The sequence below is a fragment of the Pyxicephalus adspersus genome, chromosome 2 (assembly GCF_032062135.1).
Source record: "Pyxicephalus adspersus chromosome 2, UCB_Pads_2.0, whole genome shotgun sequence".
Lineage (NCBI taxonomy): Eukaryota > Metazoa > Chordata > Amphibia > Anura > Pyxicephalidae > Pyxicephalus > Pyxicephalus adspersus.
The window spans coordinates 90,023,498-90,095,586 of record NC_092859.1 but is presented as its reverse complement, the minus strand read 5'-3'; the positions used below and the strand labels follow the sequence as shown (position 1 = coordinate 90,095,586).

Below are 72,089 nucleotides of genomic sequence, written 5' to 3'. Positions count from 1 at the left end.
TATAATTAACCTTTTTCTGTATAATACATTTCACAAAGTAAACAGAATTGTCAATTTCCAGTATTACCATGACACTTGAAAAGTTTGTTTTAGGACAACAACAATGTTGACTAACTGATCTTGGCAGAACATAATTACATTTCTTATTGCTAACTTGCTTTGCCTCATGCTAATACAATAAAAACAATGTCTCCATAGAAAATGTCTGCTTCAAAAAATTAAGATATTTTTTTGAGTAAATAGCCTCACAATGCAATATTAAAATTTAATTACAAAATCAGAATGTTACTTCTTGTTATATCTAAAGTTATAATTTTAGAAAATGCAAGGAATTTTTCATATTTTCTTATATGTATTTATCAGCTGCTTATTCGTGTTTATGTATGCATGTTGGATTTAATTATCTATGACCTCTAAAGAGCTGCTTCAAAGATCCACCGCCTATATGTCATTATCACATTACATGTTTCATCATACTAATAGGGCTTAGTCATAGAGTTCTCTGTGGTATTGTCATATCAATGTTTCTAAAAAGATGCGTTCACCTGGTTAGTGTTGCGATTCAAATTGGGACAATCACAAATTCCACAAATTCTGGTTCTGACAGAATTTGCCAATATGTCATTAGCAAGGCAGGCCCTTTTGTAATGTCTTGGTCTACCAATAAGGCGGAGAAGGCAACTATCTTGCCTCAGATGGTACATGTACCCTAAAAGTACAGAAGCCCTGGGGAGTGGATCCTGTGTAGGGACTGTGTGGGAATAAGAGCTAGCTAGTTTACTGCAGACAGGGTCAGGCCTTTAAATACCTAACTAGTTAGTGTTTATGCACAATTTCCCTGTTGTGTCTGTTGCAAATAAGTTTGTGTCTATTTGAAATTACACAATTTTTAAAGTAGTGCTTTTTCAAATTGTGTAACACAAGCACTTGGTGTTATTTTTGTGACTCCCCCCAAAAATTCAAATGCACAAATTATTATGCAACCATTGTCAATCACCCAGTTTATACAATTCTAAAATGGGATGTAAACAATAGTTTTACTTTGATTTAAGCTTTAAAAAACAACAGGAACCACCCTTATTTAATCTTCACTATGCCTAAGATCCGCCCATATCTGCCTTTTGTTAACATTTTGGGGTAATAAAAATTTTTCTTGACTTTGCTCATGTCCACCAAATACTTTTATGGTTTGTGTAGACAGACAAGAGAATAAATATTTAAGGAATGTTCATCTCCTAAATTCCATATGTCTTGCTTTTGCATTCCAACTGAGTTGCATGGAAGAAATAGACCATAGCCCATGTTAAGCACCTGGAGGTAAGATGATCCCACCAGGTGATGTAGGAGCAAGAGACTGGTCTCCTCCGCCTTCTCTTCTCACCCCATTTTCTAGCTTGCTTCACTCAACTTTTTTATGTGCATATGCTGCACACAGATCAGGGTGTCCAATGTGATTGTATGGTCAACCTCAACAACAACGCTAATCAACACAGTTTGCATTAAATAGTTCTTCTTTACTGCTGCAGGGAAAACCAAAGCTGCACATCTTTATTGAAAAATGCCTAAACAGTTATATTTTGTATGCTCCTTCACTAGCATCATAAACATTTTACTGATATTTGATACACAAAGTTCCCTCACCAAAAAAAAACTAATACAAGAGAGTTTTTACGCAATTTCCTTTCTGTACCATACATCCACTGACACCAGAAAACAAAGATCCAGCGTTTGTCCCAGGGTTACCTGTTTAACTTGATAACTAAAACAGACTAATATAAAACATGCCATATGTTTTATGAACTAGTATACCTACAAAAAGGCAACAGTGTACTCATGTTTTCTGAAATCCAGTTTTATATTTTCTTTACTATATATTAAATAAAACTGTGTACTAAGGGGATTAAATAATAAACTGCATAAAAAGGAACAAGGACTTCAGAACACATTAAAGGATTGATTTTTTTAAAGCAAACAGAGCACTAGAAAAAAAGTTATTTCTAACTGAGATTTTAAAAGCATGCATTTGTTTTCATGTATCTTTAATATGGAAAATTCAGTCAAGTAATTAGAGATGAATAAATATTTTTTTTTAGCTAGCGAATTGCAAGTGTTGCACACAAAACATGCTCAGCCAAGGCCAGTTTAAATACTGTATATTGAAAAAAATCACTAACTTGTTAATCAGGCATCTAAGGGATTTTTGTGGAGGTATGCATTTTTATTCTTGTAAGCTAATGTCTGAAAGTTGCATTAAAGAAGAATTCTGGAACATTGGGAAAGTGTAATAATGTTTTGGGAAGTTGGAGTGGGAGAATACTATCAAAGTACCACAAATTGTCTGCCATTGTGTGTGTATATATATTGTGTATGCTGAGTATATTTCTCAGTGATAGTGTAAAAAGGGCCAATGTGGAGATTAGATTTTAAGTATCAGTCATGTCTTCTCCAGAGCTTCTAGAGGTAAGGGTTGTGGCCTTCAGGTTGCTGTCCTTGGGCACACAAGGGAGGGAAAAACAGTCAGTGGATGAGGACACATATGACATGGGGTCACAAGACACTGGAGGGTGACAGGTGACAGGCAGCACTGGAACACAGGGGGAAATAGAAGACACAGGTAGAGACTGAAGGTATAGGTGACACAGGGGTCACCGAAGGCACAGAGCAACACAGGAGACACAGGAAGACACTAGGGACACTGGAACAACAAGAAGAGAACTGCACAAGGTAACAGGCAAGGGGAACAGCAGAAGGAGTTAGAGCAGCAGCTGAAAAAGAAAACAGATGATTACTCAGCAACTAAGCAGGAAACAGTTTAGCAGAGCTAGGGGGCTTGGCAGTAGTCTGTAGATATGTTGCTCAAACCCTGAGCGCTGTGTCTGAGCCAGCTAAATAGCCCAGCTCTACCAAGAGGATATCTCCTGACTTTCATGTGGGAGGGGTGATGCAGATTAAACCTGCAAGAGTAGACACACCTAGGGTCAGAACTGTCCGCATGTGCTGGAGAGAGGAGTTGGTTCTTTAGAGCCCCAACTCCCGTCTGACAGGTGGGCCATGGCTCTGGCCGGTGCATCTACCAGTGGAGGCAGGAGAAGGACCCTGCAGGTAGAGGGCACCGGCCAAAGTGGCAGACCATGTCTTCCAGAGACATCGCAAGCTCAGGGAGGTGGGCGGGTTGTGTCTTTGGACACTGATCTGAGCCTGCGATGGGAGAGTGGGTGGGTTCTGGCATCATGACGTCACTCTGGGTGGGAAGTTTCTTACCCTTTGAGTGGCACACGGTTCCCTGCGCGTGCACGGTCCAGAGTAGCCTCCAAAAGGGTGGGGACCACTGCTACCACAGAGGAAGACATAAGTGTGACACATACACACATTTCTATAGGAAACACCGATCATACTTTACTTGTAGTTTTTTTGCATCAATTTGCACTATAGTAACCAACCATTTCTTTTTATCTTTGGTAAGCTAGAGAATGGGTTGTAGAAATGCAGTTAAAAGTGGATTGAGAAGAAAGAAAAATCAATAGCACAGGTTTCATACATAAGCCCAATGTTTTTATTTATGTATTTTTGCTTTATTTATTACAATACATCTCAGTATTTAAATGTCCTTTATAACTGTAACTAGAGTGTCCTTTAAGAGTTGTGCTATGGTATCCTGTCATTCATAATTACATGTTTGTATTCTCATGTCTACATAGAGTCTCTGTTTATAGTCATCTTAGGGTGTTAAGAATAGATTGTGTTAACACATAACAGATTGCTCACAATCAGGTTTGCAAGTGTTGCCATAATATGCCTCATTATGCACTGCAGTAAATCTAAACAGATGCTAAGTAATGCTTTTGGGAAGTTATTCGTTATTGCAGATGCATTATATTGTTTTACATTTGCATACAATGTGTCATACAATGTGTCAGTATTTATGTGCAGAAGGAAGATTATTCCTTATTGTCCTTCCATATCCTTGCTTAAACTACTAATTAAAAAAGTCAATGAAAAAAAAAAATCTACTAATAGTCCTTGAAATATCAGAAATACTGCTAATGTTGGTCCATTTTCACAGGCAATAGCAATTGCTAATACCAAAACTTGAAAACCCTTTTCATTCTTTCCTGCCTCCTGCGCATTGCAATTAGCCAGTGAGGTATACCATCACTAGGAATTTGTGGGATCTTAAGTTAAGAATTTTAAGTTAAGAATCTTAAGCTTTGTCTGAGTAAATGGTCTGTACTCTATACCTTCAGGAGTTTATTAAGTCACTGGTGTAGCAATAGTGGCAATTGCAATGGTCTCAATTGTGAGCAGGTCTCTGCTCCTGGAGGGCCCATTGGGTCCTCAATGACTGTGAAACAGCATGAAAGGCAGATGCTGAAAGGTGCAAGGGGCCAGGCCCTGTATATAAACAGGTATTTGGGGTCACTGGAAGACGAGGTCTTCACTGAGTGCGATCTGTCACTGAGATGTGTCTGCAAATTAGAGGGTCTACACCATAAAGGTCTGCACTGAGAAGGTGTGTCACGGGGGGAAGTGTGTCACTGCATTGAGGGGAGATTTGCAATGAAGGGGAGCTTTTAATGGTTAGGTGTTTGCATGGAGGGGATCTTACTTATTGGGGGTTTGCACTGACAGGGTCAGTGTTTGAGAAACACCTGTCACTGCAGGGAGGCCTACATTGAAAGGGGCTCTCTAAATGGGGGTGAGGGTGGGGGGGTCTGTCACTGAGATGGGTCTACACGGAGAGGTCAGAGTTACACAAGAAGGAGACTCGAGTCTAAATTTTGCATCTAGGTCTATATGTCCCTTCCACTGCAAGCGGTGAAAGACATAGAAGCACACACAATGTCCATAGTGAGTAATTGGCTTGCTAAGTAGTCAAGAAAGGAAAAGGACTGTTAGTGATCCTATACCTTCGAAGACATGTCACCCTAACAGTTTCCTTCCAAGATGGCAATTTTCATTAAGATAAGAAATCAGGAAAAATGACTGCTAAAAAATATTTATTCTACAGCTCTACAGCAAACACTTGCATAACGGTTTACTGTTTGATAGCTAGAATTTACAGTCCCTACCTGTCCCCAGAGACCACCAAACTCCTTGTACACGCTCTTATGTCTCATCTGGACTACTGTAACCTCCTCCTCTCTGGTACTCCACTAATCCGACTCTCTCCTCTACAATCTATCATGAATGCTGCAGCCAGACTCATCCATCCTTCCCTCCGCTCCTCTTCTGCTGCATCTCTTTGTAGTTCTCTTCATTGGCTTTCATTTCACCTTAGAATCAAATTCAAACTATTGTGCTTTGCCTTCAAATCCCCACACAGTTATTGTCCCACTTACATTTCTGACCCAGTAAAAAAAATACTCGACTAGCCACTCTCTTCACTCCTCCAATGACCTACTACTGACTTCCTCACTCATAACCTCATCACACGCATGGTTGCAAGACTTTTCTAAAGCTGCTTCAACTCTCTGGAATGGTCTTCCACATCCTATTCGGCTTGCTTCTACTTTCTGCTCATGTAAAAGAGCACTCAAAACACATTTTTTTCAAACTTGCCTACCCATCCTCTTCTATCTTTTGAAACCATCACTACTTCCCACCACTGCAAATCTCCCTTCCTATTGTGTGTTACTTCCCCCACCTCCTAGATTGTAAGCTCTTCGGGTCAAAGTCTTCTCCTGTGTCATTGTCTGTATCTGTCTGTCATTTGCAACCCCTATTTAATGTACAACGCTGCATAATATGTTGGTGCTATATAAATCCTGTTTATTAATAATAATTTAAAATTTATTTATTAAAACATAATAAGTCTAATACATTAAATTGGTTTACCCATGCCCTGGTAAGTATAGTTAGTTGAATATCTCTGGAAATAACTTTATATAGTCTGATCAGCCACCAATGGTTTAAAAACTGAATAAACACTGCATTTGTCCTTTCTGGGATATATATTATTATTTTTATTGACATTTTCTATGTATATCCCCTAATGTGTTCAGTTCTGCCCAGCTAACATTTCATCCTTTTTTAGTAAAAGGAAACAGCTTTTTTTAGTTATAGGAACCATATGGGAATTCTAGGTATGAGGCCCCATTCACACTGATAAAAATATTGCCTTTCTTTTCTTGATAGGCATTTTCAGCTTTTCTCGAGATCTGTTGGACAAAACTTTGAAAGATATTCAATTTAAAATTTCTGATGACAATGGTACAATATTTTTTCATGATTACTAAGGCAGAACAAGTGGGAAACATTTGTTCAGTGGCACTAAACCTAACTACCGCGTTTCCCCGAAAATAAGACCTACCCCGAAAGTAAGACCTAGCACTATTTTGTAAATATTTTCGGGGAAACACGGTAGTAAATGTCCCCTGTGCATAAAAATATTTGTTGCTGCTCGATTGCAATTTTTTATTTACACTCACCTCTCCTGCTCTGTTACAGCTGAAGGTGGGTGACTTCAGGTCATGGGAGGTATTTTCATTACAATATGTATTTTCTACAATTGATCTACATATATTTTACCATATGCTCTCACTTTGGTGCATGACAAGGACTGTGGAGGCCTCAATTCATTGATCAGCTAACGGGTTAGTGAAGTATTACTATTGTTACTAATATTATTAGTGGCATTATCTTTGGTATTACTAAAGAAATGCAAAATATTTGTTTGCTTTTTTTCACTCATTATGGGTTTATTTCATTCAAATCTAAGCCCAAACAAGAAATGATAGTTATCAAAGTCAAACTATTTGATGCAAATAAATATAACAGTTAAAGAAAATACACAGTTAAGGTCATACTTATCTAAAAGAACATCTGCAAAATAAATAAAACAATCGGATGAGAATCAGTATTCGCGGAGCGGGGTGACTGTTATATTGGTCGAAACAATACTGAAGCGTACGGCTCAGCAACGGTTGCCTCAAATGACCTAGGACTACACTGATGTCATGCTTGTTTTTCCATCTCTAGTACAGTTCGTGAATTTAGCGCAATATAAACGTAAAAATTGTCATTCAGAATACAAGGATTTATTAGAATATTTTTTTGTTTTATTATTATTAAAACATAAAAAATGCAAATGTAGCCCTATTCTGACCCGCTCTGCAGGCTACTGATGTGTTGTGGTGCAACCTATGTGGATGAACAGGAGCAGAGCCTTTACTTTATCTGGAAAGAAACAGAATGAAATCTCTCATAAGCGCAGTGCCTCCACTCAATTGGGTCTTGTGAGTAACAAGTGCAGTCCCAGTTGAAAATAGTATACTCATAGACAATAATCCACACTGTATTAGCGGAAAGAGTCTCTGTATTGAATAGTAATAACATATAAAATCCAGTGTAACATCAAACTTTGCAATCTTCAAACAGCAGCAGTGTAAACATGGTAAAGTCCTTTCAGTATGTCTCAGTGGGAGGATTGTGCCATAACAGTCTGAAGGTATACTTTCTCTGTGCATGCAACAGAATCTGAGTCTCTCACTCTCCAGACCATGTCCTTCTCAAGGGCTTACCCAAGAATCCCTGCCCCAGGATAGGTCAGTACTGATGACCTCATCCCCAAAGTGCCGAGGGCACAGCAGCCGTCTTGGAACATGGCAAAACACCCACTGCAGTAATTACCATAGAATACATTAATGCATAAACAGTTAGTGAAATTACTACATTGCTACACAAATAATGTCCACGTTTTTCTTTGAACCACCAAAATTCACGGACCACTGCCCTTTTACTTCCTGTTTGTTGTGTCTACAGGGCAGGAAGTGAACAAATTGAGAGCAAACTTAAACTTTAGTGGTTTTAACCCTCCCTTACAGTGTCCACTGTAGCATAAATATCGGTAGAGTATTGGGGGCCTTCTTTTTTTTTTTTTTACTAGTTAGCATACTGACATGGATTTTATTTTTGCTATTTTTAAATGTTGACCATGATCATACAGAGATTTATGTAGCAGATATACCAAGTGAAGCCAATAAACCATGTATTTATTCCAAGGAGTGGCTGACCAACCACAGTTTTGTATTTTATTTTAACACTGCTCTAAAAAAAAAGCATTTCGTTTTGTTTTTCTTATTCCCGTAGACATAGGAATTCTCTTTTTAGTGACATATATAATGACTGATTATTATTATTATTATTAATTATTATAAACTCTCAAACATTCAACGCAAGAGTAAGTAAATATGCCAAACTTGATCTGGCATGTTCACTAGATGCCAACATACTTGAAAAACCTGTGAGTTTGCTAATGAAAAGATAAAATATTACAATACATGTAATAAGTGTAAAAAACCTGTCACATGCAAAGCCTCTAGCATTCGCAGAATGTCAGTGGTGACTTCAAAAAACTGTAACATTTTGTGAATTATTATTGCACTTGTAACCTGTCATATTTTAAACCCACACTGTGTATTGGTATTGTATTTATAAAGCTCTAACATATCCTAACTGCATGTTTTTGAGATTTGGGAGGATAGCGATGTGTCCGGAGGAGACCAAAGCAAACATGGGGAGAGCGCTAATCACTGAGTAGTCAATAATGGTGCCCGGATTGTCAGTGTAATTTTAGGGCCGGGAACAGAAACCGCAGCTAGCATGAAGAATACAGTTTCAGTAAAACACCCTTTATTTGTGTCAAAACAATACAGCTTATTTTCAGTCAATGAAACATGAAACTTAAAGTTGGCGTACATCAGCTTGTAGTAGCTCAGAGTCCTGTGCAGTCCAGTCTGCAAATAGTTCAGCAGTCCAAAGTTCATAAAGAAGCCTCCAGCCAGGAGAAATACAGCAACTCAGCACAAAGCACTGCCTAGAACAATGCCCAGGTGTGTACAACCTGCAAACAGACTGCAACTCTAAGATGCTTCCTACTGTTTCTGTACTCCTTCCCTAATACACCGTCTTCAGAACCTTTCCGGAGAAAACATATATCAAGTCCAGGACCTATCCCTGCAGACCTGCATACTATCAATTTGCTAAAAGCGTGATCCCCAAGCATTTTAGGAGCTAGTTTTCAGTCCTTCATACTGTTTGGAGGTTGACTGTGGTTAGTAGGAGTAGAAAAATGCTCTAAATGGAGGTCAGTGCATCACTTCATCAGTAATCTATGGGAGGAAAGCATTATCTGGTGTCAGTAAAATTGATATATGTCACTGAATCAGTGTGGGTAAAAAAATGTTTTTGGTCAATGAAAGGGTCTGAGACACTCCATTTTGTTACCTTAGACACTCCATTTTGTTTTCCATTTTAGTTCTAGTTTTAGAGATAGATGTATTCCTTGTTATTGTTCTGCCAAACAAGTGTCCTTGCTGACATCTGCTAAATTCAGATATTGCTGACAATTAAAGAATAACAAGATGTCTTGTACGTGTCTGAAACAATGTAGCAAAGCAGTTTTGTATTAGAACAAGGATACTATAATCTCTCTACTGTGGTAAATGAGCATACACAGTGATATTTTGTTATGTTATAAAAACTAGATGTTTGTTACAATAAAGTTGAAGATTGCTTGATACCATACGAGTGTATGCGTCGTTGACCAATTCTTCCCAGGCGCCTGTTCTGATGCACTGAGAGACACTGGGATGGTGAGAAATCACAGAGGAATAGAGCCAAGAAACCTGCAGATCCTTTCAGTCAATTAGAGTAAAAATATCCGGTATTATTGCAAATAATGAATTGCTCCTATTTAAGTGAACGGAATGGTGCTTCTATGTGTCTGATGAAGAAATAGTGCCTCTGTCTCAATGGGTGGATTGCTGGACTTGTCTCATAGGTTAGTAAAAATGGCTAACAAATTGTCTAGTTAATGGAAATGCCCTTGAGCATACTATCACCAAAATTGCTAGGTAGGTCAGGGGGACATGTGTGATTATACAGCAATAGAAAAAAAAAAAGGCATCTCAAAGGCTCCTCAAAGTTCTTAACAAGAAAATTGCTGAGGAGGACCAGCGGGCCCTGGTACAGCCAGGAAGGGGGCTACACACTTGCCCCTTTCTTGCTTCTGTAAATTTGGCTTTCAATGAGAAAGTCCTCCATTGTAGAAACTGGTCAGTGTACCTTAACTAACCTGCAGGCTATATTTCATGGAGCTGCACAAAATGGTCAAAAGTTAACTCATCAGTTTGCACATTCAAGTCAAAGTAAAATGGGTACTGATAATATCATTCCCTGTACTCCACTGCCAACCTATTTGGCTGTCAGAAACCTTAAATAAAAAGTTCCAACACTAAGCTTCCTATTCACACACTGGCAGGTGAAAAGAGTTGATCTTCCTCTTATTCCCCAGTGAACAGGCTTGAGCATTTTAGGTAACTTAGGTACTAAGTATTTCATCATGAAGGGAAAAGGAGAAGATTACAGGTTTCCACATTTCCAAACAATACCTGCATTTCACAAGGCTTTAGCCTATGGGCTGTCAGGTGTACTTTTTGCTTTGATCTAAAAGTGTTAGTTTTACTATAATTATTACCAGGATCAGATTTACTATTAGCTACAGTAGCCCTGTGCCTATAGACAACAGGATCAATGAGGTGTTTTTTTTCCAGTACAGTTCAAAGATCACATGTTCTTTCCCAGAATCAGCAGAAATTTGATAAAAATGTTTAATGCACTGTTACAATATTGTAAGCCAGGTTGGGACACATAAAACAAGATAAAGTTCTTTTAAGAGGAGGCAATTTTTAGCACCTAAGACTGTGTGCCAGTGGTAGAAATCCATCCCTGAATACAGCACAAAATTTGTTGGTTTTGAAAACACAGTTTTGGAGAATATACATATTTGTGGTTGTATGGTTCAAATACATTGATCAATTAAACATTTATCTTGATAAATGATAATGACTATGGTTTAGTTACATGTGACCTGTTACATAGACCTTTTGATCATTAGTTTCTCCCACGCTTCATTAAGTTTCCCACGTGTTTTAATTCTATTCACAGTTCTTTGAATAACAAGGTTTTCTGATGCAAGCACACCTGAGTTAAACTAGTTCACCTTCAGGTTTGCACTTTTCTAACTCTTCACCCATGTATACCATTGGTTTCTGTTCTACTGTTGTAAGCACATTACACAATATTATGATTTGTTAGAGGAATATGCAAAAAGCAGTGACATAAAATGGATGACTTCTTTTTAAATTTACTTATTATTTGAAAAAATAAACAGCAATGTACACATTTTCTCTCATAGCATACTCTTTGGGGTGCAAAAGAATGATATTATTAGCCACATACTGCCATTTAGAGAAAGTGCAATTCAATACCAGATTCATGATTCTCAGCAGAGAAAGAAATATGCTACATCTAATTATTGACATTAGCAATGTACCAACTCTAATCATATTCATTAGACCCAATCACAGACATCAGCCAGGCACAAACAACTAAATAATTAAATTCAATAATGTAGCAAAAATATACTATATGCAATATGTGCATAGCAAATTTGTATTGTATGAAGGGTAGTATTTTAAGCATTTTTTTCTAATGTTGGTATGAAAAACCATGATGATGTTCTTTTTAATAAAGCTATGTATTTGCAATTTTTTGTAAATTAAATAGTATGCACTGATAAATGTTTATGTATGTATGTGTGTGTATGTATGTAATCTGTTACCTTCAAAAAAGTGACAGATAAATCCACAGTTACATTACTAGAGAGCATAGTTCACTTAAAGTGTTAACACTGCAATCCCACTCCTACATGCTTCTCTGGCACATGCTTCTCTGGCACAGATCCTGTAAGTCATATGGTGTAATGTGATCTCAATGACTTTGAAGGACATGTTTTTTTAACATCTTCAAATAAAAGAAGTATTTATTTATAAGTTATTCTTCATTTAAAAATGCATTTTACTTGTTGACTAGATCGTATAATATGATATGATAATAAATTTATATGATGATATAATATGTTTTAAAATATCAGCAAGAAAGATTTCTCCAAGAAATCTCCAAGAATGTAAAAAAATATTATATAGTATAGTTGACATCATGTCTCACTGTAAACAGTTTCCTTAAAGAGTAAATTCTCTTTAAAATAAAGTGTATTTGGAATTTGAGCTGGAATATTAAAACTTACTTTATGTAATGTATGCTATCTGCATTAATAGGGAGCATAATTACGAAAACCACAGGTGTGTATATTATTATTATTATTATTAAACAGTATTTATATAGCGCCAACATATTAGGCAGTGCTGTACATTAAATAGGATTTGCAAATGACAGACAGATACAGACAGTGACACAGGAGGAGGAGAGGACCCTGTCTCGAAGAGCTTACAATCTAGAAAGCAGCTTCATATTTTTAGGATTTGCTTTTTAGCAACAAAACTTGCAATAATTACATCAAAGGCTTCATACAATCTAATCTAGTGGTTAAAAAAATAAATATACCTCCCCACACGTCACCTCCAATTAGTCGGCTGCTCAACATTTACTTCTGCTTCTGCAAAGACACATACGTTGCATGGTTTCTTCAACAGCTATCCTACATTGTCTGCCTATGCTTGGGCTTCTTTGGCTGTCAGGTAATTCCTATGCATTATTCAGGGAAAACTCTAAATGCTGCATTGTCACATGTCACCCAAAAAGAGGCACTTCACCGTGAGTAATTAATGTTATTATTATTATTATTATTAATAATAATAATAATAATAATATTTCTAGGGCCCTTTATTTGTTTCTTAAACCACAGGTGTCAGTGAGGTTACAGTTACATATTGTTAGTCAGATTGAAAAAGTTCATAAAGTTTAACCACTAGGGTAATAAATATACTAGTAAATGATGGTAAAACTTCAGGATTAATCCTTTGTGCTACTGCACCCAAGGCTTTAAAATTACAGTTACATTTCAAAATGTTTTCTTGGATAATATAATTGTGTGTGCTTATACTGGTAAACATGTTGTCATCTCATACAATGGGCCTGATTTATTAAAGTTCTCCGAGACTTTAATCAGTGAACCTGGATGATCCAGCAAACCTGGAATGGATTTCTTAACAGTCGTTTGCTATCCAATCCAAGTTTGCTGGTTTACAGCAATGACAGGATCCTGGATCTGTCATCTCCTCAGGGTGGCTGTGCACAGGTAAGTTTGTGCTAATTATAACAGAAGCTCACCACCCCCCAATGAGTATAGTTCTACTATAATTGTGGTGTCCACCTAAACTGTGGTCAGCTAGGGTTTCTCCAGAGGTTTCATGAGCAATTTGTACATCTTAGGTCAGTTACTACTGACACCATTAGTCTTATAGTACATATAGCAGAGGGTTCCCTTAGGACCTGGAAGTTATTTCAAAGGCTTCCCCACATTCAAAGTTTGAAAAAGGTTGTGTATCTATCTTTTCTTAAACTATTTTGCTCACATCAACAAATTTTACTCTCTGCTTCTTCTGCTGTTTTCAGCAGGATGCTAGCTGTCTATGACAATACAAAAAAAGGAAGGGATATGCAATATGTTTGTTGTTATGTCATTAAAGGCATAATTTAATTATATTCTTTATTTATATAGGAGGATAAAGACATCACTTTATAATTTTGCTGTGTTTACAACCAGGGATTTACTAACAGCTTGTCACTAAAAGGAGAGCACAGAGAGAAGAAGAGTTGGAAGAAGCAACACCAAGCTTTATAATGTACAAATTGTAATAAAATGTTCCTTATTGTTTCCCCTCTTCTGCCTACCTCTGCAGATATATATAAATGTATATATATATATATATATATAATACATACAACTAATTGTTTACATTTACAAAAATTAGACAGAAAAAATCAACTATGCGTTGTATCTGCCCCCTCCTGTAACTCTCTGCAAGTCGCCTTTAGTAGGTGGACTTTATGGATCCTTCCCACAGTTCTGTGCTTTGCAATCCAGTGATAATGTCAGTACTTCTTTAACAGATCAGCAGTTTTTGCAATACTCAGAGCAGCCTATCTGGCAGCAACAACCATGCCACGTTCAAAGTCACCTAAATCACCTTTCTTCCCTCTTGTGATGCTTGGTTTGAACTTCAGCAGGTCATCTTGACAATGTCCTCATGCCTGAATGCATTTTTCTGCCATGTGATCGGTTAATTAGATATTTTCACAGATGAACAGGTGTAACTAATAAAGTGGCCAGTTAGTGTATACATGATGTTTCAGCTTTAATGCTTTCATTTATCTTTGGGAAGGTTTGCAAACATAAAAACACAGCTCCTACTTTACTTTCCTGTACTAATTATCCCAGCAACCCCTGCAGCAAACTAATTGAATGTATTAATTGTTTGTGGAGAATGAAAATAAGAACATGAACAAGACCAGTGCTGCCCATATAACATGCCTAGACTATTAAGCCAATAAACAAGAACAGGTATTAATGTATAATACAGGTTTAATACACATCCCTTTGCTCTGCACATTATCAGCAAAAGATGGGCAGCCAGGCTACATAATTTACACAGACAGCAAAGACTAGGTACACACGTGCAATACTTATCGTTTGAAAACCAACGATCAACAAATATTTTGAATGATCATATTGTGCACAATTCTGTACATGATGTAACAATATATGATGTATATGATGCAACAATTAGTAAGAGAAGGTTTGTGGGCTAGACTAAAAATGGCTTGGAGGCATTGAGGCACAGCCTAGTTTATGTGTTGATAGTAGACATTCGGCAAAGTTCCAACGCAATGGAACTGTTGTTTTAAAAAGTATGCCAACATATACACCTGTTGTGCCCCATTGCAATTAAATAGTTCTCCACTATCATTTTTGCAGTGCACAGTTTAAAATAAAAAAAATCTAATTGGTTGCTATATGCAACAAAACATTTTCTTGTTAATAAACAATTCATATACAAAGTTTCATGGAATATATTTATAAAGGAGTGAATCTGGCATTCCAAAATATTCCTTGGTGGAAAATTATCAAGGTTCATGTATTTTCAATGGCAGTGACAGATTTTCAACCAGCGACAATTCCAAGTGTGAAATCTTTAGCAATGTGGACTGGTTAGGCCAGGGCAACGTAAGTCTTGCAAATGTGCACAGGAGTTCATTTATGTGATCACCTAACCGATGTTCCAATCCTTCCCTAACCTATCCAAAGTTTTTTTTTTAAGTTTTGGCTATTTAGTGTGGAAAATAGAGAAACACTAGCAACCAGTTATGTTGGTGCCATGTTTAACCCTGTCCATACCATGGAGTTTGGATACCATGGAGTTTGGATGTTCTTATGTTCATGTGGGTTTCCTCTGGTTTCTCCCCAAATTCTGATATCATGTTGTTAATTGGCTTGATCCTAGACACGTTAGCCCAGGAGTCCTCAACTCCCGGTCTCAAGGGCCAGGATTGCCATAAATTTTTAGTATTTATTTAGGGAGAGCAGTATATGCAATGAAATAGAATCTTTTCATACCAAACTCTAATCTGTATGTGGTCCTTCAGACTGAGGGCTCCTGCATTGGAATATGACTAAAGGACAAATGGATTGTGGGCTCCCCAGAGGGACACTAAGTGACATGACTATGTACTCTGTAAAGTTCTGTGTAATATGTTATATTTTAAAACCTATCAGCTTTTTTGCTGACTGCCACAAAGTTTGTACAGGTCAAAGGTGATTAATAGATATAGACAAAGCTGTACATGCATTTTCTTGTGGTATATTGTTAGATAAACCAATGCAAAGTCCTTTAGGCTAAGAGCAAGGGGTCTAATCTATGTCAGGACTTTGTGAAGCTTCCTATTAGCACATTTATCTTTATAGTATATTACATACAAGGAAATACTTGGGCTGGGTTGCCTGAGGTGCTTGTACAAATGACTGAATACAGAGAGTGAGCCAGAAAGACCAGCCCAAGACTCTTCACCCTCCCTTTCTTGCTAATACAAACAGCAAGATCATTCTCAGCCTACTCCTCCTACTAAAACATCTGAAACGTCAGTGAAACACGCCAGTGTATTCATTCATACTTCTAGAAAAAAAGAATTTTAAAACAGGACTGAATAGGAATCCCAGCATTGATCAGGTAACCTGATTCAACTTCTATTTTTACACCCTAGTCATAACAATAGTGGAATATATCCAGAATATTTAGCTAACACTTTATTTGTATGAGATGTTAGATCTAAGGATGGATATTGTGATACTATTTAGGAAGCTGACCTTGTTACTGGATAGTAGAGAATTGCTGGTTTGGTATGTTTGGTGGATCTTAGTAAAGTACAATGTTACAGCTTGCAATGGGAGTACAGGCTGGAAAATATCTGTAGCTGCCCTACATTTCAGGGGGTGGGTGAGCTTGTTCCATGCTACTAGAGGAATAAATGTGTCATTGTGACGTAGAATAGTCTATCACTGCCATGTTTAAACTGCACATGGATGAGTGAAATCTGCAGGATGATTGTAATTGTTATACATTCATAAATCTCAGTTTACATAAACTTCATCACAGATGTGTACTAATGTAAATATTTTCTTGAAAAAAGTAAATATGTTAGTTTTAGTACACATTGTACATTGTGTTCTTTCTTTTTTTACAAGTAAATCTATGACCATATGGTGTCTTCAAAGCTGCTGTTCAGAGGTTAGGACATAACCACTATCAGATCATGCAGCTGTAATGAATGTAGTACATTCTGGCAAAGTATGACACATGCTTGTCTGGTTAATCACACCCTTATGTAAAAAAAAAAATCAGATAAAGATGTTATAAAACATGCAAATGAAGCGCCAGAATCACTTAACTGAACACTTTTTGTCGAAATGTTTCTTTCAGTATAAAATGCATTAGTTTATCTGTATAAATTTATAAGGGGTCCAATAAAAAGTTCTTCATAATGGAAGAGAGACCACCTTTTCCATATGTTTGTATGGAACTTTTTAGGAGTTGCATTTTTTTTACACATGTATGTTTGTTTCACATGTATCAAGACTATCAGTGGGTAAACTGATTTGTAGTGGGTGAATCATTTTTCTAAATTGTATTATATATTTTGTCTGAATTAATTACTATTCCATCAATGTGTCCAGCACTATTCCTTTCTCCCTGTCCCAAGAGTGGAAAGTCTGTCCAAGTGTATTTAACAGTTCTCAGGCCAGGTGAATGGCTGTTAGATTTGATCACCGTCATGGGAGATAAGGTCACCCATGAGCACTATGGAGGCACTGTGCCGAGTATCATAGCCAGATGCAGAGGAGAAGGTAAAAGTGAGCGGGCACTGGTAAAAGGAGTATGGGGGGGGGGGGGAAGCTTTGCAAATGGGCAAGGTGTCTGTGTCATTTTAAAAAGAATCTATACTCAATATTAAAGATAGTATATATTACAGTTTAAAGCATAAGTAAACCCAAAACAATAAAATCACACCTTTAATTTCTCAGATCAGTCGATCTGTCAGGATGTTTCTTCCATCGGGTCACGGGTCATCCTGGTATCCATTTTCGGCCCGGCACAGAAGGAGCGCCAGGTGCCACCATCTTCTCCTCTCTTCTTCCTGGTTCTCCTACGTCACGCAATCTTGCACTGTGCAGGCGTGAGATTGGGTGATGTAGATTGAGTAAAACTTGCCGATTGCGCTGGGCATGCGTGAGATCGGCAATTTTTTCCCTATTGATGATAGGGCTCCTTCTGCACATGCCTGAGATATTTGGGCATGCGCAGAAGGAGCAGCCAAGAGCCTACCGGGATGCGCAATGTAGGTATCCTGGGAGGCTCTGCGCTCCTATTCATTCTTGATAGTCTAGGGTGTTGAACTTAAAAAAACCCCAAAATGTTTACTTTCAATAAAAGGGTTGTCCAAACAAGGGTTGTTTAGGTACTCTTTAACAGTTCTTAGATATATGATGGCTGCATTAGTTTTTATTGTTCCCTGGTAATCATGTCAGGAATGAACTTCAGGTAAAAATGCTCATGCAATATACTGTATCCATGGAGGAGTAACAATGTCAGGAAGAACTATAGAAAATCTCCCCATCTTCAAAACATGTAGGCATAGTCTGTAGTTATTAGAGCAAAACTGGTAAGCAAAAGAGCAAAAAAAAAAAAGAGCAAGAAAAAAAAAATGCTGAAAACACAGATGATGCAAAGGAAGCACCAAGTTACCAACAAACATTAACCTCCTGAGCGTTACACTGAGGTCTAGATTTCTGTACCAAAAGTGATCCACTGTTTTTCATGAAATTTTTTTTTTAAATTGTTTGAACTTAAAAAAACCCCAAAATGTTTACTTTCAATAAAAGGGTTGTCCAAACAAGGGTTGTTTAGGTACTCTTTAACAGTTCTTAGATATATGGTGGCTGCATTAGTTTTTATTGTTTCCTGGTAATCATGTCAGGAATGAACTTCAGGTAAAAATGCTTATGCAATATACTGTATCCATGGAGGAGTAACAATGTCAGGAAGAACTATAGAAAATCTCCCATCTCCCCATCTTCAAAACATGTAGGCATAGTCTGTAGTTATTAGAGCAAAACTGGGAAAAATGCTGAAAACACAGATGATGCAAAGGAAGCACCAAGTTACCAACAAACATTAAATTAGACAAGTTAAGTCAACAGGTATTTTTATTTTCACTTATAAGCCAGATATAACAAAACACTTTCAACTGTATATTTTAACAGACTAGAAGAGGGGTAAATTACAGACATTGAATATACGCATTTACATGAATAAACATCATTGTCTTTAAAGGATACCTGCAGTGAATTTTACATTCACTAAAACATTTCCTTGTGGAGAATCAATTACTGCCATTGAAACACTTGACCTGGAAGAATCTCGAAGTATTTTTTCTGTGAATGTCAGATTCTCTGCTTTATAAATGGATAGCTAAAACGGACAAAAAAACTTTTTTTATACAGGGGCATGCTATATACTTATTATACACTTATTATACAGTACAGGTAACCTTCGGATGTAACTATTCTTCCTGACCTGATTAGCTGGCTGCTATCCCAAGCACTTTCCCTTACAACACAAGTACTGGTTATGTGATGATAGCAGAAAGATCACGCAACATTTATGATGTAGGAGGTCTCTTCAGGAAGTAGCAAATGAGTGGAATCCTTATTGGAGTTGCAATATACATGGCAGTAGGTGGCACAGTGCAAGTTTCATAAAAGAAGTTTCTCCAATGTTGCAAACCATGTTAATTTTTTTAATGATCATGTAATGTAATATTGTATGAAGTTCATCTAAGTGAACAAATTACACTTCTTAACCTCTGTCATTTATTGAATAAACAATGTAATGCAACACCAATTGACGCTGCATGCAAAAGTAATTTACCCTCCCCTTCCAATTAAAGGGATAATTAGAGCCCACTGATTCAATACAGCCAGTTGTAATTGCAGCCAGCCCTTTTTGTTTTGAACCCTCAGAGTCAAGTTCCAGGGTCATTGCAGGCTTTGCAGTGTTCATATACAGTAGTTGTTGCCAAAGGAATGTTGGAAATGTTGGTTACCTTGGGCTGTATACCATATAACAGCACACGTTAAAGGGTTTTTCCCTATGATAAACAATCAAATGCATTTGTAGTGATGGATGTGGACACTTTTTTAGTTTAGGTATACAAATAGTTTGAGATATAATGAATGTCAAGTTTTGCCATCACCTCTAGAGTTATGGGGGTCACATGATGCCTTTAAGATAAACTGGTATTAGGCATCTGCAGATGATAGTATCTGATTTTTGCAATTGTGTGATGCAGCTTTAACAGTGGTGGGAAATATACAACCATGTATGGTATCTGTTAATAGAGCCAATGATGGCTCAGTGTGCTCCTGAATACTGTTCCTTTTTTGTCTACTAATATATACAGTACAATGTTTTTAAACTATTCTTTGAGGATAGCAAAGCTGCGTTAGTATACAACGAAAGGAAAAAACAAAACATATGTAAAGAACCACTAAGAAACATAACAAAAAGTGCCTGTGTGACCAAATAAACATACATATTTCCCAATATAAACCACCAATTTACATAGTAAATCAAGGCTTTTCTATAATGGTCTCTCAGTAATTAATGATTACAAGGCCCTCATGTTACTGTTTAGGTGTAAATATTGCTGTTTCAGGGGAACTGGCATCAGTGGATCATTGGAAAGGAGAGGGTAAAGTTCAAATGAAATATTTAGGTTTCCGTTTCATGTGAGTTAGGTAAAATGTCAATGAAAGCCTCGCATAATTCAAAAAATCTTCCTGTACACCTTTCTTTTTCCAAATATAGTTTCATCTAGTCCATTTAAAAACTGAATCTTAGTTTGTCCAGAAAAACGTGCCATGGTAGGAGGTTTGGAGAGATTCAGATATGTAGTATGGCCTTTTTCTCCACCAATGAGGTAATTGAAAGGAGTCTCTTACTGCCCCAGATGATTAAAAGTTCAGTGCCCCAAATTAAGCTCATTCAATGGTAAGTAATTCCAAATAATAATAAGTAATAACTTAATCCTCGAAAAAGCAACAGCCTTTTTCTGGACACTTTAACCCTGGAACAATTCTAAAACATATTATGCAACATGTGATACAAATCTGCCTGCTCGCAAACACATTTCATCCCATCAGGAAGGCCTGTAATGGGGGAGACCTAAACTCCATAGTAAAGCCTCAAAGCCCCCAAGTAGCCATGTAATAGAGGAAGGTCTTGTAGATCAGCCCTGGACCAATAATCTCAGTATGTGTGAAGTTGTTTGGTCTGGGAAATGTTTTGTTTATTTTACAAGACCAGTAAACAGTCAGTGTAGTCCATAATAATACTCCGTCTATTTTCCATCTTTGAGATTGCCATTCTAGGCAAATCGGGTTTGAAAAATGACTAATCCATAGGGTTTCCTCAATCTAGAGGAGAGAGATTGTTGACTATCCATGGTACATAGGACTGCATTTTTAAATAGTAAAGGAGCTCAGGCCACAGAAAGGTGTAAATTGCTGAGCTCACCACAAATGTAAGTGGCCACCTCTGGGTCTCTTATATGTATTAGAGATTTAAAGTTCAGAGTTACGCTGCAACTGTGGTTCATAACTGGAACATTGAGATTCAAAGGTAGAAAAAGTAAGTAATGGCTGTTCAATCTATGTCTATATTTAATTCTGTGCCAGACCTGCCAACCAAAGAATAAATGTGGATTTGAAGTAATCTCCAAACAGGTCTGCATGCATATGAAGCATTTAGGTTAGGATGGACACTGGGATATGCTGATTGACATAATCATTGGTGTAAAAGATTTGTCAAAGTGTGCAGTAGATACAAAATCTTTGGAAACCGCACCATTGTGATGTGGCTAACTCTGTCTAAATAAGAAAGTACTATGAGATGCTTTTAAAAAGCCTGTCTTTGATTGCAATATATCTGTATGGTAAAATATATTTGTATGGTAAATTTTAACAATAGTTTTAAGAATAAGGATCCCCAAGTGTGGGATCCTTTTAGCACACAAAAGGGTAAGAGATGCTCCAACTTGGTGCCGTGAATTTGGTAAAGTACAGCCATCTGAACGTATCCAGATTAATAGAGTAGCTTGAGATGGTACCATTGAGGGTAATGAGTGATGAAATGTGCAGGAGACTATGCTTTGGATGGGAGAAGCACAGTAAGAGATCATCTGCAAATGACATTGATCGTCACCACACTATTATCTATGCACATAACCTCAAAATATGGGATTAAATTCAAAAGTCAGAGGGAGAGGGTGCCAAATTAAAAAGATTGGAAGAAAGGTAGCAGCCCTGGCGAGTGCCACTGTACATGCAAACAGGTTTAAAAAAACTGGCCATTGTTGTAAAGCTTAGTAGTAAAACCTTATAAATATATTATATCTACTAGGTGAAAATCGGGCCACATAGTCTGATGGACAGAATATGTTGTAGGAAGGACCATTCAATACGAGAAGCAATGTTTTAAAAGGTTGAGGGTGCCTATCCACCACCATTAATTCAAATTTATGGTTGTTAAGATAGAGTGCAGATAGAATCGTAGCCATAACTTGGGCTAGAATCTTATAATATGTACAGTGTTCAACAGAGACATTGACCTATAGGAGAACAACAAAGTTGGATCCTTACCTTCGTTAGGGATCAGAATGGTGTAGGTCTTCTTGAAAAGAAATAATATGACTAAGTATGGATAATAAAGTTTTGAGAAAAGTATTTTCAGGTGTTAAGAATTTATAAAATTATGTCAAGAAACCACTGGGTCCCGCAGACTTGGGCTTTCTCCATTACAAGAGTATCAAAGACTGCTGTGGAGAATATAGACAGTGTCGCCTCTGTGTGTAATTTCTGCTTTTTCTCTAGAATATATTAGTTCACAACATGCAAACTGCCTCCACATTTTATCAATTACCATTAACTACTGGTGCATTCTTATTTAGGGCAGGGGGCACTGTACTTTCAAGGAACTATAACATCCAAAACAAAAAGAAAAGAACAAAAGTGCAAAAGACTTCAACAATAACAGACAATTTTACCCAAAAAGTGTTAGTCATAGAAAAAAGTCCAACTATGGAAAGTGAACCAGTGAAGTGTCCACATCTCAGGTCCAGGAAGGGTGGTAAATTCTGGTCTGAGATGTTATGCATGAAGAGTAATGGTTATAGAAGGTCCCCATGTCTCATGTAGCTGAAAAAGGAGGGTCTCCAGGTTTCAGTTATTTCATGGCATTGCTCAGATCATCAAAAAGATTGAGTTTTCCATTCTACATAACTCATAGATGGCTGAATAAAGAAAATAAAATTTGGCAAACAGTTCCACCAAGTATTTGCTGATTGGAAAAAAAACAGGGTGGAAAAGTCCTGAAAATCAAGATTTTTTAACCAATGACCCATACGTCCTTGGTTTACCTGTAAATATAGAGAATAGTCTCTTTATCTGCAAGTGCAAATATTTTGCAGATTTTGATTGGGGCCCGACCTCTTTTGGACCAGGCAGTGGGCCCATACTAGGGTTTGTGAAGGGCAGGGCTGCAGTTTAAGAGCCGTCATTGGATCAACAGGGCAGAAGTGAAAAAGGTCCTATCCCTTGTGATGGTCTGGATTTCCAATGAAATGCAAGTTTGAGAGGTAGGTACTGGTTTCCAAATCTCCCAGTTACTCTTCCAGTGTAGGGAGAATAGTCACCTGAGCTGCAAACTTGTTTTGTGAATCCAACACCTCATCCTCCAGGTCGCTGATCCTTTCTTCCAGCTCAATGATACATTTTATTGGAGAAAATATTGGCAGATTAAATGGACTTCTGGAGTGTGTGAATTTTTTTCAGATGGTAGTGTCCGATATGCAGGTGGAGGAGATGGTGGGGGTGAAAAAAATGGGATGAAGTCCAGTCTAACCATTCTTTGGATTTAAGCTTTGTGTTTTGTTTTCACCCAGACAGGGTATATACAAGCAAGATTTCAGACATATCAAGGCGCGTCCAGTCAGAGTTCCACAGACAAAGTTTCCCAGCATAGCAGAAGTATAAATGCTAACCCCCTACTTGTAGGCAAGCATCCAACAAAGCAAAATGAGTAACAAAGTCAGGCGGGTATGTTGTAGATGGACACTAGGTGGCGCTAGTGATACACTTCCTTCTACAACACACAAGTCATAATAGAATACAGAAGGAGTTAAACTGGTGCAAAATCTGCAGCACAAGAGAATCTCCTAAAGTCTGCAGTAACAGCCCATACCAGAATGAGGGTTTGTAAATTTCATACAGGACCCCTGCAGAAAGCTAACAATTGAGTCAAAATTAATAATAATGATTTGTCCCAATCCTTAGTCCAAAGTACAGTAGAGAGAAAAAAGTACAGTAATCAATAGTGAATGGCAGGTGATCCCCTCCACCAACAACCAACAAAGTGTTCAGGATAGCTATTGGGAGAGAATATTATCCCATGCTGGGGTGGAGTCGGTAGAGCAGAAACTGGCAGAGTGGCATACTCATGACCTGCAGTCATTATGGCTATTGCAATTTTTGCACCCTTTCAGAATAAGCATGGATTCTGGCATTTGTGGGCTTTAGTTGAACCCACAGGTGATGTGATCCCTGACAGCAGTCATTCTCTGCTCTTCAGAAAAGGAAGAAAAGGAAGCCAAGGTAAAAAAAAGTAGGTTGCCTTGGGCAACTCTGTACCCCAAAGTCAGTTTTCAAATTATTAATTTTTATTGATAATATTGTTCAGTATATGCCTATGCATTTTACTTTGAAAAACTATTTAAATAATATACTATTTAATTCTGCAAGGTCTTACTAAAGTGGCTACATATGGTTCTGGCCTGACTAGGGATGTCATGAAAACTAGAATACTTATTGTTGTATTAGTGCCCCACTGGGTTAAGGACAGCCTGAGCTGAGTAATGACCAGCCGGTTAGTGCTGTTGTAACTCAATGACCTTGCCTGACTGAACATGGAATGGGGTCAGCCACCGTTTGGTCTGTGCTTTAAAGAGCTGCCAACAGCTCCAGCTCTATGTGGCTCCTGTTTCCCAGGCATATGAGCTGAAACACTTGCTAGGCAGCATTTAGCTTGGGATTTTGTAAATGCTTTAGGGCTCTGTTAGGTACAAGAAAATTGGAGAAGTATTGGATTCAATACAAAGTCCTGTATCCAATCCAATACAAAATAATACAAAATATATTTATGTGGTTTTGTCTATAGGTATGTGACATTGGACGTTTTAAAATTTACCACACTAGGGAGGTGTTTTAGAAAAATATATTGCTATACAGTTTTTTGTCTTTTGCTATAGAAATCTAGACATCAGTGTAACGCCCAGCTGGTTAATGGTGGCACCTACAGACAGTCTACCTCATCACATTCCCGCTTCTCATTACTGGAACACGCTTGGCACTAAGTTCCAGCTATGGTGTATCACTGCCTCTTGCTGCCTGGCTGGTGTCCTCTGACTACTGTATATATTTCTCTATAGTTATTAGGCATTATTTTTCTTCCTCAATACCTGAAGGGTATATGACCAGAATGCAGAGGAGGAGATGGACGAGGAAGAGAAGGGTACAATGGTGGCAGTTGCAAACAACTAACTGACTAAGGAAGAAGACCAAGACTCTGTTAGCCACTCCACTTTCTCCTGCACATGTTCTAAACCTCCCTCTATATGTTGTGGCCTAACCACCACTTTAATCCGTACAACCTGCTTGCACTCTACTACCATGTGCAACCTTTGACTTTTACTTCAGGCCTGTCTGACATTTTTTTTTCTTTTTTTTATTTTGTACTTATTGGCAGTCATGGCACAGACTACACAAGTATGTGATAACATACTGCAGACAACGTCCAGCTCTGTCAGCATTAAGTATACTCTGTGCAACCTTGAAAAAGAAGCCATAGCAATAGAAAAGAAAATATATGTCTTTAACTAAGTAATCTCTGACACACTAAACTTCAATCCAAATGTTGTTACCTTTAAAAGCTAGTATAAAAAATTGATAAACATAAAAAAACTTTGCAAAGTGGACATTATTTGTTACTATCCCCAACATAAGAAAGCCCTTAAAAAGAACTGTTGTTTTCCAAATGTAAATATAGGAGAGCAGAGGTGAGAAGAATAATGTACACAAGAATAAAATACATGAGAATATATAGCTTATCACTCTTCAAACCACAGAAATATAGTAGGATATTGTACAGGAAAGTACAGTATAATAGCAAAATACCCCTATAAGCACACATTTAACTCTCCCTACACTGCTCCAACACACACACTGTCCTACTGGTAACCCACTATTTTATTGTTGGGTGATTGTCCCATATGAAGGCCTCAATTATTAGCCATTGTAACCCAGACAATCATGACTGAAATGTCAGGCAGGGCACTATGGATCCTTTAAAGTTTAGTTCTGTGAACGTTGCTATAATTTCACTATTAAATCAAACTAACAGGATTTGCTTAACTCCATCATAACCATTAATACGAAACCCCATGCCATGTCCATAAATATGGCTAAGCAAGAAAATGTAAACAGTCAAACAAATTACACAATACTTTCCTTTTAACTGTTGTCATGGTACGATTTAACTGTAAGATTCATTCCCTTCTTATTCCACTGTCACTGCATTATAATTTAAAATCCTATAGTTATTGTTTGGTTACCAAAGAAGCTTGGAATATATTATATACTATTCATTCCTCAGAACAAATGAGCTCTACAGTAGTATTGCATTTCTTTTCAGCATATTGCTTTTGAATACATAAAAATTCACAATCAATAATAACTAAATCAGGAAATACTTTTCTGTTATCCAGTCCTGAGTATTGCATACTAAAAGCTTTCATCCCAAAAAAACTTGGTTAATTTACACACGGATATGGAAAGTAGAGTTATACGAGGTCTCGAGGTATGATTTTTGTTTTGGGAACAAGCATTAGGTGACAGCCAGGCAGTTAGCATTTTCACAGGTGTAGGTCTGAAATAGATCCTTATTTTGCCCATATTAGGGTAACTGGTCTGAAATGCACACAACCTTTGGAAAATGGGCTCAAATCCATTTTGTTTGCCCAAAACCATGATTAATCAAGTACACTTCAATGTCCAACATCCATGATTCATGAAATAGGAGCTAGAAACGGATATTCCATTTTTGTAGACTCTGTGGTAGTAAAATGGTCCTGGGGAACTTTTTTTACTAGATGTGATGCTCCTGGTCAGCAATAACATTTAAATGTTTTAACCATAACAATATGAGCACTTAATAATAAATACACGTAAACATTGCATCAAAAAATATACTGTCGCCACTGGTTTTTACCTGGTGAACTGGCTCCATGGATTTGCCATATGAAGCTTTAGAAAAAACAGAAATAGTAAGTTAAAAAGCCATGTATTCTTTATACATCATAAACTTTCATTGTTAGACTTTGTATACATATGTCAAAAAATAGTGGTCGCAGTGGAATGGAATTCGGTTATGATGGGTCACGGGCTCCAGATGGATATTTTGTGTATAAATGTTGGCCACCAGTAGATGATGCTGTGTCCTCATGTAAAGTGTGTAACAAGTTCTAATAACAGACATGATTTATTAAAGCAAATTGGTCACTTCAGTTGGTGACCTCATGGTCAATTTACTTCACCCTGGCAAATAAAAAGAATCACCAGGCCAAATTTGGCACTATACACTCATTGCTACTGAAGAATACTTTGACCCCTAAATGACACATTTATCAGAGGAAGAACCTAACTTTTTTCTCTTACTTTACTTTTGACCTATTTTCTGTAGTATGCAACTTCCAGTTTTACAGGTATAAATATATAAATGAAGTGAGCTTGTTAGAACTTGTGAGTTCCAGCATCTTTAATGTGAGTCGTGCACTTTTTCCTCCTTTTATATGAGTGGTCTATCCCCAGAGATGAATGTGTGTGTAAGGACTAATGTAGATATGGTAAAATCCTTTATCTTTTTTATTATTTTTCTCACGCATTATGTGCCTGTTGGCTTCCGAATATGATCACTCAGCAAATTTACTATTGCCATGAATATGGTTGGCCTATGTATGTATGTCCACTCTTGTTTTACTCCTTTGACCAACTGTTGTTTTTCAATAATTTGTTTGGTGGTTTAATGCAAATAAAATATTTTTATGTTCTAGTAAACATTATAACAAAGCAGAATTATCCTCCCACTCTATTTGCTGGAGCTTGTATTTCTTAAAATTTTTACCAGAATGACAAAATTGTTGTCATTCTAATTAGATAAATACTCGGATATAAACCAATCTGAATTTAAAACGAGGTACTTACTTTTTGCCTGAACAACCAGAAAAATTACATTAACGCAAGTATAAACCTAGGGCACAAAATGTGTCTGTGACTGCCAACATTACAAACAGAAATGCCAATAAAATTAATGGAAATGCATACATCCATGGTGTTCTTTTTAAAACATATCAGTTCAGCTCTGTTGATCCTCCACACCACTTCCTTTTTACAGGTAAATTATGTTGTACTTTTGAGTTGGTTATGCTAGGTCACTTACTCTTCATTGATCTATATGGTATTATTGTTGGCCACCAGTAGATGACTCTGGGTATGATTTATTAAAGCTCTCCAAGGCTGGAGAGGATACATTTTCATCAGTAAACCTGGGTGACCTAGCAATTAATCTGGTCCAGGATTGAAAACATTTTCTAACAAATAGTAAATATCTTTAAAGAAAATAATTCCAGGTTTGCTATATCACACAGGTTCACTGGTGAAAGTGTATCTGCTCATTCTTGGAAAGCTTTAATAAATCCAGGCCTCAGAAGGTAAGATAGATTGTTACACACTTTACATGAGGAAAGAATGCCATCTGGTTGTGTGATTAGATAATAAGATTATTATCTTATAATCTATATTATCTATAACTTATAAGTGATAATAAGATTATTTTTCTAATGGCTATTTCAGATCAAAAGATTGTGGTTTGTACTCAACTAGATACAATAAATGAATTATGACCCATTTTTATTCATGCTTCATAATGTGCTACAATGCATGTGTGATGCAGGAGGAATGTTAAACAGAGAATGTTTGCATGTCTGTACTATAGTACATTTTATTATCCTGTGTCTGTTTTGCCCTGTGTTTTATTGCATTGGGAGGCCCATAGAGGTTTATGAAAATGCATGAATACACATGTGTTGTGCATATGTAATGTGTTTAAATACTTTATCAGACACAGGGAATGTTTGAGTCTGTAATTCTTGTCAACTCATGATCAAAAATGCATGTATGAAAACTGCATACAGTATACTACACAGTCAGATATCTGAATGGGGCCTTAGTTATTCACCCTGCATTTATATGGACAATGTTGGATGTCACATTTAGAGTTTTAACAGTTGTTTGAATGTCATATATTTTGATGAGGTGATGCAGCATAAGGCTGTGCCCTAAACCATCAAAATATGTACCCTGTGCCCACTGATCAATTCAGTTGGTGACTGCATGGTTACCAACAGAAATCCTGCTCCCCATGGAGTTTGGAGACAGAATTTGAGTTCCACAAGTATGAAAGTATGGAACTTCACTGAACCCCTTTTCTTCACCCAAGCAAATGGAATGAAGTTTGAATGTGGCAGTATTTACTTATTGCTACTGAAGTACACACTTATCAAAGCAAAAATCAATTTTTTTTCTCATTTTCCTTGTGACCTATTTTCTTGTAGTATGCACCTTCCAGTTCTACAGGTATGAAAATGGAATTAAATTGGGTATGTCAGAACTAGTGAGTTCCAGTATCTTGTGTCAATGTGTGTTTCAAGATGATTTGGAAGTCATGTGCTTTTTGCTCCTTTTATATGAGTGTTGATCATTACAGTGCTGTGTAATATGTTATTGCTATATAAATCCTGTTTATTATTAAAAATTAATCCCCAGGGGAGGATATATGTATGGGGCCCGAATGGGTAGTGTTTGATTTTAAGATTCGATTCAACACATGTTCAAAAATGCATGTATGACAAATGCATATAATATATATGCAGGTATACGAATGGGGTCTTGATAATTTGCTCCCAGCATTTATTTGGAAAATGCTGGACATGACATTTGGGGTTTAATCAGTTACTTGGATATGCTGTGTTAAAGCTAAAATACAAAATAAGTCAAGATATCAGGAATAATCTTTCTGATTACTTACAACTGTGTGCTATACCATCAAAATAAACACAACATGCGGATTGGTCTGGTCACTTGACGACTGGAAGTTCACCATTTCAGCAACAGAAAACCTGGGCTCTATGATAATGTGTGGGTTCTCCAAGTGTGGAAATTAACTAGTACAGGTTTTAATGAACCCCTTTACCAATTTACTTCAACCTGGCAAATAGACAACTCCATGAAAGAATACACTTATTGCTCAGTTTTTTGACCTCTAGAGTACAAAACTCTCAGAACAACAATCTATTTTTTTCTCTTATTTTACTTTTGACCTATTTTCTGTATGCAGATTCCAGTTTTACAGGTATGAAAATTTAACTTGTCAAATTAGTACATTCCAACATCTTCAATTTTAGGAGTCGTGCTCCTTTATGTGAGCGGTCTATCCCCAGAGGAGGATATGTGTGAGTCCTAATGTACTTAAAAGCACCTTCATCTTTTTATTACCCTCAGGACATACGTTTCATGTGTTTGTCAGCTCCCAAACATGATCTCTGAACAAAGTAAGCTAAAGATAAATTGCCTATGTGTATGTTTTACTCCTTGAACCAACTTTTGTGTTTCATTAATTAAATAGATAGTGATATAAAGAAAACTTTTTTTGGTTCTTAATAAACACGATAAAAATAAAAATGAGCAGACATATCCATCCAGAGAACAAAGCGTGATCTAGTGGTATAACTAAAGTATAATCCAAGATTCTTTTTCTAATAGCATTTTCTGGTCAAAAAAATTTAGGTTATATTCAACTATATACAGTGAATGAATTAGGGCCCATTTTAATCATAATTAATGTGTTAAAAAAGCAAAGTTAAACAGAGAATGTTCATGTGTGTACAGTCATTGGAAAATAGCTTGATTTAATGATTTGGGAGGCCACTGAGGTTTATGTAAATTCATAAAAGCACCCATATAGTGATTTTTTTAACTTGGTTTCATGGTTTGGCATTCCCTGATAGCTTCTTTTTTAGTGAAGGTGAAAGGTCAACATTTCAGTAACACTTATCTGGGTGTGGGTTCCCTGAAGGTGGAAATTACCTAGTATAGGGTTCAGAACAAATCTTATTTTCTTTATATTACTTTTGACCTATTTTCTGTAGTATGCAGTTTTACAGGTATGAAAACAGAATTAAATTGACCCTGTTAGAACTAGTTACAGTGTTTTAGGAGTCCTCAGCTTTTTTCCTTATGAAGCATTACAATACATGTGTAACATAAAAGCAATGTTAATAAGAGTCTGTTCACATGTGTGCACTATAGCAGGTTTTCAAAAGTAGCTTGTGTCCGTTTTTCCCTTTCTAATGTGTTTTAATGCTTTGCCAGACCCCCTACATACCTGAAAAGTGCTCACATGCTACTAAGAAAGTTGGCTACTGGACGAGGAGTGTTTGATTAACACATGTTCAAAGATGCATAAATGACCTATGAATACAATCATTATACTACATATAATGCATATGCAGATACCTGAATGTTGCCTCAATTATTTAGCACCCTGGATGTATTAAGACAGTGCTAGGTATGACATTGCATCAGTTATTTTAATGTTTTATATTAAAGTTAAGACCAGCTATCAGGATTATTATTTTTGATGACTTGACGCAGCATAAGGCTGTGCATTACACCATCATAATAACTACAACGTGCCAGTTTGTCAATTCAGTAGATGTCTAGGAGGTCACCAATTCAGCAACAGAGATCCTGGGCTCTAAGGTAGAGTGTGGTTTCTTCAAGTGTGAAAATTAACTATAAATGATTCAGTAAAACTCTTTACCAATTTACTTTACCATGACAAAAGACAACTAAAATAAATCACAGGGCCAATTTTGGCAGTATGCACTTATCGCTCCTGAGGAATCTTAGTAATTTGACCCCTGGGGGGACACATTTTTTAGAAAATGTATTTTTTTTTACTTATTTTGCTTTTGCCCTGTTTTCTGTAGTATGCAGGTTACAGTTTTACAAGTATAAATATATCAATAAATTAAGCTTGTCAGTAGTGCGTTCCAATATCTTAAATGTAGGTTTTTAAATGTGTTAGGAGTCAAATGCTTTTTGCTCCTTTTATGTTAGTGGTCTATCTCCAAAGAGGAATAGGTGTTTGAGTCCAAATGTACATATGGTAAATGCACCTTCATCTTTTTACTCCTCCTAAGAAATATATTTGATGCTCCAAAATATGATCGCTGAACAAAGGGAGTAGTAAGCTCAAGATAGTTTACCTATATGTAAGTCTACGGTTTTACTATTTGATTGACTGTTCCTTTTTCTGTGGTTTAAAACAAATAAACATTTTTTTGTTCGAATGTAAGGCCCTGGCCCCGCAATAGTACTCCCCAGACACCAGTCTTTGATCTAACGCCCTACTCTCGTCTAAAGCAAGCCCCACCTCAGAATATAAGGCTAGTTGTGCTGTCGCAGCACACGGTTGCCCCCAGTGCAAAAGGGATGGTGTCTGGCAAAGGACTGACAGAGGACCAGAGCCCAGAGATAATGTAGTGCCAAGATTCCAGCAGAGACAAGTCCAGAATACAGAGCCAGGTCATTTACAAGTAACCGGTTCACCAGACAAGGTATACAAGGGCAAAACAAAAGCAAAGTCAAGGTCACACGGAAAGGGTCAGTTCCGGCAGCATACACTTGCAAGGTCAGCAACAGTAAATCTTACACATTCACACTTCAGCAGCAAGTCAGCCTAGCTTACTGCTACAACAGGCACTGGTGACTGGGAGAAGAAAGGCTATAAAGCCCTAGATGCCAATGACAGCGCAGTATTGAGTCAGGAACCAATCTGCCTCTAAAAAAGCTTTCAGCTGTGCACAGCGTGTGCACAGTGTGTGCTGGGGATGCCGATAAAATACATCTGCATGGCCAATGAGAAGAAGGGGCTGCTACTATTTCTTTGTTTTCCTTGCTTCTGCAAGTGCCTGGACAGAATAAAAGTGACATCGATAAACATAAAAATGAGGAGATTTATCTTGCCACTATTTATTGGAGACTAAATTTCTTATAATGTTGGTAGTCTTTCCCAGCCTAAATAACTACCATAAATATTCAAATTTAAACCAATCCAAATAAAAAAAGTACCTACTTTTATCTGAATAAGCAGGAAAACTTAATTGGCTCGAGTATAAACCTAGGACAAATTTTTTTCGACCTGAAATTGCCGTTAGAAAAAGAATCTTGGTTTATACTCAGGCTACTAGATTGCTCTTTGTTCTGAAGTAAAGTGTGTAAAAAAACTCCAATTATGCCTCAGAAGGCAAGAGTTTGTTATCCACTTTACATAACAACAAATAGTAATCTAGTGGCCTGAGTATAAATCAAGATTTTTTTTTTCTAGTGGCAGTTTCAGGTCAAAAAATTTTGGTTTATATTTGACTATGTATGGTAAATTAATTATGGCCCATGAGATAGAGTGTGTAATCTAACTAGTATGGTGTCCAGTGTACCCCATTATCAATTTACATCACCCCATGAATCACAAGGCCAATTGGCAATAAACACTCATTGTTACTGATGCAGCCTTAGTATTTTGACCCTTAGAGGACACATTTCTCTCGTTTTGCTTATTTTCTTTAGTGTTCAGTTTTACAGATTTGAAAATAATAATTAACAAAATTAGAGTTTTTGGAGTGTTTTAGGAGTCCTAACTCAATTTTTCATTGGGAAAACTAACAGCAAATGATGTCCTCCAAGCACAAGCCTCTATTTTGTATTGGTTTTATACTGCTTCCAGCTATCACATTTCCACTTTCACAGTGTTTAGATTTTTGCCTGTATTAGTGACTACTTGAAAAAATGCTGCTTTGAGGCCTAATTCTGTTTACATGCACAAGTCAGAATATTTACACAACAGAGTTAAACATACAACTAACAATTAATATATATATATCCATTTGCAATGTTTTCACAGTATATACTTTTTTATAACAATCAGTTGCTAATTTTCTAATGTATATACAGTATATTTTGTAAGCAATAATGCCAAGCTCCTTTCTTTCACCACTCTAAAATGTGTCTGTTAACTTTAGAGGCATGTGATAAACATAATGCTCAATGTGAATTTCCGTTTTAGAGGTCACTGGAACAGATTCCTGGTTAAAGACTTAACAGGATATTTTAATTGTTTTGGGGATAGACATAAAGCCCTTTTTCAATTGCTACATTTTCAGTACAGGTATTTAAGCTGTTGTCAACAAGGTGTTGTGTCTGATGCATACTAACAAATAAATTCTGACATGTAGTTAAGCCATAGCACTTCATTCAAACAGTGAGGGGCATGGCTGTGCTCAACCAATCATTGCTAACCTAGTGCAGCTGGTGGAATGAATTGAACTCACTAACATTGTTGTAAGACCTGCTAGGAAACATTAAACAGTTCAAGATAACCTTGTTCCTGCTGCTTCAACAGGTGCAGTATAATTTTACTTTTATAGTACAGACTTGAGAATAATTTTAACATTCTGCGTGGCTTGTTGGAGTTTTAGTAGACTGTACTGTGTAGGTAATGCTTGGTAAGATTGTGTTTGTTGTTGTATTATGAATCATATTACATCAAAATCCATTATTTGCAAAAGCAAATCAAATCTCATATGGAGATACCTGTTTATTATATAATCAAATAATAATAATGTACAAGCCTTGGTATATTATTGAAAGAGTTAGTTCTGACTGTAATATGCTGTAATTTTTAGTCTATGATATATATGTTTTCATGATGGCAAATATGCAACTGAACATTTTAAAGGGTCTGTAATTTGTTTTATTGAGTATGTGGAAATATGTATACAATGCAAATGCAATTGCATTTAATGTTTCAGGTTTAAATGCTTATTTGGAACAGTACAGAGTGTTGAACATTTCTTTTATCTATATTACTGCATCTTTCTGTAAAGAACATGTTTTGTGAATATTCAACTTTGCACATATACAAAATATTCACTGATTCATGACTGTAGAAATTTGTATACACTTTGTAGAATCATTGAAGTACATAGACTTTTTGATTAATGGAATAGTAGATGCAGAGTGGCTGCTTTTAAAAAAATGAAATACCTGTATATGTTTAGTATTAATATCTTCTGTACAATTGTGGATTGTTCTCTTTGTACCCCATTTACCCCTCACACTCTGAACACAAGATTGCAGAATAAGTTCTGGTAAACTGTATTTTTTCTTGTGACACTCAGTTCCTTCTCTGTGTTTAAATAGCAACACACATGGCTTTACCTGTGTGTTTTTAAAGAGGTAGCACAGATAGTTTCTGTTTGATTGTGCTTGTATGTGTCCCATGGCATTACATATGCAAAGAAAACTGTAGAACATACTTGTCTGTTTACTGTGCTGCAGATATGTATATGAGATTTGTGAAATGTCTAACAGTAATTTAAAGAACTCCAGGTAGCCTATTTTATCATATTTCTGGTTGGTGTTACTTTCTCTAAGGGGTCTTGCGAGATCAGATGCTGCACAAACTTGGTTCTGAAACTGTTCTCTTGATCTCAGAATTCTGGATGGAGTTGTCAGACCCATAAAACAATTGGCAATTTTCCTGACTGCCCAAACTTCTGCAGTGCAGAATAAAGGAATCACAGGTGCCCAAGGATAGGGATTCAAAAAAGGAAGCCATGGCTTTTTATATCTGATTTAAGCCATAGATGTATGTATAATGTGCACCTGACAATCATGTAATGCATATTTGGCAGAGCCCTCCTGGAGCTCTCCAAATGTCCACATTTAATGTGTTTTGATAACCATGACTTGTTATTCATTCAGGTTCAAAATGGTCCTAAGGCTGCCTGTGATTTTAATGGACAATAAGAAGTGTGAGATATGGGGCTAATCATTAACATTACGAGGAATTATTGAATAGAATGCAATTAACCGAGCCAAGATCTGGGGCTTGCAGAAGAGATCAACTAAACCTTTATGTGGAAGGGTTGCAGACAGGTCTTTGATTCTCTTATGTGTCCCATGTGACCTTTTGAGAAATTCTGCATACTTCCAGTCCTGATAACTTGCCACAAAAATGTAAGTTAACTTCATAACTTGGGGTTATGCTAGAATCCAACAGATGCAAGCTTTAGTATTGCAGATATTTACATTTTGTTCATCGGACCTTTAGTTACATTCTTGCAACTTTGTAACCCCTGAAATGTTTTATACAATGTCAGCAACAGTTAGTTATGATTGGATGCTGGTGGACTAAAGACTGAAGGTACTGTTATTAACCTCACTGGCTGCAGGTTTCTAGGAACTAACATAAGAGAAGGTGTTCTTTCTAACCGGTAGCTGTGAGGGAGGTGGGGTTGTCCTTGAAAAACGTCAGCATCCAGCACACAGATGATCCCTCGGGAAGTTTGTATTGGGCATGCTGTCATTGCTCATGTGCTCCAGCATGCAACATTTGATCCTGTTCTTGGAAAACAAAATGTACAATGTGAAAGAACTCTTTGTAAGAATGTATATCTGCTTTTTCGTTCACATTGTGGCACTGTGCTCCTGGGTTTTAGTTGTATTTATTCATTGTCCCTATTGCATTTGCTCCAAAGTAACAATAGAAGTGTTACTCCATATGTAGAGTCCAGAAGAAGCCTTTATTTAGGTTTGGAATATAGATTCAACATGTTTCAGGAGTATTAGAAGTCAACCTTCATCAGGGCTGTATGTTAAAGGTGAAAAACCAGATCAAAGTATCGCAAACCATGCTGCAATAGCATGGATCAAAGATTAGTAATAAAAGATCCGTCTGTAATAATAAACCAATATTTGTCTTTACAATTTAGAAACTAAACACACAAACAGAACATAATAATTTCACAGCAATAACACCATGTTTGTATCCATAATAGGAAGCAGTACAGCTTGATTTTTCCCTGCACTTATCATAACTCCAGCACTTTACCTAATAATTGGGACACTTAATAAACTGGTTGAACTGCTTTCTCATTTATGCAATACTTAGATTTATTTATCCAATCACATTTCATTGAGATGCTTGGGTAAATTATCTTTAATCTTTGTAATACAGTAAACTTTTAACCTTAAAAGCAAGCACACAATGAAATGGATAATAATTTGGAAACATGTAGACGAGTAAAACTAAGCATAGAGCTTTTTTTTCTGTTTTTAATTCGTCTTTTTACATATCTTTTGCAATATGCGAACATGTGATTTTCTATATTACTGCATTAAGCAACAGGGGTTTTGCAGTAATCACTATTGTTTGTTCCAACCCCTAACACTTCTGCATGCAAATATGGAAAAATTATAGACAAAGATACAATACAATATTTTTCATGACATTTGACACTTTTCGCAAATGAACTTTAACTCACAAAAAAAAAGAAAATAATTTTCAGTTTGACACTCCACTCCCATAACTGGGAGTGTCCTATTTACATTTGTTTTATTTTGAGCCAGTACCTGTCTCCTTCCCTCTACTGTTGACCTTGATAATTTGTTCTAAAAGCATAATTTCTGTCAAATGGCAAAAAAAACAAAACATACCTTTTCAGTGACTGCATCCCATCCCAAGTGCGACGGTTATTAGCAGTCACCTTATATTCTTTGAATGACACAGACCTGTTTCTGGCAGTTAACAGTAATTGTGCTATTTAGTTATGTTTGCTATGTATACATACAGCTTAGCAGGTCACATGTACAATAGGTTTGGAAAGGCTCTAAAGTGAATATAAACAAATGATAAAATAACCTGGCTTTAATGATCAGGCTTCAGTAAAAAATAAAGAAATACTGTACTTGTTATAATGTATTACACTTTGCGTAGTCTTGCTTTTCACACTGCCCAACTGAAGAGCCAAAACTGGGTTTGCACTATAACCAATAAAGTCTAAATCCATTACCTCTTAGACAATGTAAAACTACATAAAGCAGAACTACAGCCAGGTCAAGGAAATCCATACATGTAAATTCTCTACAAACAGAAATTAAATGTATAACTGGAATAGTTTTATTATCATTTCTTAAATTTGTGTGTACAGCCTTGTGGGAGTAATAATGTAAGTGATCATTTGTCCTTAAGCTGCGTACACACGGCAAATTTTTCTCGCCCGATAATCGGTATCGGCCAATTATCGGGCGAAAATCTGCCGTGTGTACAGTCGGTCGTCGTCCATCTTCCGACGACCGTCCTGGCGGGTCCATGGACGATGGACGACGACCGATCGTAATGAAAGGGAAGGGGAGTGCGCGCAGCACGGTGCCGCTCCGTCGCTCTCCCCCTCCCCTCTCCATAGAGCATGAACGGTGCTGTATGTACAGCATCGTTCATGCATCGTGCAGTCTTTTCTCGTTGGAAAGGATCGTGAAAGATCCTTTCCAACGAGAAAAATTGCAGGTGTGTATGCAGCTTTAATCTAATTAGGTAAACTCTCATTTGTGCAAGATTCTCAGTTGCAAATACATAGATCAAATGCTTCTGGGTATAGTTTGAAAAACCCAGGATGCCAGATAAAAGTGTGACTCAGCAGACCTGTATACACAGGTGAGAGAGGATGGCAGGGCACTTGATTCTCTTACAAGTAGACCCTGCAGGGAAAATAAAAGGCAGTGTGAACAGGGATTCCAGTTACCGGTACATGAAAATCACGTTTTTTTTTTTTAAAAAGGAAGCTTATTCTGGCATGTTGAATTTTTAAACTAAGTGTGTTGCCATGCATATGAGTCATCCCACTCGGGTGGATCACCCAGGTTCTCCCATGATAATCTATCCTCTCCAATCTAGAGAGCTTTAATACATCAGGCCCAATATGTTGATAAATTGTTATCTTGCTAATTGATATATATTACTGTTTTTCATTCTTTTCCTTCCTGACCTTCCTGGCTATCTTGGCTTGTAATTTGCTGTAACTCTTATAACTTCTGCTCCAGTCATCAGGGTTACTATGTATAGGTCTTATAGTATTTACCATTGGGGCTGAGCCTATGTCTCCTTTAGAAAGGTAAATATAACTAATATGCATTTTAATAAATAATTCCATGTCAACAAAACAGAAAAAATCGAATGTGTTATAACTGTTTTGCATATAAACCATTATTATATGAAACTTGGAATAATATTGACATAATAGTCAAGGGAAAAAAAAACTTTTCTGGGTGAAAAGCTTTTAAAACAGCCTCATTATTTCCGATCTAACCTTTACTGTCAACATACTATGTAACGTGTGGCTTTAACTGCGTATCTTACATAGCGCTGTTATTTCAACAAAAACCTCTCTGAGCAGCAGCCAGTAACGTCCTTGAATCTGCAGACGTAAGTCACATGCTTCATACTTTCAAACAAGTTAGACATGTCAGATGATGTACGTTTGTGTAGATAAAAATGGAGAGGGTGACTCAGCTGCTGGATTCATTGTTCTCTTGAAAAGTCTGTTTCCACTCCATATATGTTGTTGCTATTAAGGCTTCTGTGCAGCCAGTGTACTTTATGCAATAACTATTTTGTGTTTGAAGTGAATACAGATGTGACTGGGATATATTAAATGTTACACCTAATTCCAGGCAGCAGCCAAAATGTAATATTTTTAATATATGTATACAAATATTTCTTTCTAATGGTGCCCAAAGACCTTCCATAAGTCTCACCTTCCAGTCACGGACAGGTACATCAGCATATACTCATTAAATGTCTATTTAATTGTTTTTGAAGAACTAGCTTGTTTGAATAACATTTTTTTAAAAATAAAATATTTAATTATGATACTGAGTTAACTTTAAACTACAAGAACCCTCAATTTTGTTTTTCAGTTGTGCTCCAGGCCAACATTTTTAACATAGGGGGAACCCTTGAAATAACTTTTGAGTCCTGGGGAACCCCTGAAAATAATGACTCCACAGCTCACAGTTGGGCAGAAAGCAATGCTGGCTAAGCAAAGAATGTTACTGTAAAGGATTGCCAAAAAGTTTGTTGGTGTCAGTGAAAGATGTCTCATTGTTCAAGGAACCCTACTGTGCCATGGAAACCTGGTTGTGAACCACTGCTCTGGATCAGAAGTTTCCAATCATGATCCCCTTTGTGTCATGCTAATTTTTTGAGGAATTTTAGGATGTGGCCACATATAACATGGATTAGCTTTATGGTTCCCTCCAATTATTATGACCCAGATTTTTTGTGCCTTTCCCATTCTTTTTTTTCCACCCCTGCGCAAAACACACACACAAACACACACACACCTCAATGTTTCCGCATTCGTGTAACAGTCAATATAGTTTTCTTTTTCCATTATGCTGTTCCCCTCAACATAGTACCCTCTAGTGCTCCCTTCATTAAAGATAATTTTGCAGTAGGGTAGACAGCACCCATTCCAAAAAAGAGTTAACCTAAATGTAAACAATAAAAATGCACATACATACCAAACTTTGTTAAAATAAACATTATGCAACCATAAGTCAATCAATTGTCATCCAGCAATGTAAATCCACGTCAATCACAAAAGTATTGAATGACAATGGTAACACTGTTAACATGGAATAACATATCCATTAGATATGATTATAATTTAAACATACACATATGTATAAAACCCAAAAGGAAGGTACTTACCCAGGAGTACAAGCTCAGACACAACCACAAAACCTATTGGGACGTAAATATGGGAAACCAGCAAAATTATTTGTTGAAGAACAGTTTTACAATGAAATAAAATAGACAGAAAATACAAAAAATTCACATAAGTAAATATAGGTTTCAGTGCTAGGACAACCAAAATAAATACCAGTAAAATTGTCTGGAGGGGCCCTTACCTAATATAGAACTGCTCCACATAGATCAACATTGGGAAAGTACGATTGGTGGTTTAACCATAATTACTTCTTTAAATTAGTCTAGTCCCCTTGGGATTGGGTCTTATTTAGTATAAAAAAACATTTTCCATCAAAGTTTTTGGGGGATCCAGGCTAACTCACGCATGAACAACAGCATGTGACCTCTCTTGTTTATGTATACATCGAGAAGCCTTAAAAAGATAAAGAAGAGATGGATCTCATTGTACAGAGAAACAATCTCGGCACTGGCCTGTTTGCAAAACCTGCTCAGGCCACAGAAACAAACATTTGTTCTAGAAATATATTTTAGACTTCTGGGCAACCTCAGAAAACCACAAACACAACCAAAACCTCAGGATGACTACAAAAGCATATACAAGTTGACCTTACAAAATATATTATCATCTATATTCAGGTATATTGCTTTATTAATGAGGATGGGCCTAAACTCATAAGGTAACAAACACATGACCCTGATGTCAGTTACTTGATCATGACTGATGTGAATTTACATTACTGGATAAACATATTTGATATGGAAGTAATTATTTTGGGAAAAGGCTTTGTCCCTCAACTTACAGTGGAACCCTTGCACATGCTGTGGTCTCAAATACAAGGAACATTGTATGCTTTGATTAAATTTAAAAAGGACAAAAACATGTTGTAGGTTGAAGCACTGGGCTGCTTACAAGCAAAATTTCACTCTGTTGGGTTTAAAGACACATTGTTTTGTCAAAACATAAATGTTTTACACTTTCTTTTCACTTGGGACATGTTCAGTCAACCACCCCAGCAATTTTGGGGGCAGTCAAAGGTAAACTATGTTTATGGGCTTTGTAATTAACTCAGAAAACTGAAAGTGATATGCTTTATTTAAATTTTTTCATTGATATTTTCATATAAAACAAGGAACAGACAATGGTTCAGTAAACGGCAAAACAATAACAGAAAAACGGGGTCGAAAAATCAAAGGGCGGTGAAGGTGATATACTTTAATGCTAATTTTATCTAACACCAAAAGGTAATCTGACAAACAAGATGATTCATAATATATAAAATATATTTATAAAAAATTTAAACATGGGCACGGATTATGAATAAAGACAATCTAAGAGTGTGCTTTAAAAAGAAAAAGAATACATGTCTATGATATAAGTTGTTGTAAAATGCTTTTACTCCAACATAATGCAGTCCTATGGACACATGTATTTAGTGAGGAGAATACCTTCTGGAAAAGATAACTATTGAAAATTGATCACAAGAGAATTCCCAACATACCAGGAAGTCTCTTCCTTTTGACTCCATTATAGAAATAGATTACATTATGTACCCATATGGTGGGTATGAAATGAGTAAAATTGTATGGCTAGCAAACATTTAGAGGGTTTTAACCAAACAGACATATAGGCACAGGATATAACAAATATTTATTTTTACTTTATTTTAGTTTATGTGTGAAACTTTATAAACTCCCTTTCATTATATGTATTCTTCATGCAGAGAAAAGGATATTGTATTGCACATCATCTGCTTTCCATCTACTTAAAGGTCTTGAGCCAAGCCCAGTGCTAGTTTGTTACAAAAGCCTGTTAGACTAGAAGGAGTACACTAAACGAGTGGACATAATCTTTTAGGTGTTATGATGCAACTTGATGAAATTGCAATCTCATGCAACACAATATAATATAATCTAAAGTTTTAAGTTATGCATCATTGTGTCACACAATAGTGGATAATTTCCAAGCTGGCAGTAAACAAAGTTCTTGTGTTTAAACAGTATTTACATGTGTTGACCTTGTTATGAGCTTTCTTTTGACTTTGTGAAGCTAAGTAGAGATCCGTTTATGAGGGAATGATCAAACTATATAAAAAAAACATTAAATGCTCGTAGCCAGTTGAATCAATTGGCAGCCCTCAAACAAAAGCTTCCCAGGATAGATTTTTAATGACATTGCATGGTGGCATGGTGACTATATAGCCAGATCTGTTGTGTCTTAAAAATGTTGATATGTTAATATGCATTGTACACACAGCGCCGTTCTGTATGGGGGGGAGCCCTCCGTACACGTCAGGTTCTTGTCCAATATCAGCCCTGAGGAGAGATTTGGTGAAGAATCATCTGACGTGTGCACGTAGACTTACACTTAAACTGAAGTTTTAGAATCCATCTGAAGCATCCACCAGCCAGCTCCCACTTTCAAACCTTTAGAGAGTACACAATACAAAATGAAAGATCCATGCTGTTAGTGTGAATAAAGACAGTTACAGGGGTCTGTTATTCACCATGGTTATAAACTCGGAAGTTGGAAGAATGCCTGAGGTCAGACAGTTGATAAAGCTGTCATATGAAAGGTAATCTCTGACCCCTGATAATCAAGTGTCAGGTTCAGATAAATTAAAAATATAAGGGGTAGGTATAATTCTATTGTCTTCTGGCATTTGTGCTAAAAGATAAAGTGGAACAGGGCAGGGAGGCTGCTACAGGCATGTCTGGCGTAAGCTGATCATGATGCAAAAATAGCAACATGACAAGTTTATAAACCTGTATAGTTACCATTTCCTCTGAAGAGTCTTCTCCAGTGGTGTTTGTGCATGCTCCATAGACATGAGACTACTACCCATATGTACAAAAACAGCACAGTAATAATTCCAATCATAACAGGTTTAAATAAAATGCAACTAGCAAAAATGTTCTTTTCTAATGTACCGCAAGGCAAAAGGTATCTTTCAGGCACGTATGAAAGAAACAAATAACTTTGTAATAATTTAATGTATATTTTTTTCTAAATTTGCAAGTATTTCAATCATGGATTAAACATGATTGCAATCCGTGAATTTGCAATCTGTTAGTCTAAAGCAGGGGTGTCAAACTCAAATACACTGTTTGTACAAGTTTTAATTTTTGGCCAAGTTGCGGGCCAAACTTGAAACTGAAATAGCACTGCTACTACAATTCCCTGCGTCTATAAAACAGTCTAATGCAGGACCAGGCATAGGCAGAGAGCCTGCTGGTCTATAGACATGAGTGATGCCGGGAATTGTTGTAGCGGCACTTTTTCAATGCAGCAGCGGGCCAGATGCAATTCATATTTTGGATTCCTTTGGGGACCAAAAAAAAAGGATTTTGTGAGCCAGATTTGGCCCGCGGGCCAGAGTTTGACACCCTTGGTTTACAGGATATGAACATAACCATATATGTTTTCTTTTTTTTACGTTAAGTAGCCATACTACTGTTGGCATGGGAAGCTGGGCACTGCTATATGGAACATGTAACAATGCCCCCAAAGATGTCTTGACTGAGATGTGTGACCATATCCTATCACCCAGTGTTTTCAGATGGAATACTAGAGCAGGTGGCTATATGCAGTTAGGCAGGGATGCAGCTAAAAGAACTTGTTGCTTTTCCCTGCTCAGGCAAAGCATAGGTCAGCTTTAAAGTGCATTTGTTTTGAGCTTGTGTTAAGGCACAACCTTATGAAGCACCATGTTTGCTAATAAAAATAGAATATAAATTGCCATTCAAACACAACTTAAAATTAGCATCCAAAGAAGCAAAAACACAAGCTGTGAACTGCCATGTGTTTTGCCATAATAAAATCAATGGGATTTTGTTGCCCTGCAGTTGACATGTGTCCCAAATGCACATACGACACAAAAAAATACCTATCAACATGAATGAACCAGCTGCTCTGTAAAGGTTCAAGTCATTGAAAAAGAACTATAAAATAAATTGTGATTATTGGTGGTACAGGTGATGTCAATAGCCTTCAAGTCACAGTATATGAACTCCTATTAATATTATCCAGTATTTATATAGCTCCGACATATTATGCTGCACTTTACAAATTCTATAGTCACGTCACTAGCTGCCCCTCACAATCTAATGTGAGCAGTCTAAGGACAATTTCAGGGGAAAGACGATTAACCAAAGTGCATGGTTTTTGGAATGTGGAAGGAACCCAATGGAAACCGCTGCAAACTTCATGCAGATAGTGTCCTGGCCGAGATTCAAACCTATGATGTAGTGCTGCAAATGTGCTAACCTCTGAGACACTGTGCTGCTGCCTTTTGTTTTTTTTACCTGTAGTCTCCCTTAGTACTCCTTACTTCCTCCCACTATTTCTTCATGTTTTCAAAACCCTCAGTCTCAGTGGCCACAATGGTACATTCTCACCATTTGGGAATTAGTTCTACATATTTGTTGCTATTGTCTGCATTGTGTAAAACTGTCTTGAAATTCAAATGCATTTAAAAATATTTTTGATATTGTGTTTTTCAGGTGATAAATAGCCAGAAAAGATGCCTGACATTCCAGTGACACTAGATTATACCCCCCCAGATGGTGGATGGGGATGGGTTGTTGTCTTTGCTTCGTTCATTTCAATTGGATGTTCATACGCATTTCCCAAAGCCATTACGGTATTCTTCAAAGAAATCCAGGAGATATTCGACACCTCATACAGTCAAATTGCATGGATATCCTCTATTATGTTAGCAGTCATGTATGCAGGAGGTAAGTCACTAAATAGGATTATTTGGTGAGCTACATTTCTCGGATCACCGGACAGATGATTACATTATCTTGAGCAGTATATTGCAGAAATTCAGCTGTCATGAACCGCAAAGATAGGATGATAATTTAAGAGTACAATACCCACTTATGTTAATCTAATTTAGGTTCCGCCAACCATTTTCATTTCAAGGATATTAACATAGAACACTAAATTCCATTGAAATAATGACTCATTTGTATGTGAAAAGAGATGTTTAAAACACACAATGTTGGTAGTATATGAAACTGCCCTAGTGAATTCTATCACCCACTATGAAATGTATGATGCTTAAAGTAAGTAAGTTTTTGGACACATTAGGGAATAGTTAGAAGCTCTGTCAGGTGTTTCTACTATTAAGATTTAGTTTCTTCCCACTTACTGTCTGAATGCCCATACTTAATGTGTTAAAATACTGACACATACACAGATGACCTAAAAACATAAAAAGATTTATCTCTCCCCTTTCCCCAAACAAAATTCAATTGCTGTTCTCATGGGAGAATATTTCCCTGACCTTGCTTTGCTTAATGGTTGTAAATATTTGTTTAGATTGGGACAGTTTTGGAAACATACAGATATCAAATGATAGGACATTACTACAAAGTTCCTAAAAATTTACCAAATGTGACTTTTTTTTTTTTTTGTCGTTTAGCTACAATGTTTATTGCCATGTTCATAACACTCGGCTGATTATGCCAAACACTTAAAGTGGACATACATCTGGCTTATTATTAGTCCTCTTAATTATTATTAGTCCTCTTAATGGCACTGATTGTGCTGGTTTGCATTTATGGGGAATATAACATAAATTTTATGTATTGTTGTATCTTGTATATGGAACTGTTGAGCTTGTCGTCATCTCATGACCTTCGTCTTGGTTAGCTCTCAAATCAAATCATGAAGCCATGTGTTAGAAGACCCCAGTGTTGGAATCTTTTTGGGATCTGGAAGCCCCCTTCAATAAGCGACCCTAGATATCCTCCTCCTCACCTTGAGGAATAAGTTCAAGGGTATATATTATCCTTTACCCTGGAATTCCTAAAAATAATCACCAAACCAGTGAAAAAATCAGCTCCACAGCTTTAGCTGCTTTATAAAGTTTACAGTGAACAGGTTGACTAGTGGAGTAACAGTTCGTGTGTCACATATCAACTGTGAAGCGGAGAGGATTGTAGTCACAATTTGCTCTCCCATTGGCACCTGCGGCCTCCACTCCACTGCTTCAATAGTGGTGGGTGTAGGGATGGTGATCATTTCCTGGCTGGAGTTTAATATCAACTAGCACTTTCCCCCACTGGCCTGCCTCTTTTCTCTGGATTATAGTTTTTACAGCATAGAAGTGCAGCAACACATGCGGTTGTTACCTAGGGTGGTCAGCATGCAAATGCAGCCTGCTTAGGAACAACAACCACGTGCAGTCATCTTGGCATTTTCCTGTTTGAAAACCTGCACCCAAAAGACAACCCACTGCTTGCATCAGGCCCAAGAGGCCTTTAGAGGAGTACTGAGGCAGGGTGGTGTTATGTTTTCAGAAAGCTTTTTACAACACTTTGCTGGGGACTCCCACTAGCTGTGACCTGCCAATATTGAAATATGTGCAACAAGAGACACAAACAAATCAGGGAGCTTCTGCGCTTAAAACAGTTGGTTCACCTATTATAGCTTTATTCGCTGTCGCTTTTTTTTACTTTACTAAAGCCAGAATCAAAGGTGCCCCTCACACACTAATTGTAAGCATGGTGTAACTTTCATTCTCTGTTTCCTGAATCACCAATTCAATTTGGTGGCTTTTAAAACGGTATTAGTACTGACATTCCCAGGTTATCCGATTACTGGTAAACATGAGTCGGTTAGAGTGGAGCACTCAGATTTGCCTGGATGAAAAAACTTCTAAAAGTCATGAACAAGTACATTTATTGGACTGCACATTTTAACAGACTGAATCCAGCAGGGCAAAAAAATCTTTACCAGGCATAGCAGAGACCCTGAGTCCTCTAAATTGTTCACTAAATTCTTGAAAAATAACAAATAAACAGTTTACTTCTAAGGTAATATGTTTTTTTTAAAGCTAAACTCCAAGCAAACCTCTAAATCTATGGATAAAACCCATATAAGAGAGTAGTATAATCTGTCAAATGTGCATTTTTTTCTTGGCAAAGGACTATGTACAGCTATGTAAATGATACCGCATATATCATATACAAAATGTATGCTGTATGTATGTAATGTAAATGTACGAAAGAATGTGCATACATTTTTTTGTCCCAAGTGTAGTTTCTTGCTCAAATAATTTCCCTAACACAGTTTTGCTGGAAAAGCAAAACAATTTTTTGGCATCAACTGAATGACCTTCAATAACCATTCATTAATAAAATGTAGTAGTCACAACAAAACTCTGAGCACCTCTTTGGCATAAATACTCAAGCCATCAGTCCTGACAACCATTTCGAACAGGTATCTGGATTGTCATCTCAGCTTCATTGTATAATGCAGGATCTAGAGCAGCCTGCAATGGCACAGAAGAAAAACCTTAACTCCTGTATACTATGTAAATACTTGTCAGTCCGAACAGTCTTCTACTAAATGATTACTGTTATTTTCCCTTAACAGGTCTAGTTTACTTTTGTTTCCAACATATACATTACTCCCCTGCATAGGAAATGCAATTCACACTAAACCTAGTAAGAAAATAATTGCTGGTAACAAAGTGCAGGGCTGAGTGTTCAGATTTTGCTGGCATGCTTCACTAACCTCATAATAAACTATGAATCAAACATATAATTTGTGTCATTGAACTTAAAGAACCTCTGTTAACTAGATATCACATGTCCATGACCTTCATTGTATTCTGAAGGACTTGATTACAGCAGGGAAGCAAGGAAACTGCAGCTTTTATGTACAGCGTGTCAAAGCTCCTGATACAGCATTGCCTTAGAAAAATAGGAAAATATAGCTTCTGTACCATGTATTTTGCCTAATTAGAATCTATTTCTATTTGATAAAATTGACAATTTTTTTGCAAAAAATGAATATAAATACCTTCTATTACTGAATAAAATGTTGGTAAATGTCATCCTTTTAAAAAAAGAAAAAAAAAAAAGTTAAAATCATGGCCATGTACTTGCACATAAAGAAAGCATGTATAATGGAAGTTTTAAGGTGGCCAAAGTCACTTTCCAAACTTTCCATAAAAATAGGCAAACACCTTCACTTGCGACCCAGCTTGGGTTTCCTAATGGGTCACTGGGTGTGGTGTTGCAAAGTGAGGCAAAGGATTTGTCCACTCTCATTATGATCTGGAACTGTGGTGGCCAACCTTTTCAGACCCAGGGACTACTAAATTTACCAACTCCAGACCACACATGCACCTGCGATAGAAGAGTGGACGAGTTGTCCAGAGACAACCCGTCTGCTTTCCTGAGTTTGCGTTCTGTACCGGGGACACCGGGGGTCATTCTCCTAACCCCAACAGGGGTGCACCGGTCAAAGCTGGTTTCTCGAGGATGGTGACCCGGAAGACTAGATTTTTATATATATATATATATATATATATATTTTTTTTTTTTTTTTTTTTGGGTGATCAGAAGATTGAGGTTCCTAGTAACTTTGACGGTAAATTCCCTCACCATATGGCACATATTGTTTTTATTTCTTAGCACAGAGCATCCTTTAGGTTTTATGGCCTCAGATCCATTAAAAAAACATGCTACATGTTATATCAGTAAGCATCTCATGTTTATTCATGCTTGTATTGTTAAAATATTCCAGTTTGGATCCTGGGTAAAGAGAAGTAAGTTGGGTGTGGATGATAAAATAATTTGCTCTGTTGCCAAGAAATGTCTACCCCAGGTTACCCTGCTACTATAGCTAGCTGTATGTTGGTCACACAGCGGATTTACACAAAAGTCTTCATATAATTTCTGACACACACAGGCTTGAACACAGACTGCATGTTGCGCAAACCCTTGAAAGACGATACATTATGTGTGCCACGCTTAAATTAGGCAAGTCTTAACAATATCTCTTTTGGTATACCTTTAGGATACATCTGCCAGCTAACAATTGATTATTATTTTTTTGTTCACTACATTCAGTACATATGCAGTGCAGTGTACCCTCTCAAGAAATTACTTTATCATTGGCCACTCAATTCCAAGGTCCAGAAGGTCCTCTCTGATTATAAAATTCTAGCACACCATAATAAAAAAACTAAAATACATTCTATCAAACCAGCACTAAATCATTTTCCCATAGGCCCTACTAAGAGCCAGCAGCAATTGTAGACTTTCTTACGTGTCTCGCTAATCTATATTTGTCTAAGGAATAAAAGAAAAGTAAACAGCTAAAGCAAACAGAAAGGACAATGTTTAATTTTTCTTTCTCGTGAATTCTACACCAAGGCCATACTTTTACTAGGCATGATGTCAAAGATAAGGTACAATACACCTTTTACTGACCTATAAATTTGTTACTGTTGTAGACAAAATACTCAAAAGATTCTTATGAATTATTTTAACCTGTTTTACATAGGTTGTTTTTTCTTCACATAACAATAAGGTACATGTTTATCTTCAGTATCTGTATTCAGTGACTGATATCTATCTACATTCACGGTGGTAATATGGTAATGTGGTTAAACGTATGTAAAAAAACAAGAGTATTCATTTTACAAACCAGGCCAGTCTTCTATGTCTAAGGATTGCTGAATTGACAATACATGCTATCAGTTTCATGTAGACAGGTGGGTAATTATGAAATTCTCTGTGACATGTCATACATTTGGAGACTTTGAAAAAGTTTCCTGTAGACACTGAAAAAATTTGGTGTGTCTACATTTTTTAGGATTTTGATTTGCGTTAAGTGAGGAGACCAGCTTCAGGGCAACTATAGCACCTAAGAGTCAGAGACGGATGTCAGCTTTGACTTAGGAGCAGTTTCTACAATTTACTGCATGGGCAAAATGAACCCTGGAAACTATTTTTGGTCAGTTTTCATAAGGTCATCAGTTTTGTGGAAAATCCTCCTGCACAGGTGTTGCCAGATAATGTCCAGCTTGGTCCAAAGCTTTCTAGGTAGGTGATAGAATCCTACAAAGGTTCTATACTTGCTGTTCACAATTCGTTATTTGTGAAAAGGACATTCTGGGTATTATTTTGTCTCTGTTTCAACCATTCTTTATTTCCCATTGTGTTCCTGAGCAGCCAGAAATGAGTTATATGGGATTGGGGGGTCATACATTGATATTTGCCATGGATATTCAAGGTGAGCAGTAGATTTGGGGCTTACTTGCAAATTACTAAAAAAATACAATAACCGCTTTATTTTTAAAGCAGGGAATCAGACATTCACTCAAACATTCCCAGTGGAGAATCAATTGCTGCCATTGAAAGATGTGGACCTTGTCGACCAGGAAATGTCTAATTCTCTGCTTTATAAATATACGCTTTAATAATGGTTATAATATTAATAAGCGCTGCATTAATTCAGGTCTTTCATATCTGCCTGAGTTTGGTGTTAAATAAGCCCATGTTAGTTGATTGTATTGGACCAGGTATAACACGTATTTGTATCCTTTTTCAGTATATTTTCCTACACATGCTGTGACCTGCAAACATCCTTCAGTAAACCGCCTGTTTACTAAAATTAAATGTCAGTTTAACTAGCTATACTTCATATTCCTTTCATGGTCGTCACTTTCCTATTTTAATTGTTGGTTGGCATTTATTAATTTTGGAGTCTCTGCTAAACCTATAGTCCAGGATGAGCCAGAACACCATATGGACAACCAGATGGTTTACTGTAATTTTATATAATGAATTCTCAATATGAAATAAGTGATAAACATAATTATCATTCTTTTACATATTTGTTGGATGGCTTTTGTTTATTTATTTCCACAGAGAGATAAATGAATGCAGCAAAGTATCTAAAGGTCGCCAAAGTCAAATCATTAGTTCAATTTGCTGCAAACTGCATAATGAGAAATTTTCACAGTGGTCTTAATAATTTGTTATATTCACAAAGGTGATTGAGTGTAAATTTAGGGGTGTAAACCGCAACAGCAATCACTTGGTAGATTAAAAGTAAATACAACTTGAAGAGATATACACAAAAGTGACATTGAACTATACAATAAATGAAGACTAAGGCTGAACTAACAAAATTTGTAATTTTGTACAGCCAGACTTTTATGTTCTTACACCCAAGCCCAACAGCACAGACAGATTGCCGACCTCATTTTTTTCATTGGAGTTAGCAGTGCAAGGTCACCTTTTGTTACCCCAACCTGTGATTAGACACGAATGCAGACATGTATGTAGCAGTAGAACTGTCTTCCTCTCAGATCTATAAATAGGGTTACAGGAGACCGACATGAAGACAAAGTACTTGAAAAAGTGGGAGGGCTCTTTTTTAAATTCTAGCAGTAGAGGTGGGAGGAAACATAGTAAGTTTTGTGGTAATCAGGAAAGAGGTGGTATATATTTATTGAGGTGGTTATAGCTGGGCATGGAGATGTGATGGCTGTGTATTTAGCACTGATAAATTACCTGCTAATCTGATTTCACTAAACCTAACCAGAAGGTTTGCATTTATTAATGGAAAACAAGAGTTATTATAGTAATGGTAAAGCACAATGTTAGAGGAGAGTCTTCCCTTGTAATGCTTATCATATGAGCTCCTCTGTAGGGAGAGCAAATACCAAAAGTATTGGCAAACTTTTTGTTCATTAATGTTTTTAATTTTACAGAACTGATGTCAGGAGAGCAGGTAGGGACAGGGTCCATCTAAAGGAAAGGGAAAAGTAAAGGGAGATTTGGAAGAAGACAAATTATAAGTCCAAGTAGTAAAGTGTTATAATGGGCTAGAAATAATTTGCAAAGTTTGATTTTGCCCCCAAAATCCTACTTTTTCCATTAGTAAATATTCACAAAATAAAGCTAATTTAACTTGACAACTTTACCAGTAAATTGGAAAGCCATTAAACTACTTTATTTTTACTGGTATTGTAGATCTGCATTTCCCAACCTTTCTTAAATCACGGCACATATTTTACATTAGGAAAATCCCACAGCACACCCCCAAACAAAAATGTCACATACACAGGTTAATAAGCTACCTGCTGCCATATAGTGGAAGAGTATTTATCTCTTCTGTCTGTCATTATATGTCCTTGGCATAGACCAGCTGGGAAAAATTTGCAGTAAATAAATAATTTTCAGGCCACAGTGGTTGGGAATTACTCGTAAAGTAATTTCTATGGATAATCTTTTAGCATAGTGTACCAAAAAAAAAAAAATTTGGTCTTGCCAATGGAGGACAAAGCAATATGTATGCTATTTCCCTCTAATTATGTGGAGCATGTGACTTTCTTCTCTTTCTCCCATATCACATCTGATCCATCATTGTCAAAAGGATTTAAAGAGTCCACAGCCCTACTGAAACCCCAAGTCACATCATGGAACTTCTACCATGCTTCCTTTTAATTTTCCTCCACGAAAAGTTTAGGTATTGCTGGGGATAGTTATCAATTTCTGCATAATCAACTGTTTATTTTAATAAATATATATTATAAAACAAGTGTATGTTTATAAACTGTTTCTATGTGTGTTTTTATACAGTATACTATATTTCCTGACTCCCCAAATATGGGGCATAAATAGGAATGCACAAAGAAGAAGCTCATTTGGAGGTATCCCCTTCCTCCCTAAAGGTACAGCAAGATGTCAGAATCCTAAAGAGTTATTTTTAGGCATCCTATAATTTGGGTGCAGACTTACATTGCAGTTGCACTGACTACCTGTAAACACCAATGTAAGTTGCTTAGATAACCTTGAAAATAGCAAAAATGGAAATACAGATATACTGTTGGACTATATATACTTAGCACTATATCAGGATAAAAATCCAAAGCCATCCCAAGGACAAGGACTATGTAAAGATGTGACCTTCAAAGTAGCTTATGACTTTTATGGGTACCAACAAAATCTAAATATCTATGTACTGTAATTGGTAGCTAAGTAGTCTACTAAACTACTTTTTTATGTTAATTTTTTTTGTGTTCTTGCAAGAATATGAAGTCAGGTTTCTGTTTTTGTTAAGGTTATTAAAAGAAACACAACATCAATCATTGGATGATGCTCCTAATGCAATATTTGTTTTGTTACAGGCCCAATAAGCAGTATTCTGGTAAACAAGTATGGGAGCCGTCCAGTTGTAATAGCAGGAGGATTACTCTGTTGCTTGGGAATGATTGCTTCTTCATTCTGCAACAGTGTCGTTCAGTTATACATTTGCGTTGGAGTAATTGGTGGTAAGTGCTAACATTTTACTGATATCCTACTGCTTTAAAAGCTGCAAACCTTCTTCAGGTATTAGGATTAGAAAAAATGTACAATACATAAATATAGGCAGGTTCATTATTCTGGCATGATACATAAAGGTGGAGCAATATAACTTAGACACCTTGAATCTTTTTTTTATATTTTTGGTAAGGTAGACCCTAGATACTTTGATGATATTTCTTTTGCTTGTAATAATTAATTGCAAAGAATAAATATTTATATTGCAATTCATCTTTTTGAATTCACAAATACAAGCAAAAGTGTGTGTGTGTGTGTGTGAATGTTCCCTAGGTCATGGTTACTAGTAAGATTCTTCTTCTGAAGTCAGGCCACATTTTTTAACAAATTGTTGTGGGGTATTGCCCTTTGCACTTTGTTTTGGCTTAATGAATACTGCCAGCACGTAAATTGGAATAATAAAAAGAGGAAGTCTTTTAAAATTATAAGAAATTGTGATCTGAAAGCGTCAGTAGCCAGTAATTAATGTTATGCAAAGTTTTGTTGCATCTGACTGTGGGACTTATTAAAAAAGAGCAGGTGAACCAATACCAATTTAGTTTATGTGAACATGCAGCTTTTCAACTTTAGTGTTGTAAATGTTAGGCTGGAAAATGTAAAAAAAAAAGTGAATGTTACCCCAATAGTAGTGAAAAATAAATTGAAGTAAAAGAAATAAGCAACTCCATGTATTACCATTACCATGGGAGATTTCACATAATGTTCACTTGAACATTGCAAAAAGGAGTCCAATTTGAAAATTTGCGCTCCTAATAGGTTAGGCATAGGAAAATACAAAATCTATGTTAAGCGAAATACCTAATGTTGAACTAACGTGAAACTACTCTTGTAGTGGGGCTGCCACCCCACTGCAATAGTTAATGGGTAATATAGTCAAGGTAATAGAAAAATTATCAATTAATTATAATTTTGAAGATGTTAAAAAACTATTGGTCAGAAAATGTGTATCATTACTAGAGTTTAAATACAGGAAATGTGTTACTATTGATAACTGTCACATCTTAAGTTAAGAAAAGCAAGATACAAAGGTAAAGAAGTTAAAAACCCTAATATAACTCTCTACCTCTGTTCTAACTAGGGGAAAAAAATATTTGCAACTAAGATGTTGACTTAGTTCTTGTAACTTGTCTTTGATTTGCATTTGTTATTAATGCATTTCTGATTGACTGTTTTTTTTTTCTGTTTGCAGGTTTTGGATTAGCATTTAATCTTCAGCCTTCTTTAACAATTATTGGAAAATACTTCTTCAAAAAACGGCCTATTGCAAATGGACTGGCCATGGCAGGAAGCCCAGTATTTTTAAGTACTTTAGCACCGCTAAATCAGTTCCTTTTCAATGAATTTGGATGGAGAGGGAGTTTTCTACTGTTAGGAGGAATCTTGTTAAATTGCTGTGTGGCTGGATCTCTCATGAGACCCATTGGTGGTAAACCTGTAAAAAAAGATGTAGAAAAAGCTGAGAAGTTAACAGTATGTCAGAATATTAACAAATATTTAGATTTATCACTCTTCAAACACAGGGGCTTTCTTATTTATTTATCTGGGAACGTTATCATGTTTTTGGGGTTCTTTGCTCCAATTGTTTTCTTGGCACCATATGCCAAGCATATGGGAATTGATCAGTATTCATCGGCTTTTTTGCTGTCCATATTGGCCTTCGTAGACATGGTAGCAAGACCTTCCATGGGAATGGTTGCAAACTCTAAGCTTATCCGTCCACGGATACAATATTTTTTCAGTTTTGCAATTTTATATAATGGTATATGTCATATCTTATGCCCCTTTGCTAATGACTACACAGGATTAGTGATCTACGCCGTGTTTTTTGGCTTTGCCTTTGGTATGGTGAGCAGCGTTCTTTTTGAAACACTAATGGACCTTGTTGGACCAGCTAGATTCTCCAGCGCTGTTGGACTTGTAACCATTGTGGAATGTTGCCCAGTATTACTTGGACCTCCATTGGGAGGTAAGAATATTTACTTTACATTAAAATCCATTTTCATAGTATCAGTCTGTGATATTTAAATATTATTACAAAGGAAATTCCTCTACTTTAATCCTTCTTCTTAGAGTCAACAGAAGGTGGGGCGTGGTGGTTTCTTTCTTTATATTCTCTTTTAAAGAATCACAGAAAATGTGTTTGAGTTTGGATAGTTGGCTGATCTTATGCCCTCTATTCTTCCAACAAGTTTAAATGTTTCACTGCCCCACTTTGTCGTTACACATTACCACAGCAATTATTAAGCCATTCAACTTTCTATGACCATAGAAATAAATATAAACTTTGGGTAAGCTGACCTTAAAGATTTCCAACTACCCTGGTTTTAGTGTTCATTGTACATAAGAATACAGCACATAGGGAACTCTTTCCAACAAGAACAGGTACTCTAATAGAAAAGGTTTGATCATTTCTAGATAATGTTATGTTGACTATTAGTTCGGACTGGCAGGGAGCTTGTGGTGTGGTTAGTGCTTCCTCACTTCAGTGAACCTCTGCCTCGGGGAGATACTATATGTAGCACCTACCTGTGGCATCTCTATAGGGAATGAATGAGACAGCAGTGAGCTGTTCAGTACCGCCGCTCACTGTCAGATCTGCAAGTGCTGATTAGGAAAACATGGCAAGATGGCAGGCACTGGGAGCCACCTTCCTTTGCTTGTTCCTGCCACAGGTCTGAATCATTCCTGTTTTTGTAGTTTTGGTAGGTGTCCTTCCCATAAATTGACAGAACAGTAAGGATAACAGTGTGACCTTTTTCCTTACCTCTCTTCTAAGTGTAATACATAAGTATAACATACCAGATCCATATCTACCTTCCAATTTCTAATAATGGGCCTCATTATTTAAAGCTCTCTAAGGCTGGAGAGGATACACTTTCATCAGTGAAGCTGGGTGATCCAGCAAACCAGGAATTAATCTGGTCCAGTATTGAAAACATTTGCTAACAAATAGCAGGTGACTTTTAGGAAGTCCATTCCAGGTTTGCTGGATTACCCAAGTTTACTGATGAGTGTATTTGCTACAGCCTTGGAGAGCTTTATTAAATCAAACCCAGTCAATGCAATGATTTCTCTTCTATTACCTTTTTAACTATGTGGCTTTTGTACCCATCCATATTAATAATGCCAAACAAAATGCAACAGAATTTAATGTATGCCTACTTGGGATTATAAAGAAATGGATATTTAATCAAGTCCTGACAGTTTCTGATTTAAAAGGCACATCTTTTATGTGGATACAGAAATAAACACCCAGATGCAGATTAATCTTATTTTAGGTGGAAAGCATTCATAAAATTATATCAATGGTTTCAAAAACAAGAGATTTGTTTTATTATGGCTCCTGAATTGTATTGCAAAAAGTTAACCAGCTTTCATTTTTTTCTCAATTTTTAGGCTGGTTGGTGGACATAACCGGAAGCTACAAATATATGTACTTTGTATGCGGCGTAATTGTAATTATTTCAAGTATCTATTTGTTCATTGGGAATGCTATCAATTACAGATTACTGGCAAGGGAAAAGCTGGCAAACAAAGCAGAAAATGGAACCAAGGAGGCTGAACCTTTGAACAAGCCAAACAAAAAGCAATCGAATGCACAGACTAATGATCGGGAAACTAGTATATAATCCCACTTGTATTTATTTGTATTTTTAAAACCGGTAATATGCAAGTATTATACAGAACTCTGTAAATGTTACTGTGAGCATTATGATGACAAAAGACGTACAAGCCAGGTCAAAAGGGAGCTTTGATTTTTGCATACTGAATAATACCATGTTATAAACACATAGGGGCATGTTTATAAATCAGTGAATGACATTCACAGGTGCTTAATCATTCCCTGAAATTTTAGACCCAGGAGAGGGGGATACTTGTATTTATATATGGTGAATGCCCTTTTTACTATTTTAAAACAAAAAAATACCGAAATTACAGAAAACAGAGCATCACATAATCTAGGAAAATGATCATCCCATGTCAACAATTTCCCATTGTATGCTATCTTCACACGTGCCTAACAGGGGAGGGAGGTTTTTCATTAAGCAGTAACTTATTGTTTTTTATTCATTTATTACCATTAGTTATACCTATATTTAAAATATTGAGATATATATTTATATATACATATATATTCCTGTTTTGACCATCAGGGTCAAGCAAATTAGATTCCCAGTATTAATGATTAATTCTGCAGAATGGACCAATCTTCATACACCATCTAAGGTGATTTGCTTGGTTTTCCATTGCTCATCATTATTTACTGGTGATACAAATGTTTCTAGTTTAGGTTGGATTCACACATTGCAGTTTTTCTTGTTTTTTTTTTTTGCATTTATTTGCATTTACAAACACATGTGTTTAGTTGCATGTGTTGTGTTGGAAAAAAGGTGCATTTCGGGGTCTTGGGGAAAAAAAAATGGGCCATTTTAGGGCAACACACCAAAGAATTCCACAAGTGTATATAAGCCCCCAAAACAATAATCCTAGTTTTCATATTACCCTTACCATTTAAACAAATATAAAACTGACGTTTTCAACAAGACAATATAAGGAATTTCAACTTAGATTATCATTATTAATATGAAATACTGACAATTATTATTCAGTGTTTTTTTTTTTTTTTTTAAGAAATTATTTTATTTTTTATTTACAAAATGCCCACCTATGCTATTTTAGGACAAGCCATTTTTATGATATATGCCCCTTTGCAGCTCACAAAATGTAGATAACTTCAGGGCAATTCTTAAATGTGAATATGTGATCTATAAATATTTAGAAATTTATTATCTATTGCAATGTCCTGTCACTGGTAAATATATATACTGTTAGTTATGTATTTAAATGTATTCTAAATTCTTTGAAGAATGTATGTATACAATAATGACTGTATAGCACATGGAAGCAGCGGAAGAGCTATTGCCACAACTCTTAACTCTTAACAACAAAATCTAAATATATTATTTGGCAATCCCTTCAGGATATGTACATTGGAACTTCCAGCCAGCAATGTTTTTTATATAATTAATTTTTCTGCTCTTAATTAAATTTTCCGCTTACGTATGGTTTCTACATGAGCAGTGAACAGAATCTAATGTACTATGTACATATAAATATTTAGTTTTGGTTTTGATGTAATAGAGTATTCAATCTACAATAGATGTGTAAATGTTTTATATAGATTGGGGTATATTTTCATTTTTTTTTCTTTTCGCTTACAGTTTGAGTGACAACAGTAGATTAGCCAATTCCTATTCTGACACAGATGTTCTTCATATGATCCCTTTTGAGGAAATCTCTTACCAACCTTAGGAAACCTTTGACAGTCAGGGACTTGTTAGCTAAGCTATTGTTGTCAGTAAAATGGAATAATTATCCCTCACCATATATCCTTTTATAATATAAAAAAGCCAAAGGGCACATACACTGTTTTCTGTGTGTGTGCTGACCTCTAGTGGATACTCCATAGAAGTGTACTGAGAATCTATGCACCCTGATGTAATAGAAAGCTTTGCTCAAATGCCCTGCGGAGGTCGGAATCTATTACAACACAATCTGAGAAACTACATTGGCTGGAGTTGCTCTTTATGTTTTACACATTTTCCTAATTTAAAATACTAGCAATATAATATTACATGGAATTACTAAAAAAGCTCATCAAATAATAAAAGCCTAATTTAGGACATTGTAAGCACTAAATAATTATATGCGTGTCAGTCCTGAAAAAAATTATTGCCGTGTATAATGCATGGACAGAGATGGCCATGTCCTTTTGGGTAAAAGTACAGAAGAAAACATTAAATGTAAGAAAAGAAATTTAAAAAAAAACAAATGATTTTGTGTTTAAAATTACTGTGCAAGGAATGCCTAAACACATACTCAGAATCACATACAATCTAGTAATTACAAAGGATTCATTGTTGCATTAAAAGTAAAAACAGTAAAATGCTGCAAATGAAAAGGTATTTACTTACATTTGCCTTAATTTATTAAATTGGTAATGTAAACTATATCATATTGTAACAGGTTAAATCAGTGTTACCAAATATTATGTATAGATTTATGATCAGCAACATATTTTACATGTAGAAATTAGGGTAACACTGTATATGATGCATAATGTAGCTTTTCACCTAAATGCAATCACTCCAACAAAGGGAAAGTTAGACTAGTATTGCATACTTCTTTTTATAGCAGTTTTATTGTAAATGACTTTATAGCAACTGCGCTTTATAAAAGTAATATTGTAAAAAAAAGTTTGTGCTGGACAATCAGAGGCTGATCTTCTTGTGTACACAGAGACAGCCAACTCATTTTAAACACTTTAAGGGTAAACATAGAGACGTGTCATTGTGCTGCGTGTTTAAAATGAACATAGACTAAAAATGTACTTTTAGTGGCAGTTTGCATTCAATCAGTGCTAAGATAATGCACCTGTATAAGCAGTATAGAAAGTGACAGTTTTAAAAGAATATCTAATGGCAGCTCCTGGTTTGTAAATACATATTTAAACTCAGGTAAATATGCAGTAAATTACTGTCTTGAAGGTTATGTCTCCTTAATAAACAGATGTTTAATGTTTAACTGCACTTTGGTAGATACCTCTGTGTACTGTACTATTCATCCATTTCTGTATAAAGTTCTTATTCATAAAAGTATAAATGGAAAGTAACATTATAATGTTTATAGAAAACATGTCCTGAGAGAAAGTATAGGTTACAAGTGTTGTCATTATTTTAAAGATGCTTATTGCTTGGCTTTCATTCTAATCCTTTGCCTTTAATACTTGTCACAAGGGGCAAGCATGCAGTTTAAGAGTTTAAAAGGTTTAGGACCCTGGAAAAGTAGTAAAGCTATAGACAGCCAAGCAACTATCATCCTTAGCAGGTCAACATTTGCAGCCGTCATATATATGTCTGCTTTTATTTAACTACACTATCACAAATTCAAAATGTTTGTCTTGAGAAACACTTCAAACAATGAGATTGATTTACTAAAAGCATATAGGTTGTTCACTTAACAAAGTAAACTTACACCTTGCAATGAAAATTTTCACCTCACTCAATCAGAAAAGTGAAAAAACCCTTGCAAAGAATACTCAATCTAGTACTTGCATATGATTGAATGGCTGAAGTTGGCAAAGATTTACTTCATTCACTAAACTAAGTGATTATTCCTTGCAAATTGATTTTTTTTCCTTAGCTAAGTGAATATGCCTTTAGTAAAGCAAGCCAATTCTCTCTTTGTATGTGACAACTAGCAAAACTGTGTATATTCATTACATAATAATAATAAAGTGTTGTTGTAATATTCAAATGTTCAGACTGTTAATAAAAAATTGTAATGTGATCTATGTATTGTTTGTGTTGGTGAATCTCATTCTTATTAGGATGCAGCAACTGGTGCTATTATGTCTATTTTGCACCCAGGTGAAAACATCAGATGAGCTTTACTGCTTGCATGTGGTAGTAGTTTTTGGAACTCCAGAACCCCAAATAAAATAATGTTAAACCAAATTTGTTGAGTAGATCGTATTAAATTTTAAGTAAGTTTTACCTTTTCAAAGTGATATTTTTCTTATTGAATTAGGTGAAACAAAGTAAAAATTCACATCTTCGCCTGAAAAAAGAGAACATTTAAAGGAAAATTCAATTGGTCTAGTGAGAAAGTTGCACATATGCCGAGGACTTCAATCTTCCAAAAATGCACAATTGGGTATTTTTTGCAAGATTATATTCATTTTGCTTCACCTCATTCACTTACATAAGTAAACATTTACCTTGAAAGTGAACATGCTCTTTTGCTTTAGGTTATCAACCTATTTGTTTCCTAATACCCCTAGGCTTGAATTGAATTGAGATGTAGAGTAACTAAAGATTGCTTAGCATTGGCAAAGAATAGGGATTGGAAACACTGTTAAATGTTACAATATATTATATCATTGTTTCTGAATTACCAAAATGTGTTTGTTATTGTATTTACGATATTTATTTATGTCACTTGGGTTTTTTTAACACATACCATTATGTGGAAAAAAGTAAGCACACATCCATTTTTTTTAAATCATTTTTAACAAGCAAACATTAGATCTTTATTTAAACAGTGTCTAGAGATACGAGTGATAGACAAAAAAAAAAAACCATAAACCTAAAATGGTGTATCATTCTCAAAATTAAAATGAACAAAAAAGATGATTAAGTGGTAATATTAGCAACCTTCCTATGGAGTAATATGGTTAAAAATATGTATTTTTTTAAACAATAGACATTAAGGGTCTTTGCTATTTACGTGTTAGGTGTCATCAAGCCATACTTAAAGAAGCCACGTAAGGCCCTCAGAAGGTTTATAGATGCTTAAGAAGTTTGCAAGGGATTCACTTAGCTAGCTAAACTATGTGAATTTAATTATTTCACTGTAAAGAAAATAATCTTAAAAGGGGTTTAGATTTCAAATGACTGCTAATTTGTCCAAAACTGAATGGCCCAGCATATTCAAGCTAAAAGATGATTAAAAGTCTCCTAGAAGCCCGAAAATATATACAGGGATTTGTAAGTAATTAGCAAATTAGGTAATTAGAGGGAAAATGCACTTAATTAGACTGCATAGCAGGTGTGCCAAAAAAAAAACTTGCCCAAATAAAACATTAACGAAAGAATACATAGAATATATAGGTCTTGGGAACAATGTGCTTTTTACTGATAAATCTAGTAGAGATTAACTAATCTATGAACACAAAATAGACTGAAGAAACTCTAGCAAATCTTCCAAGAATGTCCTAAAGGGATGAAATGCAGGGTTGTGGACTAACCTAGTCAAAGCCCTAACTGAATGAAAAAGTTTTAGGGTATTTGAATTGGGAAGTCCAAATGAAAAAGGCTGGCAGGTATGTCAGTACTACATTAGCAGGCAATCTGATTTCACTCATTTTGTGCTCTGAATTTTGAGAAGGTAACTCAAACATATATTACAACTACAAGTTTGCAGAGTTGGGAAGTTGTGCATAATGCCTATCGGTAGTAATGTCTGCTAACTGGTGCAGTGACAGTGTATAGGGCCAAGGATGTACTTACTTTTTCCACAGTACACTATTTATTATTTTTGTTGAATAAATAAAAGGTACATTATGTTGCATGTTTTTTTTCCAAGTATATCATCTTTATCCATAAGTACTTTCTGAATAAAGTTCTAATGTTAACTTGTTTAAATATATTGAAAAAGACAATAACCTCAATGGGATATCATACTTATTTTCAAAACTGTGCCAGTAATACTGTTATTTTCCGGCCTGTTTCCTAACATTTTTTAATAAGCATTTATCAGAGATTAACTAATTAATAGACGTTATTATGTCCATAATGTCAATTAGTACATTTTGCTTGGCTGTAGGAGATTATTATCAAGTCATCCAAAGGAAACCGGCTGGCAGGTATGTCAGTGCTTCATTAGCAGCAATCTGATTTTACTCATTTTGTGCTCTGCATTTTAAATACCACGGAATAAAAATAAAACTTGTATACCTATTTGTTTAAAAATATTTTTTCTTTTCTCTGTATTTTTGTCCTGAAATAGTTTTTATATATAATCAGCTGGTAATTTTTTAGAACTGAAAATGTTGCATATTTATTACTGTGCATAAATCAATCTATGCAATGCCAAAGAAACAATTCACTTGTGAAAATAAAATGTCTGTGCACTTCTAGATTTATTGTTGTGGTGTGACTAATTTGATGAAAATACCACATAGAATGACTGTAGCTTTTTAAGTAAAAACTTACAAATGATAATAAAAGGACTTGAATTTCTAAATGACAAAGTATTGATCATTCAGATGCAGATGTAATGTTGTGACTAGAGATGTAAACTTGCTGCTCTTCAAATGTACCCTTTTCAGCTACTCAGAAAAATCTGCTGCAAATCATAATTTATTTTACTACAGACTTTCCTTTTTATTTTGGGATATTTATTGTAGTAAAGCCTGGTTCAGCGACATTTTAATACAGTGCTGTGTTGTGGAATCATACTTTTCACTTTTATACCTAGAGCATTTTTTTTTTTATATATGTGTTTTACATATAATATTGAAACATTGAAATAGTGTTTATGTACACACGTCAGATGATTCTTGTCCAACAATCACCTCAGGGCTAGTATTGAGTGAGAATCAACATGTGTACAGCGCTCTTCCTATGTAATTCATAGACGTTGAACGATCATAATGGAAGTGAAGGTGAGAGAGTACAGCGGGGTGCCGCTCTGTCGTCCTACCCTCTCCATAGAGCAGAATGGCGCCGTATGTACAACGCTTGTTCGGTCTTTTGTTGGATCGTGAAAGATCCTTTCCAAGGACAAATTTTGAACTTGTGTACGTAGCCTTAAGTGTTAAGAAATCTGTATAGAGTAAATTTTAAAGCCAAATACTTAAATACATGTAGGGATTACATTCACTATGGAACAAAGAAAGTGAATTGAGGTGATATTAAAAAAATTGCAAAGTAAATTAAAGAAAATATGTAATTTAATTGTGGTTGGTGTGATATATTTTTTTATTCTGATGTATAAATGTTACAAACCAGCAATCAAAATCTTACCATTCTGTAAGCCCTAATTCAAATATATGGAGGAGGCAGAGGTGGCAAACTGCCCTTGGAGGCTGCATTGAGCTTCCAGAAAACTGCATGGAAATGTTGCTGCCTCCTGCCGCCTGTAAAAATGAAGGATAACAAACAGACCATTTTGGTTCAATTGTAATGGTTCTTTTATCCAAGTAATATAAGCTATAAAACTTCTTAAAAATGCTTGGTCTGATTAAAGCTGCGTACACACTTCCAATTTTTGTCGTTGGAAAGGATCTTTCACGATCCTTTCCAACGACAAGGGAGTGCACGATACATGAACGGTGCTGTACATACAGCACCGTTCATGCTCTATGGAGAGAGGGGGGGGAGAGCGACAGAGCGGCACCCTGCTGCGCGCTCTCCCCTTCACTTTCATTACGATCGGCTGTCGTCCATCGTCCGTGGATCCGGCAGGTCGGTCGTCCGGACGATGGACGACACCGACTGTACACACGCCAGATTTTCGCCCGATAATTGGCTGATGCCGATTATTGGGCGATAAAAATCTGACGTGTGTACGTAGCTTTAGTCTTTAGGCCCCTATTCATGGTAAACATACTGTGTGTGTGTTCAATGTAAAGCTTGTTGTTTACATAATTTATTACCGTACAAATAATTTTATATATAAACTTTTGCTTCAAAGTAGTTAAAGTTATTTCAAAAACTCGTCCTTTATCAGACGGCTCGGTCTGAAGATTCAGTCCAACAAACCATACTGACTGCTCAGCTGGCCGCCTAGCTGCATGCCCTATGAAACAAATTCACCCTGGAGAATCACAACAAGGAATCTGTAGGCATGTTTTAGGTAATGTCTAACAGCTTAAAGCTTACTACAGCTAATGGGTTGCAGCCCTTTGACTGGATTTAAATAAATAGAACTTATTTTAAATAAATAAATATTCTATTTTAAAACAAACTAAAAACACTAAAATGCTATTAACCGTTAATACAGCAAATACACTTGGTCATTAACTCTCAAGTGTAAACCATAACCAACCAACAGTCCATTTGGAACACCAAGAATCCCAATAAACTCTCTGTCGGAAGTGGTGACATTACCCCATAAAGGATGACCATGACAAGGGGAGGGAGGATGGGGCAAAGAAACTGGAACAGGTCATCTTGAGGTAAAAGGAATATTCCCTCCACAGGCATATAAAGGGTAAAATATTACTGGATAGTTATTTTCCCTCCAGAAGATGGGCTGCCAATCAGCCACAAAATTAACAACACAACTTCCTGCTGACGGGCAACTCCACCATACCTCCCAACATTTGAAAGTGTCAAAAAGGACAGTAAGTGTGGTCAAGTGGGCTGGACTTGTACCATGTGTGGCTATAGTATAAAGTAGAAACACAGAGTCTATGCTAGGTTTCTACAATATCACATAATACCAAAGTTTACACTAAATATAAAACCATTGCATCTTTAGGGCAAAAACTTGTGTTCTTTTGGTGGTTCTTTTATAATAAATTGGCTCAATGGGCTATCTGATAATTGTAAGTCACAATTCTATATTAGCCTAGAAAATTCCCTTTTTAGGAATGTCAGACTAATTTATTACTTTACTTTACCATTATAGCACACATCCAAATTTCATTTGTTTTAACCAGGAAAAAAACCTTAGATAGGAAATGGGGCAGTGACTCTGTGTGCCCGTCTCCTATCCATTAAAAGTGCTTTGGAATCTATATTGCCCAAATAGAAATGGGGCAAAAGTGAGTAGCCCTTTCCCTTTTGGAGAAACCAGACACACCTACCCCCAAGAGTGGCAAGGACCATCCTTCAGGCAGAGGGCCTCCTCCCCACAATGTGTCCTCTTTAATAAGGCCCCCCCAGATATCCACCACCCCACCCTAGTGAATGAGTACAGGGGTACATCATACTCCTTTCCCATTCCCCAGGTTCAAACAGCCCTAGAAATAGGGACACCACACCATATTCAAAATATTTATTCTATTTTTAACCAATACCTTTTCAGAATTTAGTGCTGTGTATATGCTACCACCATGGATGATCCATCCATTTATCCTCCAGTATACCTCGCTGCCATCTCTATATTGAAGTAATCCCTAGATGGATGGGTGGATCATACATTATAGTCTCCTATATACAAGCTGATGAAGGAAGTGGGGAGCGCTGAGCTCTGCATTGTTTATCTATTGAGAACTAGAACTTTCTGGGCTATTGGAAGCCCACAAAATGTAATTATTGTAGTGAAAACTACTACATTATGCATCATGATGTTTAGGACCTCCACATATTCATCTGCCTGGAAATTCAGACACCCTGATACCTAAAAAAAAAAAAAAAATAGGGACCGCCGCAAAACAGTCAAGAAAAGACTGACACCTAGAGACGGCAGTTATATAAAGCTATAAATGTATTTATTAACTGACATTAAATGAAAAAGAGGGGTGCCATGTTGATTCCAATTCCTATCAGTAAAAGGAGGGTGTTATTAGGAAGGTGAGAACTAAAACAAGGTTACCCATAATCATCATTTTCCTTCACCAGAGTAAACTTGAGAGTTTCTATTCCTTCCCCACATCCATATAAAAGTTACTTGAAATATACTTCAACCTAAAAGAAGACCTCCAAATAAATTTAGTTCCTTGGAAAATACAGAGAATGGATGATAGATAATACCTTCTTGTAGCTTGTTTATTAGACAATGTAGACTTTTTTTTTTTTTTTTTTTTATTTTATCAATTATTGTTTTTTTTCCCAATGTAAAATGGAATAGTAAATGAAAAGATACATAAAACAAAAATTCATATAGAAAAATAGTGAAAGCAAATGTAATCATAAAATTCTGCTGTTCAAATTTAGTAAAGCTACAGCCAGAAACAGACATACTGTATGTCCTTGAAACAATCTTAGGTTCTGTGTCTCTTGCAGACAGCAACCTGTGGGTTCCATCATTCTCTTACACAGTGTGCATATGAAAGTAGTAAATCTGCACACCATTGATCCCAGGTGTACACAAAGTTTATTCTGTCTGCAGTAACAGCCACTGGGGCCTAACTGCAAAGGCAAGAAGGGCTTTGGTGAGGGATGAGATACTAAAGAGAAGATGTAGGTGTCTGTATCACTGATGAATAATATTTTCATATGCAAAGATCAGCAGTATGTCACTTCACTACATTGAAATCCAGGTACTGTCATAAACTGTGTACATAAAGTTAAGTTTTCTCTGATCTGCACAGGACATGGGTTCTTCAAGACCAACATTGCATATGTCTTTTCTGTGTGTTTTTTTTTATAGTGTTCATAAATTACAAAAGTAAAAAAAAACAAAATCAAATCAAATACAGTATATGATATATAGACATGCAAACTAAATGCGCTAGTATTTTAATACGTAATGATCATTAGACTTCATTTTAAATGATTAAGACCTCATTCTTCAAAGAAAGCACACATGATTTTGACAGCACAGTAGAATGAACAATGGTTGCAATTGCTGGTGGCATTTAGTTCAGCTTCCATGACTTAAATGTTTTGTTTGAATTCTAATACACTGTAGTAGTACATGCTGCTCCATAGTATAACAATAATAATAAAATACCAACTTTGATGTAGAAATTTCTTTGTAAATTTTAGCAGGAAAAAATGTGGAACTATTAGAAAGGAATAAAAGATACCTAATGTATTTAGGCAAGACATAAAATATGCAACCATTCTTATTACAGATTCGTATAGCACATTTGCATAACTAGTTTTGAAAGAGCTAAAATTAATTCCAGAGACCATTTTAAGATACTAAGGAATATTTTTTTTTAAAGTCAAAATAAAGTAATGGGAAGATAAAAGAAACTTGATTTGCAAGCAGTTTCTTTGTAGTTATATAGGGCATTCAAATTCATAGCAGTCACTTTCATCATCAAGGTATTTTCACAGTTTGTACATTTGAAAAAATACTGTTAAGATGTGAGTTTAATTTAAATTGCCGTACCAATCTCCTTGTTTAAGCCTTTGCTTTAAATGTCTACTAAAAACAGTCATTTCATGTTGTTAAAAAGAGTTATTTTCATATTTTGTGCATATTGTGGTGAATTGTTGCCTGATATAAAAGTTTTAAAGGATACACGTACTGGGAAAAAATAATATGGGGCATATTATTTCAAATTGCAATGTTTTGCTGACTTCTAAAAATATAAGTTCTCTGTTGTGCTGAGCCTCAGGCTTTAAAGTTTTTATAATCATTGACCTGTATGTAAATCAGGAGATTTAACTGTAAACTGCTTTTTCTATAGTGACAAGAGAAAGTACAATGTTAGATGGTTTAGATGTTGTCAAGCTGTTTGTGCATTGTTCTTGTTTTGTAGTATACAACAATATGATGCAAGCAACAGAGAGATCTGAGAACAGGTGATCAGTAACAAGTGAATGCAGTGTTTTTAAATCCTACATTACAATATCTCAACTGTTGTAATTCATAAAATTAAAACAGTTTGCTAACTGAAACAAATCTGGGGTGCTTGCTTGTTTTGAGAGGGGAAATCACAGGAGATGACTAGAAATCTTTGGCCCTGGGGGCAAACACAAAATAGTACTTTATAGTAGGGTCAAATTTAGGTGCCGGTGTCTGCTTCTTCTTTGGCATTTGGTCACATGACATCTCAGAGATGCAAAGGAAGTAAAATTGTTAAGCCCTTAACAGGAAACAGGCCAGTGAAAGGATTGAGGTTCTGATCTGTAATGACTTCAACAAAATGTAATATGAATAATTCTGGGCAAACCCAGTATATTCAGTTCTATATTAGATAGCAATGGCCATGAATCCTGTCATTTTACCTGTAATATTAGCAGTACTTTTCACTCAGTTTGAGAAATCACTGCTACTATATACTATTTACCCTTGAATATGGGATGTAACCCATTGCCAATCTAAGGCTGCAGCAGTTATGAAATGTTACCACATTTTCTTATTTGAACAGCTACCATGTGGGGAGGTAGTCTGGCTCTCACGTTTCTAGTCCTGCATTGTTTCAAACTTGTTCAAACTTTTGGACATAGATCTTGAGCCTAAAATTTAGGTGAACCTCGAGAGAATAAGGTATTTTTTTTTCCTAGATACTCACACACACTTTAAAAGTACTAATAAAACAGTTCACTAACAAGCTTCTTCCCTACTAGATGGGATAACCAATTTTCTGGGGGCAACTGAATGTATGCATATAACTACATTGAAAGTTGACCCATGTGCCAACTAGTTTGCAATACCAACATGAATACTTTAAGCAGTAGCCCTGGTTTTCCCAGCGGCAGTCACTAAATCTCCATCCTTAATCCTTTTTCCTGAATCTTCTGGAATAACCCCTAAATTCCGCCAGGGACAAATGGCAGAAGGTTGACTTGGAAGGGATAGGATAATGTCCCATACAAATGGGCCATCGGAACCAGAATGTAAGTTTTTTTTAGTATCCCCTGTGTGGCAGGAAATAGTACATTTGCATGCACGAACCATAGAATGGGTCCAAAATTATAAATAATAAAAATAATATATAATATTATAATATATTTCCAAATATTTCCAAAAAAATGATTCACCCAGGAAACATTGCATAATATATAAAACGAATGGTGGAAAATGGAACATACTGGCAGATTCTATTAAATATTTTTTTCACTGGGCAATACTTAAAAAATACATCCAATTGTGTTCCTTAGCCACCTAGGCTTTTCCATTTTGCCACACTTCTGGTGTTTTGAGCAAACAACATAAACTGCTATGACAAAATCATAGTAGAAAGCTGCTTGGCCTCTCAGTCTTTAAAGCTTACAAGAGAAATATTTGGCTTTGTCCATGGCACACCGGGGTATTTCTGCTGTATTTTCCTTGTGGGGGTTCATTTATTTCTGCTCATTACTAAGTGTAAAGTATAACTCACATATGGCTGTATATTATAGCTCAATCTGCCATTAATGGTTGTTGTATGAGACCAGTGATAATTTATGAAATGACTTGAGATCTGACATTGCCAAGGGCACAAACAGCACAAAGAGAGCCAATAACAACAAATTTAAGTCTTTGTCCAGAATGAATTGCTACATTTTTTCAGTCATGACATATCTAATTTCTTGTTTTATGTCTGAAGACCGATAAAATTGTGTTTGTTCCTTTCCATGTGGCATTTTTTTCCACATTTGAATTTTTCCGAAATATCACTTTGAAAACTATTACTTGAAAACATTGCTTTCTTAAATAGTTTAAGTAGTAATGGTGGTAATAATTATAGGACATTACAATTAGTAAATCAAATGTTTGTAAAATATGTTCTAACTAATATTTTGATATTAATTTGTTATAATACCTATATTATTATAAATATCTCACAACCTCTTATTCTTTATTTACATGCGAGGGTTTCAATTATCAGCACAAATTGATGTAAAAAAACAAAATATTTCTTAAAATAATTTTTCTATGCTATCGATAGCTGTGTGCATTGTTCTCCTGGTGAGGAAATGGAAGCAGAATATACCATGGGCCAACATGTTAGTGCCAGATACAACAGAACAGTGCCACAGGTCTTGTGGAGTCCATGAAATTCATGGGAAAGAGCTGTTTTGGGGGGTATATGGGGGACCTACAAAACATTGGGTATGTGTTTTTATTGAATAAAGGAGGAGAGAATGACAGTAGGGGTTTTGTTGGCAATTGTGTGAGTAATTGTGGATGGTGGATATACAAATGTTACATAAAATTGGCAAAGTAACAAAATTGCTGTTCCCAAGTCTACTTAAATAGTGGAGTTTTCCGGGATACCTAGACATATGAATAAACTGGCTGCTAATCTTTGGTTGCAAAGTTCAAAGAATATCATTATCCACCTGCCTTTGGATAATGATATTCTATGGACTCTGTTACTTTGCCAATTATATGTAACACTATTTGTATATCCACTATATGTAATATAAATACAGTTACTCACACTTTTGCCAAAATCCCTAATGTCCATCCCTTCTTCTTTATTCATTTAAAATCATTTAAGGGCTGGCAACAACCTAATATTTTTGTAAGAGATACCCACAACTTCATACCATGTGGTTTTAATGTTTTAGGTGATAAAATAATCTGTTTTTCTGAAAAAAGGTGCTAGATCTTTTAGTGAGAGGACATGTAAGATACCAATTTGTATCTGGTTCCAAAAGGTACTGCTTGTGTGGTTTGTATTCTGATCCTCAGACTTTATCACCTTCTGAATCACTGACACCAAATGATTATACAGCTCAGATGTTCAGCTAACTAGTTGTTACACAGCTTGTCACATAGTTATCCCCATGCTTGCTTATGATGGGACTGAAACTAATAAAACCAAACGATAAATTGGTATTCTTCAGAATACGGCAAAAAAAAAAAAAATGGCAGCCATAAAATGGCAGCTTACATAATTTTTTATTGTATGGAAAAAAATGTCTTAGATGTGAATTTTTTATTTTCAATTTTTTCAAAATTGAAAAAATTGAGCACAGCAAAAAAATACAATGGAATGTTACATGTGCTACGTATCTTCTGTTAGTGGAAAAGTTTCCTAAGCTAGATCTTCCTAATTTAGGCTGAAATGTATCAGTTGTTTTAACCTCTAAACAAGTGATAGTTGTATCTTACTGGTCCAGCTTTAGAATAAAAATTCAAGTTGCCTTAATAATGTAGCAGTCTCTCTCTTTTCTGTACAAATAACTTTAGCTGAGAACTTTTTAAAACAAGGTTTGATTATCACCTGTGACCATATCTAAATCTATGACCAAACTAAATATTACCACCATTCTTAGAAGCCTTTTCTTTATATATATATATATATATATATATATATATAATTATACTTATTTACTCTTTATAAATGCTGAAATGCCTGACAATTTCCGCTTTAAACCTAAATTAAATCCCATCATGCAGGCTGAGAGTATATTTGAAGAATGAACCTCGAGCTTGTATGTGATCTCTAGAATATAACTACATGATTGGGATCCACACCATTTGGTTCCTGACTAATAGTGGGGAATGGAGTTAGTTCTGATGGTTTGTTGCCCTGCAAAGTGTTGACAATTACTTGTTAAGGGGTTAGGTAAATGTTTTCTTAGTATTGTGCAGTATACTATTACGGACTAAAGGTTGGAAGTATTTACAAAA

The 72,089-nt window shown here is 36.1% G+C and overlaps 1 protein-coding gene across 3 annotated transcripts; it reads left to right on the top strand.

Annotated features, from left to right (window-relative positions):
• Positions 1 to 15,898: 15,898 nt before the first annotated feature.
• On the top strand, positions 15,899 to 60,683 carry LOC140323957 (monocarboxylate transporter 2-like). 3 transcript variants are annotated; one of them, XM_072401424.1, is made up of 5 exons: positions 15,899 to 16,028; positions 44,700 to 44,933; positions 53,141 to 53,284; positions 54,523 to 55,299; positions 56,730 to 60,683. In XM_072401424.1, the coding sequence occupies exons 2-5, from the start codon at positions 44,720 to 44,722 to the stop codon at positions 56,960 to 56,962; spliced, it is 1,368 nt and encodes a 455-aa protein (XP_072257525.1). In that variant the 5' UTR covers positions 15,899 to 16,028; positions 44,700 to 44,719; the 3' UTR covers positions 56,963 to 60,683. The 3 variants fall into 3 exon arrangements, with proteins under 3 accessions (XP_072257525.1, XP_072257524.1, XP_072257526.1); XM_072401423.1 differs by lacking the exon at positions 15,899 to 16,028 and adding an exon at positions 33,915 to 34,046; XM_072401425.1 differs by lacking the exon at positions 15,899 to 16,028 and adding an exon at positions 35,565 to 35,665.
• The last annotated feature ends 11,406 nt before the right edge of the window (positions 60,684 to 72,089 follow it).

Excerpts from the sequence above, each read along its gene's own strand:
- LOC140323957 (XM_072401424.1), top strand. The coding sequence starts at position 44,720 with ATGCCTGACATTCCAGTGACACTAGATTATACCCCCCCAGATGGTGGA. Across the intron at positions 53,285-54,522 it reads TTGCGTTGGAGTAATTGGTG|GTTTTGGATTAGCATTTAAT; the intron begins GTAAGTGCTAAC and ends TTCTGTTTGCAG. Across the intron at positions 55,300-56,729 it reads ACTTGGACCTCCATTGGGAG|GCTGGTTGGTGGACATAACC; the intron begins GTAAGAATATTT and ends CTCAATTTTTAG.